The sequence below is a fragment of the Trichomycterus rosablanca genome, chromosome 10, assembly GCF_030014385.1.
Source record: "Trichomycterus rosablanca isolate fTriRos1 chromosome 10, fTriRos1.hap1, whole genome shotgun sequence".
NCBI classification, from domain to species: domain Eukaryota; kingdom Metazoa; phylum Chordata; class Actinopteri; order Siluriformes; family Trichomycteridae; genus Trichomycterus; species Trichomycterus rosablanca.
This window is the reverse complement of record NC_085997.1, coordinates 7318302-7390390: the sequence shown is the minus strand read 5'-3', so window position 1 is coordinate 7390390 and position 72089 is coordinate 7318302. Positions and strand designations below refer to the sequence as shown.

General features: G+C 39.8%; 2 protein-coding genes and 8 non-coding genes across 10 annotated transcripts in view; 8 read left to right on the top strand and 2 right to left on the bottom strand.

The window, feature by feature from the left end:
• LOC134321621 (uncharacterized) overlaps positions 1–2156 on the top strand; it is an 11517-nt gene extending 9361 nt beyond the window's left edge. Inside the window, exons 5-6 of the mRNA XM_063003424.1 lie at positions 1–1747; positions 2133–2156. The exon at positions 1–1747 is cut by the window's left edge and continues 97 nt beyond it. Of these exons, the coding sequence (XP_062859494.1) occupies positions 1–1747; positions 2133–2156 (1771 nt within the window). The remainder of the gene's footprint in view (positions 1748–2132) is intronic.
• Positions 2157–29782: 27626 nt separating this feature from the next.
• Positions 29783–29854, top strand: trnah-gug (transfer RNA histidin (anticodon GUG)). The gene has a single exon. It is a non-coding gene; the product is annotated as a tRNA-His (tRNA).
• A 5421-nt stretch (positions 29855–35275) lies between these two features.
• On the top strand, positions 35276–35348 carry trnar-acg (transfer RNA arginine (anticodon ACG)). The gene has a single exon. It is a non-coding gene; the product is annotated as a tRNA-Arg (tRNA).
• A 193-nt stretch (positions 35349–35541) lies between these two features.
• trnah-gug (transfer RNA histidin (anticodon GUG)) lies at positions 35542–35613 on the top strand. Its single transcript has one exon. It is a non-coding gene; the product is annotated as a tRNA-His (tRNA).
• Positions 35614–41488: 5875 nt separating this feature from the next.
• Positions 41489–43473, top strand: LOC134321620 (uncharacterized). Its single transcript, XM_063003423.1, has 2 exons — positions 41489–42170; positions 42657–43473. Exons 1-2 carry the CDS (start codon positions 41489–41491, stop codon positions 43274–43276), a joined length of 1302 nt encoding a protein of 433 aa, XP_062859493.1. The 3' UTR covers positions 43277–43473.
• Positions 43474–44448: 975 nt separating this feature from the next.
• trnaa-agc (transfer RNA alanine (anticodon AGC)) lies at positions 44449–44521 on the top strand. Its single transcript has one exon. It is a non-coding gene; the product is annotated as a tRNA-Ala (tRNA).
• Positions 44522–55717: 11196 nt separating this feature from the next.
• On the top strand, positions 55718–55790 carry trnar-acg (transfer RNA arginine (anticodon ACG)). Its single transcript has one exon. It is a non-coding gene; the product is annotated as a tRNA-Arg (tRNA).
• Positions 55791–57404: 1614 nt separating this feature from the next.
• trnaf-aaa (transfer RNA phenylalanine (anticodon AAA)) lies at positions 57405–57486 on the bottom strand. The gene has a single exon. It is a non-coding gene; the product is annotated as a tRNA-Phe (tRNA).
• Positions 57487–62477: 4991 nt separating this feature from the next.
• Positions 62478–62550, bottom strand: trnaa-agc (transfer RNA alanine (anticodon AGC)). The gene has a single exon. It is a non-coding gene; the product is annotated as a tRNA-Ala (tRNA).
• Positions 62551–66488: 3938 nt separating this feature from the next.
• trnaa-agc (transfer RNA alanine (anticodon AGC)) lies at positions 66489–66561 on the top strand. The gene has a single exon. It is a non-coding gene; the product is annotated as a tRNA-Ala (tRNA).
• Positions 66562–72089: the final 5528 nt, after the last annotated feature.

Sequence of the window (72089 nt, the reverse complement as noted above, 5' to 3'; positions counted from 1 at the left end):
TTCTGACTGGAACACCCCGATCCTACCTGTCTCCAAAGGAGAGGGAAAGGGATGGCGTATGGTGCACGACTTAAGGGAAATTAATAAAGCTACTGTTACTGAAAATATCCCTGTCCCAGACCCATACTTAGCTTTGCAAAATCTGACCCCTGACCATTGTTATTTCACTGTTATCGATTTGGCAAATGCATTTTTCTGCCTCCCACTGGCCAGCTACTGTCAACAAATTTTTTCTTTCACATATGAGGGACAGAAGTATACATATAACAGATTGCCACAAGGTTACAAGGACAGCCCAGGTCTGTTCAATAGAGCCCTTAAAGCTGATTTGTCCAGCCTAACCTTACCTGACAATACGGTGTTAGTCCAGTATGTTGATGACCTACTGATAGCAGCCCCTGATGCAGACACCTGTCTAGCAGCCACTGTCTCCTTGCTCACGTTGCTGGCTAACCTTGGATACAAGGTGAAACAGGACAAATTGCAAGTTGCTAGACCAGTGGTGACTTTTTTGGGACGCCAAATTTCGGCCATTGGTCACACTTTGACTGCTACACAACGTCAATCCATCCTGCAACATGGTAAACCCAGTACAGTTCAGGATCTACTAGCGTTCCTGGGGTTAACGGGCTACAGCCGTAATTTCATTTTTGATTATGTGGGTTTGACGCAACCTCTTAGGGATTGTTTGGCTATGGTGGGACACAGGAACCTTAAAGCAAAACTAATCTGGACCATTGACGCCGAAAAAGCTTTCATTGACTTAAAGCAAGCCTTGGCGCATGCTGAACATTTACAGGCCCCAGATTATGAAAAACCCTTTTTCCTAGATGTTTCTGAAAGGAACGGTATTGTAAATGCCGTTCTCTTTCAGAAAGGGGGGAGGGAAAGTAATAGACAGATTCTCATGTACTATAGCTCAAAACTAGATGTAATGGAACAGGGCCAAACACATTGCACTAGACAAATTGCAGCTCTAGCCAAGGCTGTTAACAAAACTGCTCATTTAGTCATGTGTCACCCTCTAGTGATCAACACGAACCATGGTGTTGTTGCCTTTCTTACTTCTACAGCATTCACTCTTTCACCCACTAGGAAGATGAGGATCAGCGATACGCTGACACAACCACACATCACATTCACACACAAAGATACGGTGAATATGGCAAAACAATTACCGCACACTGATTTGGAACCACATGACTGTGAGTTTGTGGCCCAGAGGGACCTGAGACTCAGGGAAGACCTCGGTAGTGACCCTTTAGAAAATCCTGAAGTGGTATTTTTTTGTGATGGTTGTTGTTATAGAGGAGAAGAGGGAAATGTGGCCTCATTTGCTGTAATTGAACAACAGGGGAAAGGCTTTGTCACTAGAGTAGCAGAAATCATACCCCAGCCAGCGTCAGCCCAACTTGCCGAAATAGTAGCACTTACAAAAGCTTTAGAATTAGGAAAGGACAAGGTCCTAAATGTTTACACAGACTCTGCTTATGCCCACTGCGCAGTCCATGTGGATGGACCGCAGTGGATGAGGAGAGGATTTGTGACCTCTCAAAACACTCCTGTGAAACATGCAGAAGCCCTAAAAGCCTTATTAAGTGCTACTTTGTTGCCCAAACTAGTAGCTGTAATTAAGTGCAAAGGGCACTCCAAGACAAGTGACTTGGAGGGACTGGGAAACAATGCAGCAGATGCTGCAGCTAAAAAGGCAGGAGGTTACACTGTACAAATGACTGTAAAGGCTGACGTAAGAATACCTGACTTATCACTTGACAATGTGCGTGAGATGCAACAGAAAAGTGGTGCCTATGAGAAAAATCAGTGGTTAGCAAGGGGAGCAGTAGAGAGGGATGGAATCTGGAGATCAGTAGATGGGAGGCTTGTGGCTCCAGCAGAGCTATGCACCCTGCTAATTAGACAAGCTCATGGACCCACCCATGTGGGAGCCAGACGAACCATGAAAGAAGTGGCATTACACTGGTGGCACCCATATCTGATGGCAATGGTGGAAAATTATGTGGAAGAATGCCCTACTTGTTCAGAGTTTAACATCAAGCGTCCCCTTAAGAGACCCATGGGACATTTTCCAGTTCCAGATGCACCTTTCAAGGAGATTTGCATTGATTTTACAGACATGGGACCTGATAATGTGGTAAGGGGATTTAGGTACATTCTGGTAATGGTTGACAGATACACCAGATGGGTGGAAGCAATACCCTCTAGACGAGAGGATGCTAAAACAGTGGTGAAATGGCTCAAGAATGAGCTCATTCCACGCTATGGAGTACCTAAACTGATCAGGTCTGATAATGGCACACATTTCACAAGCAAGCACTTGAGGGAAGTGGAGGAACACTTGGGAATAGTGCACAAATTTGGAGCTGTCTATCACCCCAGCTCCCAGGGACTAGTAGAAAGGGCAAACCAGACATTGAAAAGCAAGATCGCAAAGATCTGTCATGGGGGAAAACTTACATGGGTAGATGCACTACCGCTTGCCCTTATGTCCATGAGATCAGTCGAACGGGAAAAAACGCATTTGTCTCCACATGAGTTGTTAACGGGGAGACGGATGCCAGGGCCCTCTAGGGATAATGTTACAGGTCCAGTTTTGGACCTTTGGCAAACAGAGGAAGATGAGTACATGCGGGCTCTAACTAATCTTACTCGAGTTTTGTCTACACAGGTCCAGCGGAGTGAGCCCCCTCCGAAACCACCAGCAGATGACAGCGAGTGGCTGGAGTTTAAAACTGTCAAGCCTGGCGACTGGGTACGGGTGAAAGTCCACAAGAGAAAGTGGTCTGAGCCCAGGTGGTCGGGTCCGTGGGAAGTCACTGAGGTAACAACCCACACCGTCAAAGTGAAAGGTAAAAAAGGGGCAGTTTGGCACCACCTAACACATTGTGTACCCGCTACAGCACCTTCCCGCTCATTGCAGGAAGTTAGAAAAGATTTGGCAGACAGTGGGATTAAAACTGTAGAATCTGATTCATAAACCATATAAGTGTATTCCCACTGTCCATTAGAGGGTAGAAGACTGATACCTACCCAGTAATATACACTTCAAACCTGCCGAAGGTACAACTTCTTTAAAAAAAAAAAAAATGCCTTTTAACCCTCCTTCTGATGTGACCGTCCAAGCTTTTAAGAGACTGGGATGTGCATCTATGAAAATAACAATATGTGTACTCTCCATAATAATTGTTGTTGTTCTGTCTATCATCTTCATAGCCACAGCAGAGTCCCACAGAAACCAGACTACTCATAGAACCTATCGCAGTGTGAACAAAGGTCTCCCAACCATTACATGTACCGAGGGTGTTGATTGTGTTGCTCAGTTTGATTTGTGTGCGATCTCGGATTGTTCAGGTTATGTTGAGAATCAGTTAGGATGGCCAGAAAAGTACATATGTAACACTAAGTGTTTGAGGAAGAAAGGGAATGTGGAAGTAAATGTATTGTCGTGCAGTAGTTGGTCTGCAGTGTTGACAAACACAGGTAAAGATTGGGGATACAAAGGTTGGGTAGATATGCAGGAAAAGTCAGGGGATCGAACAGGCGGAAAAGAACTTAGCTCTAGGTTGTCCTTAATAAAAGGCAGCACCCCGCATCCCTGCAGTAAGGGTGCATGTAACCCTTTAACGCTGACCCTGAAAAATCCAAAGAAAGGGGACAGCAGGTATTTAATGCTAGGCTCCTATCAGTCGGGTTCGGATAACCTGGGGTTGTTTAAACTGACAGTGATCCCGAAGCCAACACCTAAGCTAACCACTGTCATTCCAGACAACAGTATTGTTGTGACTGGGCCTCCCACGGAAACGCCAGTATTGATAAAGACCATAAATATAACTACTATAAAGGACACGTTTGCATTAGAAACTGGATTCGAGGATGAAAATCAGTGGTTAAATTGGATCATGTATACTGCGCGCGCTGCCAACAAATCCAACTGTTATGCTTGCTCCTCAGCAAGGCCACACCTGGGTACTGTACCTTTTCCTCTAAATCGATATAATGATCTAGAAGGTCTAAAATGTGTGGTCTCCTTGTTCAGTGGCTCTCCAGGCTGTGGGAACTGCACCACTGTGCACTACCTGTTCCCAGAAGTGAAGCAGAAGGTGGTACCCCCAGCATACATGCCCTACAGAGGGAACTATACCTGTTTCGCTAGGAACACGGGGACCGTTGAGGTGGGTCAGCTGAAGTGGTGTGGAGACACCGTGGACGCAGAAAACACCTCAGACGGGTTCAATTCCGGGTGGTTTAGCGATCAGAGCGTTTCCAGGGCTGATGTTTGGTGGATGTGTGATCCTAAGGTCTTAAGGTCCAAGCTTCCTAAGAATTGGAAGGGAACCTGTGCCCTGGTGCAGTTGGTGATGCCACTATATGTGCTTCCATTGGGTGGAGAGCCGGTGGGAAGGGAGACGGATACACGTGGCCGTGTTAAGCGAGCAGTCGCAGGCCCATCGGGCTCTTTTGACCCACATGTATATATTGATAATATTGGAGTGCCCAGGGGGGTCCCTGACGAGTTTAAAGCTAGAGACCAAATTGCAGCTGGATTTGAAAGTTTGTTATTTTGGTGGTCCACTGTTAATAAAAATGTAGATTGGATAAATTACATATACTATAATCAGCAGCGATTTGTAAATTACACAAGAGATGCCGTTAAAGGAATACACGAGCAACTTGACAAGACTAGTTTAATGGCGTGGCAAAATAGGATAGCATTGGATTTCTTATTAGCTGAAAAGGGCGGTGTATGTAAGATGTTTGGGGAACAGTGTTGTACATTTATTCCTAACAATACAGCCCCTGATGGGACAATAACCAGGGCTCTTGAGGGTCTGACCTCCTTAAGTAATGAATTAGCTGAAAATAGTGGTATTGAGAACCCCTTTAACACTTGGATGACCAAAATGTTTGGTCAGTACAAAGCCTTAATTTTAAGTATAATGACCTCAATTTGCTGTGCTATGACTCTGCTCGTGGTATGTGGCTGTTGTTGTATCCCGTGTATACGAACCCTTCTTACTAGACTTATTGAGACTACTCTCTCCAACGGGAGTGACCTGAAGTCCCAGTTCTTTCAGCAGCATACTCCCCTATTAGGACTACAGGAGATAGAAGAAGTTGAATTGGAGGAAGTTTGAAGTGGAGGAAAAATTCAGTTTTTCTTTCTTATTGTATATTCTATTATACTGTTTTGTTGTTTTTGTTAATTCTTCTCACTATGTCCAGAATGGTGAGAATAGCAGTTCTGTCTCAACAGGAAGCCCAAGTTGCAGGACCTGACAAATCCAAATCATCTACTGCTCATCTTTCTCCCGTTCTAATTTTTATGCTTTATTCTTATGATTGTTCACAAATACTATTCTAGCATAGGTTGTTCTTATTCGGGTTTTTGTTTCATAGTCATTAGGTGTTTTTCAGCCCGATCTCCGCATAACGGGGAGCTGATAGCACTTTTATTTAGCTTAATCTTTTAATTTTCATTTTGTATCAGGAAATGTGTGATTCTGTTTATTTGTTTGATTTGTAATTGTCCTGAAGGACAATTAAGGGGGGAAGGTTGGGTATAATTGAGTATTAATGTTCTGTATTAATTGTATCAGATTACAAATGTTTCATCTGTTTTGTAAGAGGCCTTGTAAATGCTGAGTTTACATTTAAAATGTGAATGTATGTGTTTTTCAAAGAGGAAACCGAAATACAATAGTCTATTGTTCTGTACGTTCTATACCAAGGAAAGACAAACTTAAAGTGATCTTATCTTTTGAGAAGTAAGCTGCAAAATAAGGTTCACAATGGAACAATGTGTACAGATGTTTCCTGTCCTAGCTACACAGACAGTGTGAGAGCTGACTGAACAGGAAAACACCACAAGTCTTGTACTTCTGCTGCGTGTGCAAAGAAAATACCCTTGCTCAGCGAAATCGTGGGAAAGCTTTGGTTGACTAGTGTTAGAGAGGGAGGAGTCAGCCCTTTAAGAAGGAACCACAAACCCACAGAGGACGGGACTTCTACATACAGCTGTCATGTGTGTGAAGTGCCCTGGGCCCAGAATTACTTTTACCAATCTGTATATTTGATGCTTAATAAATCTTTTCTCTTAACTAATCAGTATTTGTCCTTCTTTCCTGGATAAAAGAATAGAACACAGCACACCGAAACGACAATTATCCATTCCCAGATTAGAGTTGTGTGCTGCCTTGACAGGAGCACAGCGGAGTAAGTTGTTGAACACAGAGTTAAATTTACCCCTGGATAACACAGTCTTATGGTCTGATTTGACCACAATTTTGAAGTGGCTTCAATAATCATCTTGTAGGTACAAAGCCTTTGTGGCTAACCGGGTAACAAAAATTGCAGAATTGACTGATGTGCGTTTATGACAATATGTGGATTCTGCACAAAATCCTGCTGATGATATAAGGCGAGGTAAATCCTTAATTGAACTTGCAAATTCTCAGTATAGATGGATGCAGCTTTTCTTTGTTTTTCTCCAGATCAGTGGCCTACAAGTTTCTGAAGATCCAGAGCTCCATAAACCTTTATTTTGTGGGTTTTCACAGATGAAATGTGTTGCTCCTGTTCCTATTCCTTCTCTCTTTAAAGAATGGACAGATTTTGTTGATGCTACTGTGGTACCTTTGCAAAGCTCTGATAAGATGCCAGATTCATCTGAAGTTCAGAAAGTTCTTTTTCGACAAGTTCAACAGGAATGTTTTCCTCAGGAGTTTTATAAATTAAAGACAGGTAAAGACATTCCTGCTGAAAGTCGTCTTACTCTTTATTCTCAATTTGACCATGAGACGAATCTCATCACAGTTTGTGGGAGACTTAGAGAGGTTCTGGATGTGGATCCTGAGTCCGTTCATCCAGTAGATTTGGATCCCAAACATCCTATAACCCAACTACTTATTAAGGATTATGATAAACGTTTGTTCCATCCAGGATCTGAAAGTGTTTGCAGAGTTGCGTCGACACTTTTTGATATTACGTGAAAGGCAAGCAGTGCACAAGCATTAATGGTCTTGTCTGAAATGTAGAAAGTGGTGATCAAAACCATGTGTGCCAAAGATTTACCATCATCCAAATTAAGGTTATTCAAGCCCCTGTTTTGGTCCACAGTTTGTGGACCAAAAGACTGTTTCAGTCCTTTTACAGTGAAACTGGGGAGAAGGTTGGAGAAAAGATGGGGAATCATATTTAAATGTCAAACCACACGTTGTATTAATTTAGATTTGTTGACTAGTTTAAATATGGACAGTTTTCTTATGGCGTCATTGCACGACGTGGCTGTCCTTTTGAATTGCTCTCAGATCAAGGGACAAATTTCTGTGGAGCTGAGAGACAATTACAAGAGGCATTTTGTAACGTAATTTCTGAGTTGCAAGTGATGTCGCAGAAGAAACAAATACATTTTTGGTTCAATCCCCCTAATGCTCCACATCAGTGGCGGCTGCTGGTCTTTCAAAGAGGGGAAGCTCATTGTCGGATTACATCATAAAATTTGTCAATTTATTTATACATAAATTCTGCCCTCCGTTCCTTTTCAAGAAAATGGCCTGTGATCCTATCGTTCCAAGTAGGCATCTTTTCCAGGGACTTGACCAGTCATACCAGGAGAGCTGAAAAGACCTGTTACCTTTCCCTACTTTTTGCACCAAGTCAATCTTAGATGTTGATCTGCCCTGCTGTTTAATTCTAACTTTCTCCTCGTAATGAAGACTATCAAATGGCTTTGCCAAAATCAGGTCGACAATATTAGCATTGTCTGCCATCGTGTGCACCTTGCTAGCTGGCTAGTTCACTCCGACCTAGCCAACAGTATGAATGATTGATTGAACGAACTAACGAAACGATATTAAACTCGAACAAGGAAATGTTGAAATTATGTTAAACTGTAAGTAAAAAGTAATTTCACCAAGCAAATACCAAGAAATGGGTTGCAGTTTGTCTTTCGACTTCACTCGCAAAATCTGCGATTGGACTGAAGCTCCCAGTGATTAAGTGACGTGTAGATCTCAAAATAGCTGTCAATCAAAATGGGATTCAGCCTTTCAACTGATCCTCCAATCATCTTGCAGAAGCTCTGCGTCCGGACCCGCCTACAGCTCCATTTACCCCCAGAGACGCTCAGCGTCCTGGGGCGGAACAAAATTGTGGCATTTATCCAATGACCGGCGAGTTTCGAAGCAATGAAAAAAAATGTTCCATGCAGTCCTGTTGAAGTGAATAGACGCTCAGCTTCTACGGGCAAATGCATTGACGCTACGGCAATGTATGAGAAGTTAACAAAATCGAGTCAGTCGATTTGTGATAAGTAGCTGATTCTGAACGAACTCGTCTTCGAGATGAACGTGTTCTAATGCATTTGTAGTCAATGAAATGTTAACACCACTGTACATATTTGACCATTTAATTTTTGACATTTAAGGGGAAGCTGAGCTTCCCTTGCAGTCTTAGAGAAATCACCACTGCTCCACATGTTGGTGGCTCTTGGGAGAGGGAAATTTGTTCAGTCAAATCAGCTTTACAAGTCACTCTGGGCAATGAAACTGTAACTGAGGATGTATTGAGAACGGTGTTGGTGAAAGTGGAGGGAATCCTTAACTCTAAAACTCTTGGTTATGTTTCTTTAGATATTTCAGATCCTGTGACACCCAACCTACTTTTAATGAGACGACGAGACCTGTCTCAAGTCATTTATGCCCATTCTGATCTCTTAAATCAACAGCATAAATACTGACAGATCATTTTGGGAAATAATTTATTCGACATTATCTACCTAATTTACAGAGGTGTAAGGACCAAGGTGGGTTGGACAAGTCGGCAGTGGTCATGATCATAGGCCCACAACTACCTTGAGCATCACGGCCGATCAGGGTAGATCGAGAGTAACTGGTCTAATTCCTAGCCAAGATGGTCGTGTCAGGACAGCGGAAGTGACAGTGAATGGTAAAAGCTATATTAGGCCTGTTGCACGACTTATTTCACTCCCACCAATTGAAGATGCTGATGAAGATGCTGAGTGTTAAAGGACTTTTGATTCATAGTTACAAATACAGAACCGTATTTGGGGGTGGCTGTAAAAAACTCCAAGTTATTTAATGGTTTAAATTTTCACTGAACTGATTTTTTCTGTTCACTTGCCTAATTGTTATCACCTGGTCCCACCCATTCCCTTGATTTTGTCCTTATGTAACCCCATGAAAGAGCTTTTTGTTCTGTTTAGCAGCATGGCAGCATGATATCTGTGTGGATGCGTGATTGCATGTAAATCATCCACATTATGAGATTTGTGAGTATAATGTGTGAAACTGTCTATGTAATCAAGCTTTGTGGACATTGAACCATTTCAAGTAGAGGCTGCAATCCTTAGTAAAAGAAGGAAACCTTGCAAATTCTTCTGTGTCTTGTGATTTTATCAAACACCCCACAGTGTTTACTTCACCTCACATTAAATATCCTCCTAAGCTGTTACACACAGTGATGCCAGTGATGCTGCTGACTGGGTGAAAAAATGGAAGGGACTAGCAATTTTAAGTCACAGTATGTCTCTTAGCGGTGTGGTTGCTCTTCTTTTTTGACAAAGTTTTATCCCTTATTCATATACCGTAGATAAAATATTAAGAGAGAGGCTTTTAAAAGTAAGAGCTTTCATTGAAAATCATGTATTTGTTTTCATTTGTGTCTATGCTCTGACTGGGGAGCAGTTAGGATAATCTTCTTAGACACACTGAGTAATGCGATTAGCTCCACAGATCTTTTAATACTGGGTGGGGATTTTAACTTCACAGCAGACAGCATGGATAGAAACCATATAGAATCACACGCTGCCTCATGTAAGTGTTTACGTGAAATACTGAAGGCTCATGACTTGTGTGATATCTGGAGAAAACTTTATGATAAACAGAGACAGTATACTGTCTGCTTTTACACATTGTTTGATTTCCCCAGTTGGGTTTACAGATCACTGCATGGTTCAGTGTATAGTCACTAAGGTTAATGTGAGGCATATTAGCATTTTAACACTGAGCTTTTAAATCAGGGGTCGGCAACCTTTTTTGTACTGTGCCGATTAAAAAAAGTAAATTAAAGATATGTGCCATGGAATACATCAGTCATATAACACAAACTGTTGCTATGTATGTGACATTAACCAATTAATCAGTTAATTAAACTTACATGTCAGTGTGATCCTTGTCCCTGACTTTCTCTGCAAAGATGATCCATCTGTGGTGTATATGAAATTAACTTTTACCACGGCTTAAATTTTGAAGAACACTCATCTGTTTCTTGCACCTTAAAATTGTTCATTTGATTGACACACCAGGAAAAAGCTTTTGATTGGGTTGGTAACGTTGTGAGAAAGTAAAGCACAAGAAACAAGACAAAAAAGACCACTTTAAACAACAGAAGTTATTTACAACCCTACTGAGAGCAGCTACTTACAAAAAATGTACTACAATAATACACTTAAAGGTCATGAAAATGTATTCAGATTTAGCAATTTGATGATGCATTTACCTTAATTATTAAAAAGTATCGGTATTGGATCAATATCGGTGATACTGACCCTGTATTTACTTGGTATCGGATCAATACCAAATTTTGCAGTGTCGCACACCACTAGACTGAACTGCTTAGGTGGAGAGCAAAAAGGATGCAGCCAACCTTGCATGGCTACTGCACTTGATCCCAGGTTTAAGGATCTGAAGCATCTGAAGCATGAAAATTATTAAAAGCTTCAGTATTATAGAAAAATGTGATTAATCAGCCTGGCAGCTCTACATCAAAACACACATTTATTTTGGTGGAACTTGATCAACTTTGTCTTTCCTTTGTTTGTGGGTTGGCAGGGTTAGTAGGGTGGGTTTAATTTGCTGTACTATTAATCTGCTTTTCTGTCTGAAAGCTGGTGCTTGTTCTGAAGTAAAGATGGTTCAGGAGTAAAAGGGAGTAGAAGCAGCCACTTAATGCTCTTTTTTATATACATCACTGCAAAACAGTAATTTTATCATTCCATCAACTTTCCAGTCCCATGTCCCTAATATTAGCTACATCTAAAAAGCATTAATGTAATATGTTAAAAGCAGGCAAACCAGTAAAAGTTTACAAATAAATTTATCCAACATTTGAGAAAAGTGGATGCTGATGTTTGTGCGCTGAAAAAAACATGATCCATTCACCTGCTGTTCATCCACAATCTTCCCTGGACCTGTCAGAATGAACATCCTGCTGTTTTTCATCTTTGAATGCATCTTTTTTTATCATTTTCAATGCATGAACCTGCTCCTTACCAGGACAGGTTACAGAGACTTTCATTACACAAACTGTTGGTGAAGGGTTTCCATTACTGTTGCTGTAGTTATGAACTGCTGCAGCTTAGGAAACATGTTACTCCTCACATCAACACTCCTATTATTGAATGACTCAACATTAACTAAGAGGGTTAATTTTCAAAAGTACAAAGTACAAAGAAAAGATGTCCAATGTTTTCAATGATCAAACTGATCAAAATTCAATAATCAAATTGTATTTTTAAATATAAAGTTTTAATTTTGATGCCTATAACACTCGAAAAAATGTGGGACGGAGGCAGAATTATGCAGTTAGCTTCATTAATATGGAAGAGTCCATTACAATTGGAAGGGGTGGTGGTTACTAAAGCTTTTTGTTGCAGTAGCCTAGGACAGTCATTTATATACAGTACATGTGTATATTTATTTTTTGGTACCTGCCCATTGACCCTGAAACCGCCCTGTCTACGCACACACCCATCTGTACAACACGGAAACTTGTACGAACTTAACTGATTACTTTGTTGGTTGAGCATCATTAGTTGTAATAAAGCTTTAGGATAGGAAGACAGTAAAAACAGCTTTATCTGGATTTGTACACCTGTATCTCTTTATAAAACCAGACAGATTTTTCAATCCGTCCTACGTGGCACTTCCGTTATAATGACGCTGAGGCTCACCGCCAGTCAGGACCTCACCTTTGCCATGGTAAGAACTCATAATGTATTTTAAGTGGTAACATAAAAGTAAACATTAAACATAAGAGTAAACACAGCTGTAACATTATCCAAAGTAAATATCAAAAAAGCAGGAAAAAATGTAGCCCAGGGTTACACTATTTACTGTTAGCAGCTAGCTTAGCCACACCGGCAACAAACTGCTATTGTTAAGCCTCTAGGAAAGGCCCTTATCCTTTAATTGCTTGAATTGTATACAAGATCAGTTTAAAGCCGTGTGTAATACTTCAATAATGTGCAATATTTCTCTCGTCCTTTGGTGTTTTTTGTTGTACATAATACAAGTACAAAGTGCAGTTTATCATGTAACCAGAAGAATAAAGAGTAGTAATAAATGTGAAAATATATAAATGTAATGTAACATAACAGTAAGGTGTAGGTGACTGATTATGAAATGATCAATTTAATGTGCAAATAGCAAAGACAGTTCAATAGCATTAATTAAAATGGCTGCACAGTACTGCGTCTTCCTGTCAGGGCATGTAGAGATCATTTAAATCAAATCAAATCAAGGTTTATTTGTCACATACATGGTCATACACAGTACAACTGGCAGTGAAATGCTTTAGTGACTGTTCCGCCACAGTAATTACAAAAACTACAAAATAGTTAAAGAATATATTATACCAAAAATATAGAATGTTTTTAAAAGTAAGAATCTAGAAACATTAGAACAATTAACAATATAATTAAAAAAAGCAATTTAAAGTAAAGTGAACATTAGAAGATGATTAGATTAGATTAGATTAGTTTTTCAGGATTTTATTGATTGTGAGTTGTGTTTGCGTTACAGATCTGTACACACAGTCATGATACCTGCCAGACATTCAGAAAGGAAGAAACAGATGATGACTCCCAGTACAGAAACACAAAAGAAACTATGGATTATGCTGATCAATCCAGTGAGATGAATTCTAGTAATATATTTCAAATCCTAGAACATCAAAAAGATGTATTTTTAAAATATTTCAAAACAGAATTAGAACTGAAAACAGTTAAAAAGGATAAAAAGGTCAATCATTCAATGTATTATCTTGCCATTACAAGTTCAGCTGTGTATGACAGTGAAACATCTAAAAAATCTCTGATTACGCCTAATCAAGACAATCAGATTTATAACTTTAGCAAAAATAGAGTCCCTGTGTCAGTAATTTATAATGATTTAAACTGCAGTAATTCAGAATTTCTCAACCTGTTTAAAAAAGGGAGGGAATTTAGAATGGAAAAGGAATGGAAATTCTATATAACTGATTCTGATTGTCCTGATTATTACAGTCTGTCCAAAATAACAAATACTGCTGAATTACTTAAAGCACAACACTGCAGATTATCTGAGGATGTTCAAAATATGTTGAATGACTTCACTAGTCCATATCAGAAAGACAATGTGCTCTATATTCGATTGAAAAAATCAGGATTTGCACCTTTTAACAAGGTTGATATAGAACCGTGGAAATCAACACAAGGATCAAAATTGACTTCTTATTATTGTTCTGACACACAGAGTTTAAAATACCCGAGTCTGTCCAGTCGCAAAAATTCTACTCAGTTAATTTTATATCGAATCAGAAATGAGCCCCTAATCAGCTCTAATACAAAAAGTAACAGCAAAATTAAGAAAAAAATTGAAGATTTCATGAACATTTTTGACAGATTAGTAAAAATTTAAGATAAAAAGAAACAATTTGGGGTTTTATTTCTTCTAAAGAATGATTCATCTTTTGAGATAATCGGTCCATTTTATCCAGAGAAAGATGAGTCAGGACAAATGATCCACAGTGAAGAAAATATCACTGACGTTATTCTACAATTAGCCCAAACTAAGGAAATAAAATATTACAAACAAATTTATATTTACACTACGAACTCTCCTTGTATGGGGAGAGAAAATCTGCATGTACCCTGCACATACCTCTTGGAGATTCTGTCACATATATTACATTCAGCGTATAAAATTGAACTGCACATCGGTTTCACAAATCATTATGAGTGCACAGGACCCATCGAAATTTTTTTTTAAAGATCTGAATCAAACAATCAGGAATTAAACGAGGTGAAAGCGTATTTTCAACCTCATTCAAAATTGACATTCTCCTCAGGTTCTATCATCCTCAGGAAAAAATGGCCTTTACAAGACGATATAACAGTAGTTCTACCAAACACTGCTCACACTTATAAAGAATTTGATGATATTAGAGCCAGTAAAGCAGAATCACTTCAAACTGAAATAAATAAAAAACTTTCACTTTCTGCTTCTAAAGGTTTATATAATAAGATGAAATCTGATTATGATTTATGTAATGAGATAAAATCTAATTTTGAAAAGCAGTTCACTGAACTTCTAAACCAGTCCTTTAATAAACATGTGAGTGATGAGATTAAAAAACAAACACATGTTTTCTACATGAAAGACCATGAAAAAACCCTTTCCTCTCAATTGTGAATTTAGAACAAATAAAACAGTTGTTACGACCCGGTCTAGGGGGGGGAAGGTCATAACACTTATTTGTAATGAAAATGGGACAACCACTGTTCCTAAAGCGCACAAAGTGGACCTCTAATAACATGACCCAAAACTAATTCTGATGCGCTAAAACCATGCAATTCTTGCACTGCTTCAAGAACGGCAAATAACAGAAACGAAACACATTATTGTCAACATGCAGGGATGATTATGAGCTAGCAAGAGAACTTGCAACCTTAATATACAAGATCAGTTTAAAGCCGTGTGTAATACTTCAATAATGTGCAATATTTCTCTCGTCCTTTGGTGTTTTTTGTTGTACATAATACAAGTACAAAGTGCAGTTTATCATGTAACCAGAAGAATAAAGAGTAGTAATAAATGTGAAAATATATAAATGTAATGTAACATAACAGTAAGGTGTAGGTGACTGATTATGAAATGATCAATTTAATGTGCAAATAGCAAAGACAGTTCAATAGCATTAATTAAAATGGCTGCACAGTACTGCGTCTTCCTGTCAGGGCATGTAGAGATCATTTAAATCAAATCAAATCAAGGTTTATTTGTCACATACATGGTCATACACAGTACAACTGGCAGTGAAATGCTTTAGTGACTGTTCCGCCACAGTAATTACAAAAACTACAAAATAGTTAAAGAATATATTATACCAAAAATATAGAATGTTTTTAAAAGTAAGAATCTAGAAACATTAGAACAATTAACAATATAATTAAAAAAAGCAATTTAAAGTAAAGTGAACATTAGAAGATGATTAGATTAGATTAGTTTTTCAGGATTTTATTGATTGTGAGTTGTGTTTGCGTTACAGATCTGTACACACAGTCATGATACCTGCCAGACATTCAGAAAGGAAGAAACAGATGATGACTCCCAGTACAGAAACACAAAAGAAACTATGGATTATGCTGATCAATCCAGTGAGATGAATTCTAGTAATATATTTCAAATCCTAGAACATCAAAAAGATGTATTTTTAAAATATTTCAAAACAGAATTAGAACTGAAAACAGTTAAAAAGGATAAAAAGGTCAATCATTCAATGTATTATCTTGCCATTACAAGTTCAGCTGTGTATGACAGTGAAACATCTAAAAAATCTCTGATTACGCCTAATCAAGACAATCAGATTTATAACTTTAGCAAAAATAGAGTCCCTGTGTCAGTAATTTATAATGATTTAAACTGCAGTAATTCAGAATTTCTCAACCTGTTTAAAAAAGGGAGGGAATTTAGAATGGAAAAAGAATGGAAATTCTATATAACTGATTCTGATTGTCCTGATTATTACAGTCTGTCCAAAATAACAAATACTGCTGAATTAGTTAAAGCACAACACTGCAGATTATCTGAGGATGTTCAAAATATGTTGAATGACCTCACTAGTCCATATCAGAAAGACAATGTGCTCTATATTCGATTGAAAAAATCAGGATTTGCACCTTTTAACAAGGTTGATATAGAACCGTGGAAATCAACACAAGGATCAAAATTGACTTCTTATTATTGTTCTGACACACAGAGTTTAAAATACCCGAGTCTGTCCAGTCGCAAAAATTCTACTCAGTTAATTTTATATCGAATCAGAAATGAGCCCCTAATCAGCTCTAATACAAAAAGTAACAGCAAAATTAAGAAAAAAATTGAAGATTTCATGAACATTTTTGACAGATTAGTAAAAATTAAAGATAAAAAGAAACAATTTGGGGTTTTATTTCTTCTAAAGAATGATGCATCTTTTGAGATAATCGGTCCATTTTATCCAGAGAAAGATGAGTCAGGACAAATGATCCACAGTGAAGAAAATATCACTGACGTTATTCTACAATTAGCCCAAACTAAAGAAATAAAATATTACAAACAAATTTATATTTACACTACGATCTCTCCTTGTATGGGGAGAGAAAATCTGCATGTACCCTGCACATACCTCTTGGAGATTCTGTCACATATATTACATTCAGCGTATAAAATTGAACTGCACATCGGTTTCACAAATCATTATGGGTGCACAGGACCCATCGAAAAAAATTTTAAAAGATCTGAATCAAACAATAAGGAATTAAACGAGGTGAAAGCGTATTTTCAACCTCATTCAAAATTGACATTCTCCTCAGGTTCTATCATCCTCAGGAAAAAATGGCCTTTACAAGACGATATAACAGTAGTTCTACCAAACACTGCTCACACTTATAAAGAATTTGATGATATTAGAGCCAGTAAAGCAGAATCACTTCAAACTGAAATAAATAAAAAACTTTCACTTTCTGCTTCTAAAGGTTTATATAATAAGATGAAATCTGATTATGATTTATGTAATGAGATTAAATCTAATTTTGAAAAGCAGTTCACTGAACTTCTAAACCAGTCCTTTAATAAACATGTGAGTGATGAGATTAAAAAACAAACATATGTTTTCTACATGAAAGACCAGGAAAAAAACCCTTCCCTCTCAATTGTGAATTTAGAACAAATAAAACAGTTGTTACGACCCGGTCTAGGGGGGGAAGGTCATAACACTTATTTGTAATGAAAATGGGACAACCACTGTTCCTAAAGCGCACAAAGTGGACCTCTAATAACATGACCCAAAACGAATTCTGATGCGCTAAAACCATGCAATTCTTGCACTGCTTCAAGAACGGCAAATAACAGAAACGAAACACATTATTGTCAACATGCAGGGATGATTATGAGCTAGCAAGAGAACTTGCAACCTTAATGGCTGAGGCATGACAATCTGGAACACATACAGTGGTGCTTGAAAGTTTGTGAACCCTTTAGAATTTTCTATATTTCTGCATAAATATGACCTAAAACATCATCAGATTTTCACACAAGTCCTAAAAGTAGATAAAGAGAACCCAGTTAAACAAATAAGACAAATATATTATACTTGGTCATATATTTATTGAGGAAAATGATCCAATATTACATATTTGTGAGTGGCAAAAGTATGTGAACCTCTAGGATTCGCAGTTAATTTGAAGGTGAAATTAGAGTCAGGTGTTTTCAATCAATGGGATGACAATCAGGTGTGAGTGGGCACCCTGTTTTATTTAAAGAACAGGGATCTAGCAAAGTCTGCTCTTCACAACACATGTTTGTGGTAGTGTATCATGGCACGAACAAAGGAGATTTCTGAGGACCTCAGAAAAAGAGTTTTTGATGCTCTTCAGGCTGGAAAAGGTTACAAAACCATCTTTAAAGAGTTTGGACTCCACCAATCCACAGTCAGACAGATTGTGTACAAATGGAGGAAATTCAAGACCATTGTTACCCTCCCCAGGTGTGGTCGACCAACAAAGATCACTCCAAGAGCAAGGCGTGTAATAGTCGGCGAGGTCACAAAGGACCCCAGGGTAACTTCTAAGCAACTGAAGGCCTCTCTCACATTGGCTAATGTTAATGTTCATGAGTCCACCATCAGGAGAACACTGAACAACAATGGTGTGCATGGCAGGGTTGCAAGGAGAAAGCCACTGCTCTCCAAAAAGAACATTGCTGCTCGTCTGCAGTTTGCTACAGATCACGTAGACAAGCCAGAAGGCTAGTTGAAAATGTGTGGTTAGAAATAAATGCATTGAGACGAGCACCTGTATCGATGTTATGGGTAAAAAAATATATAACTTGCTTTAGGACGAGCCCCCATATAAATGTTACGACTCAGTCTAGGGGGGAAGGCACTATAATGAAAATGAAGAAATACTGCTTTTAATAAACTGGGACCACACCAAATGTACGTGAACGGTTTCGGCAAAGTACATTTGCAAAGTTTATCACCGGCAAGAACATTGCAGAGAATAAGCAAAATTCCGCTTACAGGTAACTGTGGACGAATAGCAATTTCTCTTTGCTTTATCGTGTCTATTAGTTCCACAAGGACTTGCCAGTTAATAAGTAATACGTTCTGTAATAAATTCTCAGGTTCTACACCTGAGAGGCCCTGGACACACATTTGTGTTGGTTTTATTACCAATCTGCCAAGGTCCCAGGTTATTTTAGTAATTAAGTAATTATTGACAGATTTTCCAAGAGTTGTAAACTGATCCCAATGATGAAATTACCGACATCGATGGAAACCGCAGAAGCGTTATTTCATCATGTCTTTTGGTATTATGGTCTGCCTAAAGACATAGTTTCTGATCGGGGTCACCAGTTTACATCCCATGTTTGGAAGGCTTTATTCTCTATGCTTAACATCAATGTAAGTATCATGTCAGGTTACCACCCTCAATCCAATGGGCGAGTGGAGAGGCTCAACCAAGAAATAGGGAGGTTTCTAAGGTCTTATTGTAGCCGCTCTCAATGTGAATGGGCACGTTTTCTACCATGGGCCGAATATGCGCAGAACTCACTGGTCAGCTCGGCCACGGGTCTAACTCCCTTCCAGTTCATTCTAGGTTTACAACCTCCCTTGTTTCCTTGGTCAGGTGAGCCATCATCGGTGTGCTCTGTTAATGATTGGATGCAGAGGAGTAGTATACAGTCAACCCTTGAGTTACAAACGGTTTACCATACAAACATTTTGGGATACGAACGATCTTTTTAAACTTAATGTACAAACAAATTTCGGATTACGAATCGAAATTCGCGAAACACATGACGTCTCTCTCTCTCTGTATATATACAGTGAGTGAACATTCGCACAGCGGACGGTGTTTTTCCGGTGTTTTCAATATTAAAGCGTGGAGCTGAGAAAATGAAAAAAAAAATCTATTACATTTGTTGTTGTATAATTATTCCTGCCAGTAGCTGTCACTGTGTATCAAACAGAGGGGACAGTGAGTGAGAGAGAAGAAGAAAATCGCTGAGTAAAGTATTCTTTCTTTTGTGCAATTACACCTACAAAATACAACACTATTGAAATAAAGAAGGAAATAATAGAGAAATATGAGAGCTATTGTTGTTTCTGGTGGATACATTTTATAAAAAAAAAGTAAATGTATTATGGTGTATGAAATGTGATGTATGTGTTTTATGTACAGTACTACTGTGTATTGTTGTTTATTATTGTTTATTACAGCAATGTCTATTTTATAATTTAAAATTTAAGGGAAATATACTTGTATATATAACAAAAAAAGACCTTTTAATAAATTAGAAAGGTTAGGTAAGGGGGTAGTTTGGGAGGTCTGGCACAGATAAATTCTATTTACATTATTTCTTATGGAAAAAATAGGTTTAACATACGAACATTTTGACTTAAGAACAGCCCTTTGGAACCAATTAAGTTCATAAGTCAAGGGTCTACTGTACCATACAAGCCAATTGTCATCACCGACAAAATCCATCATTCAGACCTGGACAATTGGTATGGCTATCCACCCGAGATTTAATGTTAAAATTACCCAGTAGAAAGTTTAGTCCCAAATTCATAGGCCCATTCAAGATCTTAAGACAAATGACACCTGTTTCTTATAGACTAGACCTACCACTTTTCGACGGAATCTCTCCCACATTTCATGTGTCTTTGCTCAAACCAGCGTCTCCATCTTCAGTCTTTCTGGTTATGACTTCTGCTTTCTGTTTCATGGTTTATCGATTGGTTTTCTGTTTTGGTTTTGTTTACTTTGAATTTTGGCCTGACTACCTGGTACTGACGCTGTTTGTTTGTGACTAGTCTTGTGAAGTAATAAACCTGCACTGGACTCCACTACCTGGTCTGGGTCTCTCTGGTGACAGTAAGAACAAAAATATTAAAAAAGGTTTATTTTCATTTCATTAAAAATTTTAATGAAAATTGTTGACCTTCAACAAATGTCTCTACTATGAAAGAGCCAATAAGACAATGTTTAAAATAACTTTTATGTTTTGAATTCTTGTGTTAATTGTTTTATAGATTTAAATAGTGTAGTATTTTTTTAACAGGAGAAACAGTTTAACCAGGCAGATCAATAAAAATTGAACATTTTGCCGGTTAAGAACATTTTTACATAAATAATTCTCATGATTACACAGGATAAAACATTATAATATTGATTTTTGTATTATTTTATACACATGAAGTTAAACTGTACCAGATCTCAGAAAAAGCTGGGACAGCAGAAAACATTTAAATAAAAACAGAAAGCAATGCTTTGCAAAGGTTTTTTGACCTGTATTCAATTAAAACAAGACAAAATATTTCATTTACATTTTCTAGAATTCCTGGTCATCCAATAAAAAAAACCAGAAGTTTAATCCAAGATGGCAGAATTCAAAATGGCATTCACAGTTTGTCTCTAAAATTGAATCAGTCTGACGAACCATTTCATTTTCGTTTCCTTTCTTTTGTTACATCGTGTATGTTGTGATAATCATTTTTTTGTTGTTGTATAACACAGCTGTATGTTATACAAGTATTTAACTGTAACAGTTCTGCAATACTCTTAAAATAATTGAGTAATATTTTGGTTTTGTATATTTTATAAATTATCTGTACAAATAAGTTTATTCTTCATAGCTCATAGAGAATTTTAGCTTTATTACTCAGTTCTACATGAGAGATCACAATTATTATCAGATACTTTTATTTCATTAGTTCCCTCATGAGTAACTTCAATAACAGTGCTTTTAACATTCAATACAAAGATCCCATTCCCCATTAATCACAGTTTATGTAATTATATATCATTATAAGTGTATATATCAGTATAAAGTATTTTCTGTTAAAATATGTTGTGTTACTGGTCACTGTCAGATTAAAAACTAAATCATATTTACACAACAAGGCCATTTTTAGTACAAACTCTTTTTAATTTGTTGTCATTTACAAATACAATCTCAATGTCCTCTGTCAGGCTTTATCTTCTGTACCACATGAAAATGGTATAAATCAGCTCTGTGCAGTTAGAGTGAAATAAGCAGCAACGTTTACTCTCAGGTTACAGTATAAACATTAAAACTAGAGCTGTCCCATGACTGAAAATTAATCCCAGCTTTACCCCCAAGACAATGAAGACTTCAGGGCAGCTATCTATATGTATCCAAGATGGCGGTGAGTGCACAGCGTGAGGCTCAGCGTCTCGCCAGACTTTGCTCTTTAGTGGTTATTAATCTAGTGTTGTTCAGTTTTTGCCCTCTGTACTGCCATGCGAAAAAGGGGTCTCTCTTCCATCTCTCACTGAAACCTCTTCAACAAACGCTGCATCCACAAAGCTCTCAGCACTGTGGAGGATCCGTCACATCCATCGTGTGGATGCTTTACTTTCCTGCCGTCTGGGAGAAGGTACCGCAGCATCCACACAAACACGACTAGCAGCAGCTTCATACCACAAGCCGAGTCCTGAACTCAGGTCTAAACTGATGGACTGATGGACATATACACAAACTAATACTCAACTCTCACAAGCATACATACATACATACACACACACTTAGACTGTGACACGTAACTACTTGCATACACACACACACACACTTATACACTAACTTACATGCACATACACTAACATACGCCCACTCACAAACACACACACACACACATAAATCCACAAACACTTGAACATAGACACACATACACTCACACACTTAACTGCACACATACTTACACTGGCATAAAATTACTCACATTATATATATATATATATATATACACACACACACACTCACATGCACATACACTCACTCACACCCACATGCACACAGAATACACACGCTTGTACACATGCACAGACACTCGCTCACACACGCACTTGCACATGCACAACACACAACCACACACACACACACGATCAACACAGTTTGTTCGCTGGACTCTGACAACTTAATTACATACAACTACTGTATTGTACTACTGTGACTGTATTACCTGCATCTTCGCACAATATTGCAATTTGCACAAGTTTGTGCATGTTTGCATCTTACTCCTGTTATAGCTCTGCTACTCTAACAAACCCTACGCTGCTAACTGCATATCAGAAGATGTCATCTTCCTCACCTACCACTTACTTACTTAGTACCATGTAGTGACCAATACTTGTGTCTAGTCTCGTCTCCCCTAATTACTTTTTAGTACAACCTCTGGCAAACAAAATGGATGAGCTGCGACTGTGGACCACAACACGTGGGTGGATGGCGGAGTGTAACATCATGATTCAGGCGGAGACGTGGCTGAACTGTAACATGGAGCTGGATGGACGAAGCATGTTCAGAGCGGACAGAGAAGCAGTAAACTCCGGTAGGAATCGAGGAGGAGGTCTGTGCATTCATGTAAAAAAAATCAAGGAAACGTGTGAAAACAAAGAGAGTTAAAGTGTGGCCAGACGGAGCCATCTCCTCTCTACCGCTTTCGTTATTGATTGGGGCATTTAAAAAAGTTAAAAAGTGTTTCTTCAGCAGCTGTTTTCTACCATTCATTACTTATTCTTTGACTAAAAATGATTCATGTAAATGTATTTGATACACATGTTGTGTAAGGTTACAGTAATTATCACTAACAGCACAAATAAAAGAAATAATAAATACAGTAAAATCAAAGAGAGACATTTTTCATAAATTAGGTGTGTGTGTGTGGGGGGGGGGGGGGTGTATAAAAATCATTTGAGTAAAATAATGAAAAATAAACAAATGGTGAAATTTAAATGTACACCATCACCTGCAGCGCTGCAGCACTGAGACCTTCTGCCTTTGTGACATCATTGTGATGACACTGAGTGTTCTATTAGAGCTCAGTTTATTTGAACCTTCAGTGTTTGTACATCATTTCTCATGATGGCTGCTGAACAGGAGAGACGTGCTACTGACCGTCCTTCTCTAATGCAACGCTTTTGGCGTAGTCTATGTCTGTGCTGGCCATTCGGTCGAGTTCGTTCTCAGACGTCTTTTCAGGACGTCTGTGGTGGCGAGACTGAACCGGAGGGCAGCGTGGACGCAGAGAACCAGACAGTTATGGAGGGATACTTGTTCAAGAGGGCCAGTAATGTCTTTAAAACATGGAACACCTTTGTAGAGAGCTAGAACACACGATGAGCAATCATTTAGGTAGAAATGAATGGCAAATTAAACACCTCTAATCATCATAGCAATCGTTTCCTAAATATTGTACATTTTACTGACTCTGACTGATCAACGGCGTGTTAAATCAGAATACACGACGATTCAACTGAATGATTTAATATAAAGCTCATTTACAAGTGAAACCCTGCAGAATTTCAGTGCTATGCAGTTGTTTTATTTCTATGATTCCTTTTGTTTCTGTTTCTTTCCTTCAGGCGCTGGTTCCTGATTCAGAACAACCACCTTATGTACAAGAAGAAATCCGGGGTTAGTCACGTGTCCTTTGTCTAAAGTAAAATCAGTAGCAATAGTGGCCTACTGCAAAATCAACATAAAAAGGAGCAACTGTTCCTGAACAATCACTTTTAAGGACTTGTTTGCTAAAGTTTGAGTTGTTTTTGCTGGAACATTAGAGGTAAAGAAATGTTTGAGAAACCTTTTGTTCCCCCAGCAGAATATCATGGTGGTCATAGCTGATTTACGCCTGTGCACGGCCAAACACTACAAGAGCATCGGACGCCGTTGCTGCTTCCAGGTGGTTTCACCTACAAAGTAAGTCCAGTGTACCATCAGGCATGAAAATTCATTTGATTTCTTTATTTATGACACTCTGAAGGGCGTGGATGTGCAACAGTTCTGCTATACAAAGATGAAGAATTAAAAAAGGAACATTTTACTCTCTTTCTAATAGAAATGACATGAAAACCGGAGTGGAATAAGCACTTTGTTGTGCTGTAGATTCGTGCCATGTTCAGGGTGTGTGTGTGTGTGTGTGTGTGTGTGTGTATGTGTGTTTGTGTGTGTGTAGGATCTGGGTATTGCAGGCCGATTCAGAGGAGAATAGAGAGGCTTGGATAAGAACCATTCAGAACATGGTTGCTAACACCGATGGTGACAGAACAGACGACTCCATCACTTCCCAATCAGATGAGGTGGTGGATTTGAGCCCAAAACAGGAAGGATCCAGTAGCTCCTCTGAATCACGAGGATCCCAACACACAGAGAGAGACTCGCTACGTCCACCATCCACTTCTGGAACCTCAGGTGGGTTTGAAACTCCAGTCTAACAAGAACACTCGATTCCATCAAGTATAAAGCAAACCAGTTTCAAATGGCCAAAATTAACATTTGAATGGATGCAGACACATTCCATTTCAACTTTCCTACTCTTTCTGATTGATAACTGCTCCGTCCCAAACTCGTACCCTTGACCATCCACTTCTGACCTTGCCTCTGTACAGCTGAGCTGAGTCTTGGTGAAATTGTGCTGGAATCAGCTGCTGTGTTGGATTCCCTCTCTGATGCTTCTCTAGCGAGCAGTGGTAAGTACACACTACAGCAAGTCGACTAAAGAACTATTTTTTTAGTCAGAGCTAAATTTACTAGGTGAAAGGTTTTGAGTGAATGAGTGCAGTGGTTTAGAAAATAATCCAGTTCAGGTTTGATTTAGAACAATTTTCTAGGAAAGATTCCCTCTGTGACTGTTTGAAAGTCGATGTAAAACGCTGATACTAACACAAAACACGTCTTTTAAGTCGAGAGCGTTGAAGGTACAGTTGGAGGGACCTCACACATCGAAGAGAGCCCGGTGGAACTGAGCACCAGCACTTCCTGCAGCGACTCCATACACACAGGTCAGCCAGAGCTTTACTGAACCATTCAATGATATTGTGAACTGGTATGATTTCATGATAAAACATTTGTAACGTATGACTCTGTAAAGCTCTGTACACTTGTTGTACATCTGATGTGTTAGAGATCATTTACTAACAGTGATTAAATGACATTTGTGTGAACAACAGCTGGTGAGAAGAGCACGACTACAGGAAAGCACTCGGTCCAGAGAGGCAGCGCTCCTTCCAAAGGTCTGTCCAGCCTCACACCTTTCATAGAACAAATATTTTCTAGAGCTTAAATCATGCTGCTCGTGAGTTTTTTATTGAGTTTTTTACTTTTACTGAGAAGTTTCTATCAGATTAACAACACGTCCTGTTTTACAGAGTGCTTCGATAGCCTGTACGGAGTCGGAAAGCTTCTGGGGAAAGGAGGCTGCGGTTCTGTGTTTGCAGGACTTCGTAAGACAGATGGAAAACAGGTGAGATATTTACTCGGCTCTGCTCAGAGTGACACGAGAATTGCCGATCATTACAAAGCTGCTTTGATCTTAAGATCCACAATGACTACGCATGTCATCAAACTTGTAGTTAAAAAGCGAATGGCCCTTTTGGTTACTGTTGGCCAAAAGTACGTTCCCGTAATATTCGTTCCTGATTTTAATCGTTTTGTTTTGCATGTTTTAATAGGTTGCTATTAAGATTGTGCTGAAGAGTGGCTGTGACAGATTCATCACCATTGTAAGTAACATTTGTTTCACTTGTGAAATATTGCAAAGATGCAACAGCCATATAAAAAAAAAAACCTTATCTTATAAATGACATGATGCATTAAAATGCAAAATAGCATCGAATGTAACCGCCACTCTGCCTATTGACTATCGATTCCAACCCCATGCTAACCATGTCTGATCAAATGTTAGCCTGGTGAGAAGAACGGTCTCCCTGTAGAGGTGGCATTGATGCTGATGGTGTCCGAGCCATCTCGCTGCGAACACGTCCTGGAGCTCCTGGAATGGTTCGACATGCCCGAGTGCTACGTCTTGATCCTGGAGCGACCCGCCCGCTGCATGGACCTCTTCGAATACCGCAGGAACGGCTCACTTCCCGAACGTCTGGCTCAGGTCATCATGTGGCAGGTGGTTCTCGCCGCCCGTCATTGCCGTGATCGCGGCGTTCTCCATCGGGATATCAAGGAGCAGAACCTTCTGGTCAGTTTCGACACGTTAGAGGTCAAGCTCATAGACTTTGGCTGTGGGGACTTGCTGAAGTCGACCCCCTACAGACGTTTTGCAGGTAATTGTACCTCGGAGGTCAGTAGCTATGAAACACAGATGACAGCGATCGCATAGGAAAGCCGTGTGTGTGAACCGTTTCTCGCACTTTTATTCAGGCACCATACTATACGCCCCACCTGAATGGATCGAGGAAGGTAAGTATCATGGTTGCGCTGCAACGTTGTGGAGCCTGGGCGTCCTTTTGTTTGTTCTAGTGTGTGGAGAGCTGCCATTCTGGAATGAGAGGGAGATCGCTGCTGGACATCTGATCTTCAAAGCTGGTGTGTCTAAAAGTAAGAAAATGCAGAAACATAAGAAGCATGTCTCTTATCGTTTTTTTTTTAAAGTGATATTATATAGTTTCTATTACAATGTTGTAACGACCCGATCACTGCACGCACAGCCTGCCGTCATCTGATAAGACGCTGCCTGGCCAAGGAGCACAACTGGTTTTCAGAGATTCTTAGGAACTAAGTCCAGGTCAGTCAGAACACATAAGGATAGACCTAAATGGATTTAGCTAAGAGTCTGTGTTAGCATATAGGCCAGATCACATGTTGCAATGAATCATCGTTGCATTTTGCTAATAACATTAAAGACACTAGGTTAGTAATTGGTGTGTAAAGAACTTTTAACCAAATACAATCATACATTTTTTATAGCTATAACAACAATTCCTCATGTCAAACTGTTTTTTTCTCTTTTCTTTACTCTACAGGCACCTGTATGGGTTTGTAGCAGATAAATCATGGGTGAGCATATCGGAGACTAAGCAATGACTAAATGTGTATGAACAAAACCGTCCACGCTTTCATGTAATGTCAAAGTAATCTGAGAGCATGAACACCAGAAAACAAACAGGAGTGATTTGGAGATCAGCAACATTTTGTAGATCAGCTTGACGAGTCAGTCGACTGAATAATACTGAAGTTTTTCAAGCTGCTTCCCAGCATGGAGCGATCGACCGAATTATTCTGCACGTGGGCAGAAGTGACATCCGCAGAGAGGAGTCAGAAATCTTAAAGAACAACTTCACTGAACTGTTTAATACACTTTAGAAGCTGACTGCTCAGAAGTTCATCAGTGGGCCTCTCCCAGCCCGAGGATCTAATATGTTTTCACGGCTATTCAACCTCAACACGTGGCTAAGCAGAACCTGCAGTTTGAAAGGTATGGATTATATTGACCATTTTAATCTATTCTGGGGGCGCAGAGAATTTTTTTACCCAGATGGCACCCACCTAAGCAAGACTGGAGTGAAGGCACTAAAGGACAACCTCCATTTTGCTCTTCGCCACCCATCTGCTTCTTGGACTGACTCGACACAATACGTGCATCCTCAACCTCCCTCACCTGCCTTCAACCAAGAAGGACCATCAAACATACAATCCCCATCACTGGAGAACACAGCTCAGGCTGAGTTTCTGACTCTTGATGAAAGCTATTACGACCTTCATCATCAGGCAGTGACACAGCAGTCAACAGCAGAGACATCACAGTCATCCTCCAACTTCTCTCTCTCAACAACATCACCTCCACATATGGATTTCACAGAGAAAATGGAGAAACTGGTGTGTGTTGGGACTAAATTCTCACACTCCATCTCAGCCAGTCCACAGGTTTCACCCAAAAAGCCCAGGGCACCAACCAGTCTAACCTCTTACCTGTACCACGACAACCTCGGGCTGCCCCAGGGGCTCCTGTGGTTCCTTTAAAGCTAGCTCTGCTTAATATTAGATCTCTAGCCAACAAATCATTTTTAGTGAATGACATAATTCTATACTACAGTTTAGATTTTCTGTTTCTAACTGAAACATGGTTAGCAGAAGGCAGCAGTGCCACTGTTCTTAACGAAACAGCACCAGCAAACTTCAGTTCTATGAATGTGTGTCGAAGTGTTAGGAAAGGTGAAGGAGTAGCTGCCTTATTTAAAGATGTATTCCAGTGCAAAGAGACTGTGCTTGGCAATTTTATGTCTTTTGAATACCTCTGTTTTATTTTGAAGGGTACTCCCAAAATTTTATTTTTAACCATTTATAAAACTCCAAGGTACTCTGCACATTTTATAGATGAATTTACTGAATTACTGTCAGTTATCTCCACTGAGTACAGCTTTTTCATCATAACTGGGGATTTTAACATCCACTTAGATAATAACAAGGACAATAACACCAAAGAACTTTTTGGACTTTTTGACACGTTTGGTCTATTGCAACATGTGAAAGGGCCTACACATACTCGAGGGCACACTCTGGATCTAGTTATTACTAAAGGTCTTAACATTTCTTCTGTTATGGTCAATGACTTAGCCCTCTCTGATCATTTTTGTGTCTTCTTTGAAATGCTGATCACTCCAGATGCTCAAACTAGCTCTGTTTCTGTTAAGAAAAGGTGCATAAATGAAAGTACTAGTTCTCAGTTTATGGAGGCCATAGCTATATCACCAACTTTAATTGCAGAGTCAGTTGATGAACTCCTGGATAACTTTAACGTGAAAATATTGACTGTCATGGATGTGGTTGCCCCGGTAAAAGTCATGAAAACGTTGAGCAAACAGAAAGCACCATGGCGTAACACAATGATGGTAATAGCTCTGAAAAGAGAATGCAGGAGAGCTGAACGTAAGTGGAGGAAAACTAAACTTCAAATCCACTATGATCTCTATAAGCAAAGCCTTTGTAGTTTTAACTCGGAGTTAGGCAGGGCTAGACAGCTGCACTTCTCTAAGATCATTAACAGGAACATCAACAACACCCGCACTCTATTCAACGTGGTCGACAAGCTTACAAATCCTCCAAAACAGATCACACCAGAACTTCTGTCCACAGAGAAATGTAATGAATTTGCTCATTTCTTCTGTGAAAAAATCAAAACTATTAGACTGACCATCAACGCCACTCAGTCAAACGATGAAACCATGCCGCCCCTACAGACACCTAGAAATAACATGACTATTATGTCACAATTTAATACAATAGACCAAAAACTCTGGAGAAAACAGTTCAGCTGTTCGGTTACCTTATGCCTTTTTTTTTGTCTCTCTAACTCCTTGTGTATAGTTCTCTGTACCCCAGATCCAACAATGCAGGTTATGTCAAGGTGACAAAGACTTGTCAGAGCGGAAAGAAGTGGCTGATGCTGGCACCAGCCGACACTGAGCCTTGCAGTTTCCCATATGGTCTATCGGTCAGTATTCCTGGTTTTTACCCAGGCGGCCTGGGTTCGACTCCTGGTATGGGAATTGGACTTGAGCAAAACTTTGCCTATTACTTCTTCGGCGCCTTGTTGCTGTAGCTCAAGCACATTGTTCTGTTGGAACTATGACTGCAGTCTATCAGGGGGCAGCCGACGTGAGCCACCAGTGGCAGACTGCTGGTAAGCCGTGATCGTATAGTGGTTAGTACTCTGCGTTGTGGCCGCAGCAACCCCGGTTCGAATCCGGGTCACGGCACTGTCTTTTTGTATGCCGTGCTTCGAAGGTTTCTATTCTCTCTCTTTTTTTGTCTCTCTAACTCCTTGTGTATGGTTCTCTGTACCCCAGATCCAACAATGCAGGTCTTGTCAAGGTGACAAAGACTTGGCAGAGCGGAATGAAGTGGCTGATTCTGGCGTCAGCCAGTGCTGAGCCTTGCAGTTTCCCATATGGTCTAGCGGTCAGGATTCCTAGTTTGATGGCTGCTATTGATATAACTGAAATGATATTATTGTTATCTTTTTTATTTACTTTTTGAAGTTTAAAAAAAAAAAAAGGCTCACAGTGATCATTACCAGGATAAAACAGGCAGTGAATGAATGAATGTATTTCATAATAAGAAACAATAAGAACATCATACCACCAGTGGTGGCAGTGTGATTGTGATATTGATATTGTGATTTGATATTTGAATGACTTCATGGGAGTCTTAATGGACTGAACCAGGAATAATCTGTTGATGCATGCTCAATAATCCAGGTACACAAATCCACAAAGTTGAATCAGTTCATCTGGACACAAGTTTGTTGTAGAGATACGTTTCGCCACTCAATCCGAGTGACTTCTTCAGTCTGAGCTGGTGATTTAACATCAGATGCAGACAGAGCAGGATCACACCTAAGAGCCTGCAACTCAGATCTTCTGTCAAGGGTCACCGAGCTAGCAAGATCATTCAGAAGGCACAGAACCAGCTACTGAATGAACGGGTGAGACAAACTAACTTCACAATCGATGTCTTGAAAACTAGAGAGGAGCAGATCGTACAAAGACTTACATCAGGTCTAGATGAGCCCACTCTCCAACAGGTGATTAACTTCACGCAGAAGGCTCGTCTAGAACAACATGAAAAGTCAAAAACCAGGCAGCGAAAAAAGTTTGACTTGCTTGCTGCAGGACAGAAACACCAACAGACCATGGATGGCCGAAAGAGGAATGAAGGGCAAACACACACTGGTGATGTGGACAAGCGGGTGAAGAACTTGTCAGACAGACAACTCACACAAGCGAAAAAAGACATCTTGGCTAAGGGGTTGAATTTCGCTGTTACACTGAAGCAAGTCCCACTAGCGGAACTGATCACAGCCACAGAATCAGCAATCCGCAACAACAACATCTCCGATCTGGAAGCGGAACAGTTTCGGATGAAAGTGTCAGCTTGCCTTAGTAATGCAAAGCCACCTCCATCCAACATCAGCAGAGACGAGAGGTATGCACTTACTACACATAGTAAGGACAATAACATCATCATACTTCCTGCTGACAAGGGTAGATGTACTGTTCTGTTAAACCAGATAGACTATCATGAGAAAGTGATGTTGTTACTTAGTGACACTAACACTTATGAACTGCTAAAACGAGATCCAGGTAGTAGCTACAAGAAAAAGGTGATAGATTGTCTGAAAGTATGATGTTACATCCATTTTCACGTGCATTCCGGTTGCTGAGGCAGTGGAGGTGGTCCGTAGGAAACTACAAGTCGACCCCACCCTGAGCAAGAGGACCACCCTTACCACGGACCAGGTGTGCACACTTTTAGAACTGTGTCTTCAGTCCACCTACTTCTCGTACAGAGGACAGTTCTACAAACAGAAACATGGATGTGCTATGGGGTCCCTCGTCTCACCTATTGTTGCAAACCTGTACATGGAGGAAGTGGAAAAGAAGGCACTAAGGTCCTACTAAGGGACACCACTGAGTCACTGGTTCAGATATGTGGACGACACCTGGGTTAAAATAAAATCCGAGGAAGTACCAAATTTCACGGACCACATCAACTTGGTGGACAAACACATCAAGTTCACAAGGGAGGATGCAAGCAACAACAGTTTAGCCTTCTTAGACTGTGAAATTGCTATTCAAGATGGGGGATGTTTGAAAGTAGATGTGTATCGCAAACCAACACACACGGACCAGTACTTAAGGTTTGACTCCCATGATCCATTGGAGCACAAACTAGGAGTCATCAGGACGCTGCACCAGCGAACGAACAGCATCCCCACAGACACTACGGCCAAGGATAGAGAGAAATCTCATGTCAAGAAGGCCCTGGGTGAATGTGTTTATCCCAACTGGGCATTCGTAAAAGCGGGAAAAATGCCCAAACACAGCTCCAGTGGATCGAAGGGAGGAGAAGGACAACCGGGGTCTAAGCGCAAACCAGTGGTGATTCCGTATGTGGCGGGAGTATCGGAACAATTGAGACGGATATTCTCCAAACACCGTGTTTCAGTTGCTTTCAAACCCCAGAACACGGTACGCCAGAAATTAGTTCACCCTAAGGACCGGGTTCCTTGACACAAACAGAGTAAAGTAGTGTATGCTGTTAGGAACTGTTGTTGCCGGGAACTGTACATCGGGGAAACTAAACAGCCACTGGCTACACGGATGGCCCAACATAGAAGATCAACCTCTTCTGGCCAGGACTCCGCGATTTACACCCACCTGCAAGCCAGCGGCCACTCATTTAATGATGACGATGTGCAGATCCTTGACAAGGAGGAACGCTGGTTTGAACGGGGAGTCAAAGAGGCCATCTATGTGAAGAGGGAACGACCATCTCTGAACCGGGGAGGGGGCCTGAGAGTACATCTCTGACCATCTTACAACGCCGTAATAGGAGCTATACCCCAATCATAGTGAAAGACACACATGACCATTGTAATTAATGGTCATTGTGATTTGCATATGGACCTGATCACCGGTTCCATTGTTATGCAATGGGCGGTGATCGGTCGTTATGCAAATCGGCTGCATATAAGGTTGGGGTATTCACCACCAGCTCAGACTGAAGAAGTCACTCGGATTAAGTGGCGAAACGTATCTCTACAACAAACTTGTGTCCAGATGAACTGATTCAACTTTGTGGAACCAGGAATAATGAACCACTGCCTTGATTCTCAGTGCTGAGAATCATCCACTATCTAAATAATACCTGCTCTGTGGTGGTCCTGTGGGGGTCCTGACCATTGAAGAACAGAGTGAGCAGTCTAGAGTCAGTAATTGTAGAACTACAAAGTGCTTCTATATGGTGAGTGGAGCTGATAAAATGGACAGTGAGTGTAGAAACAAGGAGGTGGTTTTAATGTTATGGTTGATTAGTGTAAACTCACACTGCTGTATGTGCTTGCATGACTGTAGGACGAGTTCTCAGTGCATTACCGTAATATCCATAAAATGTGTCCTTGCGATTTTAGTGCAGAAAAGTTTGTGTAGAGACTGCAGCAGCGGATACTGTGTTTGTTTAGAAATTGTGGTCATACTTTTTTCAACAAGGTAAGTTTATTAAAATAAACGTTTTTTGTATATTAGCTTCTGGATATCTTCGGATACTACGGACGAAACTGTGTTGTACTGCTATGATGATACGACTATGTTCCAAACCCTTTTAGACTCTTCCACCACCGTTAGCGCTTCTTTCAGTTAGTTTAGCACTTTAAATATATTATCCACAGTATCGCTTACTTTTACAAACCCAATTTCAAGGTTTAGACAGAAGGGAAAATGTCAATGTAAATAGACAGCAGTTTGTAAAAGATGTTATTTATATTGTAGCATACAAACATACATCGCTCCAAAATATGAATGAACGCTTCAACCAGGGTTGCCAGATTTCGCATCTCAAAGTCCGCCAAAATGCATGGAAAACCGCCCAACATACTCAGGAAAAACAGCCGATAATCAGCGCTTAAACAATATTAAACCAGTTAAACATGATCTATTACTGCTGATATCTCACAAATCAGTGATTATAAATGATGAATGGCATTTGAAATAATAAAAAACTAAGACTAAGAAGTCTTAAGAAGTGTTTCTTTAGGGTTTTTTGTGTTCTTGCTAGAACTGTTTCTACTTGAAGAACTATTTAGTATAATTCAAGGTTCTTTGCTAACTCAATTAGATTTTTATGGATTTTTGCCACATATAAATGCACATAACATAAAATTCTCCTCCTGAGATGTTTTTCTTTGTGTGTGTAAGCAGCAACATACTTCACCTAAAACTTTATATAATCGCCTTCAAGAGAGCCGAAACAGAAATAAAAACATTTTATATTAATTGAAGTTTTACAGGACAACGTATGTTAAAGTTTGTAATTTAAGTCACATGTTTGTGAGGATTAAAGCTGGTTGCAGAGCTCGGATAGCTCAGTCGGTTGAACGTCAGACTTTTAATCTGAGGGTCCAGGGTTCAAGTCCCTGTTCGGGCGAGTTGCTTCTTACTGCATTAAGTAAGCGGTAATGTCCCGTACTACATGGTTTATTTAGAATGATGAAGAATTTGTACTTTGTGAGATATTTCTGAGTAAAATAGCATGTACTTGATAAGCTTGAAATAATAGCACACTGCATGCAACATGTTCTCCACACCAACTAGTTATTTTAAACAGACTGTAGTAATTAGAGGACAGTTTAAATCTATATTTATGTGCAGCCTAATAATGCACTGAGTTTTAGATATTAATACCCACATATTTTATGCTGAATTACATGCATTATAATTTCAGTTGTTGCTTCACAGAGCCGCTTTGTTATTGCACTGCACTAAACAGTTGGTATATCCTGCACTATTTTGGCCCCTAATGCAGCATCAACCCTTAAGTCAGTTTGTACGAACTGCTGAATCTTTTCACATTATTATGTATGTTAGAGGGTTAAAGACATAAATTTGTATAAAGCATTAGCAGTCAGAAGTGGGATTTAAACCCACGCCTCAATGAGAGACTGTGACCTGAATGCATCACGTTAGACCGCATCCTGACTAGCTTGGGTACCATCGACACCACCCTCGCCCCACACAGACTAATATTTGTACGAACTTTTCACATTATTATGTATAGTAAATGTACTGACTGTAACCCATTTGCTGCACTGTACACTTTGTCACTAGGCTGTAAACCATATATCAATAGAAAGGGAGCCCCATATGAGATCTCCAACTGACCAAATAATGTTTTTTGGGTGGACCATTGTTAGCACTGTAACGGCACTTGCATGTTAGCATGTGTTTTCTCTGGTATGAGTGTATTAGGTACAGCCTTCTTGTTGGGTTTTTAACTGACTGGATTATTTATTAAGATTATTATTATTTTTTAAGAACTCAAACCCTGTTGTGCTCGTTGTTTGCCTATTAGTTCCTCGTTGCCTTGTTGCTGTAGCTCAAGCAGCTTGTTCTGTTGGAACTGTGACTGCAGTCTATCAGGGAGCAGTGGCTGACTGCTGGAAAGCAATGCTCATATACAGTAGTGGTTAGTACTCTGCATTGTGGCCGCAGCAACCCAGTTTCGAATCCAAGTCACGGCACTGTCTTTTTCTATGCTGTGCTTCGAAGGTTTCTATTCTCTCCTCGGACAAGAGACCGAAATGAGGCTGGAGCTTCAGGAAAGTCGAACTGTAGTCAAATGGGCCAGTGGCGCAATGGATAACGCGTCTGACTACGGATCAGAAGATTCTAGGTTCGACTCCTGGCTGGCTCGGTTACCTCATGCCTTTTTTTTGTCTCTCTAACTACTTGTGTATGGAGCACCAACAATGCATCCAACAATGGAGGTCTTGTCAAAGTGAAAAAGACTTGTCAGAGCGGAAAGAAGTGGCTGATGCTGTTGGAACTATGACTGCAGTCTATCAGGGAGCAGCCGACATGAGCCACCAGTGGCAGACTGCTGGGAAGTCGTGATCGTATAGTGGTTAGTACTCTGCGTTGTGGCCGCAGCAACCCCGGTTCGAATCCGGGTCACGGCACTGTCTTTTTGTATGCCGTACTTCGAAGGTTTCTATTCTCTCTCTTTTTTGTCTCTTTAACTCCTTGTGTATGGCTCTCTGTACCCCAGATCAAACAATGCAGGTCTTGTCAAGGTGACAAAGACTTGGCAGAGCGGAATGAAGTGGCTGATTCTGGCGTCAGCCGGTACTGAGCCTTGCAGTTTCCCATATGGTCTAGCGGTCAGGATTCCTGATTTTTACCCAGGTTTTTGACTTCCGGTTTGGGAATTGGCCTTAATGTTTGGACTCGAGCAAAACTCTATATTCGTTCCTCGGCGCCTTGTTGCTGTAGCTCAAGCAGCTTGCAGTTCAAATCTTAGGCCATGTGGGGGTGTTGAGGAAAATTGGCATTGTTAACGTGCAAGCAAGTCAGGATGGCCAAGCAATCGTTCAGCTCGCAGTCTCCCCTGGAGCCGTGGGTTCAAATTCCCCTTCTGACAGCTCATGCTTTATACCTTCAAATCGGGAACAAAGATGCAGCATCAACCCTTAAGTCCGTCTGTCAGTGGTACAAAGACAGTTATGCAGCATTAACACTCTGCTCTGTCAGTACATTACAATTTGCAAAGGGTAAAGGCGGTTCAAAGTAGGGGGAATTAGCTCAAATGGTAGAGCGCTCGCTTAGCATGTGAGAGGTAGCGGTATCGATGCCCGCATTCTCCAGTGCAGAAACATTGTGATCATTTAAGGCATCACGTAATATGAAACTTGTAGCGTCAATGCTCACTGAAACGCAGCATCAAAATTTACCATCTTACAATGATGCTCTGTTTTCACTCAAATCATTTTTGATTTTTAAATTGCCAAACGCAATAACTTGTAATTTTTCAATTTTGATGAATGTTTTTGGTTAAAGCAGCGGTACGTGACATTTTGTTGGTTTTTCATCTGGTGAACTGTTTTGTAAAAGATGAACAGCTGAAACTCACGACATCCTGTTTAAATGCAGCATCAACCCTTAAGTCAGTCTGTCAGTGGTACAAAGACAGTTATTATTTTTTTCAGTTCGTCCTAAAAGCTGGGATGAACATTTTAAATAAACTGAGTCTGTGATGATATAAAAGCACCACATAATATAGAAAAGAGTATGTGAGATTAAACACGTTGCACTCCTACTTAATGCAGCATCAATGCTCTGTTAATCCATTAAAATTTACAAAGGGTAAAGGATAGTTTTTGTAATAGAAAACTAAGACTAACTAGGACTAAGATTTGTATGAACTGTTATATCTTTTCATATTATTATGTATGGTAGTGGGTTAATGACATAAATTTATATCAAGTATGTGCTGTCAGAAGTGGGATTCGAACCCACGCCTCCAGGGAAGACAGCAAGCTGAACGCAGCGCCTTAGACCGCTCGGCCATCCTGACAAGCCAGGATATGATTAATACCACCCTCACCCCACTTGGACTAAGATTTGTCTGTAATAATCTGTAACACATTTGCTGCACTGTACACTTCGTCACTACGCTGTAAATCATATATCAATAGAAAGGGAGCCCCATATGAGCACTTCAACTGACCAAATAATGTTTTGGGTGGACCATTCTTAGCACTGTAACGGCACTAGCGTGTTAGGGTGTGTTTTCTCTGGTATGAGTATATTAGGTACAGCCTTCTTGTTGGCTTTTTAACTGACTGGATTATTTGTTACGAACTCAAACCCGGTTTGTGCTTCTTGTAGGCTATTCAATCGTCCACAAGATTGAATAATATGAATACAGTTAATATTGTATTATATAATAGAATGACTATAAAGCTGAGTCTGAGCTTAAACACTTGCACCCTGACTTTATAACGCTCTGTTAGTACATTAGTAAAGGTGGGGTCTTCGTAAGGGGAATTAACTCAAATTGTAGAGCGCTCGCTTAGCATGCGAGAGGTAGTGGGATCGATGCCCGCATTCTCCAGTGCAGAAACATTATGATCATTTGGCAGCAACTCGGAATCTGAAATGATCAAATTAAGGCGAAATTCGTTGCAGCATCAATCTTTAGGCCAGTCTGTCAGTGTTACCATGTCATTAACGCCCTATTTACTCTTAAACAGTTTTATTTACATACCTTTTTTGTTTTGTTTTGACAGAAACACATGAACTTATAATGCTACAATATTAAAATGCATCAGAGTTTTATTTCTTAGTTTGATCACTGCTATTGATATAACTGAAATGATATTATTGTTATCTTTTTTTATTTAGTTTTTGAAGTTTTTTTGAAAAAAAGACTCACGGTGATCATTACCAGGATAAAACAGGCAGTGAATGAATGAATGTATTCCATAATAAGAAACAATAAGAACATCCATCATACCACCAGGTGGTGGAAGTGTGATTGTGTGGGGATGCTTTGACATTTGGGTGACTTCATGGGAGTCTTAATCGATTGAACCAGGAAAAATTAACCACTGCCTTGATTCTCAGTGCTGAGAATCATCCACTATCTAAATAATACCTGCTCTGTGGTGGTCCTGTGGGGGTCCTGACCATTGAAGAACAGAGTGAGCAGTCTAGAGTCAGTAATTGTAGAACTTTTGTGCTTCTATATGGTAAGTGGAGCTGATAAAATGGACAGTGAGTGTAGAAACAAGGAGGTGGTTTTAATGTTATGGCTGATTAGTGTAAACTCACACACTGTTGTATGTGCTTGCATGACTGTAGGACGCGTTTTCAGTGCATTACCGTAATATCCATAAAATGTGTCCTTGCGATTTCAGTGCAGAAAAGTTTGTGTAAAGACTGCAGCAGCGGATACTGTGTTTGTTTAGAAAATGTGGTCATACTTTTTTCAACAAGGTAAGTTTATTAAAATTAAAGTTTTTTGTATATTAGCTTCTGGATATTTTCGGATACTACGGACAAAACTGTGTTGTACTGCTATGATGATACGACTATGTTCCAAACTCTTTTAGACTCTTCCACCACCGTTAGCGCTTCTCTCAGTTAGTTCAGCTCATTAAATATATTATCTACTGTATCGCTTACTTTTACAAACCCAATTTCAAGGTTTAGACAGAAGGGAAAATGTCAATGTAAATAGACAGCAGTTTGTAAAAGATGTTATTTATATTCTAGCATACAAACATACATCGCTCCAAAATATGAATGAACGCTTCAGCCAGGGTTGCCAGATTGCGCATTTCAAATTAAGCCAAAATGCTTGGAAAACCGCCCAACATACTCACGAAAAACAGCCGATAATCAGCGCTTAAACAATATTAAACCAGTTAAACATGACCTACTACTGCTGATATCTCACAAATCAGTGATTATAAATTATTAATGGCATTTGAAATAATGAATGGCATTTGAAACAATGAATGGCATTTGAAATAATAAAAAACTAAGACTAAGAAGTCTTAAGAAGTGTTTCTTTAGGGTTTTTTGTGTTCTTGCTAGAACTGTTTCTACTTGAAGAACCGTTTAGTATAATTCAAGGTTCTTTGCTAACTCAATTTGATTTTTATAGATTTTTTTATTTTGCCACATATAAATGCTGGCCCTCTTCTGGAATCTGTAGTATGGTCCCTTTTGCGTTCCATACAGGGGATTGGGGGTGTCCCGGTGTGTACATGAGGAAAGAGTTCAGTCTGAGTAAAGATGCCTGTCGGCTAAATAGCTACATTGGTGTGGATATTTATTGCAGTAATACAAAACACTACATGGTGTCAGAAGTGGGATCTCTAAAAGAAAATAAAGCAGTGAGCCGTCATGTCTGACACAGAGGACATAAGCACGGGAGGCTCCGCAGCTGCGAGTCACGTTGGAGATACATTTCGCATATGCCCGCCAGAAAAGTTTGACTGCAGAGATATTCAGAACTGGACCAAATGGATCAGACGATTTGAAAGGTACAGAGTTGCATCTAGTTTGGATAAAAGGGATGAGGCGTTCCAAGTGAACACATTGATATATTCTATGGGAGATGAAGCGGAGGATATATTAAATGCGTCAGAGTTACAGGAGGGCGAACGATTAATCTACAGTAAAGTTAAAGAGTGTTTTGACAAACATTTCATAGGCGAACATAATGTTATATTCGAAAGGGCCAGATTTAACATGCGGAAACAAGAGCCAGGGGAAACAGCTGAAAGCTTTATCACAGCAGTCCACAAATTGGCAGAATACTGCAAGTTCGGGACTCTTAGAGATGAACTGATCCGCGATCGCATCGTAGTAGGCATAAGAGACGTCTCCCTTTCCGAAAAGCTACAGTTGGATGCAAAACTGACCTTGACTAAAGCTATAAACTTAGTAAGACAAAGTGAGACTGTGAAACAGCAGCAAATGCTGCTGCGCTGCGCTAGCGTCCACGCACACAAAGAGCCTAGTGAGGATGTGCACGCGCTTTCACCTGCACGTAAGAACGAAGGACGCGCACCACAAAGATCTAAACAGATCACGCCTGGAAATTCGTCTGTGTGCTATAAATGTGGGAGATCGCCACCACACACTTGGAAGAACTGTCCTGCCAAGGAGTCTGAATGCAGGAAATGTCACAGAAGAGGACACTTTGCGGCTGTATGCAGATCTAAGCAGCCTGTGCACGAGATGGCAGAGGAAGAGGAACTCTTTCAGGACAGCCTTTTTCTGGGTGAGGTGAAGTCAGACAATACAGGCTGGTACTCAGATATTAAAATGAATGGGGATGTGGTGTATTTTAAACTTGACACAGGTGCAGCAGTGACAGCCATTCCCACCACACTGTATAGTTACAACAGAGACGGCCCTCTACTGCACACCCCTAAAAGACTGTTTGGCCCCAATAACAACAGGATACCCGTGGTAGGACAGATTCAGAGCAGACTTGAATGTAAGGATAAAAATTCCACTCAACCGGTATTTGTCATTGATAACTTGGCCAGGCCACTACTGGGCTTACCAGCACTCACAGCATTACACCTTGTCGAACGAATTGAGGAAATTAACACGCTGGGTGAGAAAGAGGACTCAGGAATGATCTTCAAAAATACATTCCCAAAGGTGTTTACTGGATTAGGGAGACTCAAGGGTAATTATCACATCCGCCTGAAAGAGAATGCTGTCCCCTATGCTCTGACCACTCCTCGTCGTGTGCCAATCCCCTTAACAAAAAAAGTAAAAGAGGAACTGAAAAGAATGGAAGAAATGTGGGTAATCTCAAAGATAGAAAAACCTACTGAGTGGTGTGCCGGTATGGTTGTTGTCCCAAAACCCAATGGTACAATTAGAATTTGTGTTGACCTCACCAAGCTCAATGAGGGCGTATGCAGAGAAAGGCATATACTACCATCAGTGGACCAGTCATTAGCACAGCTGGATGGCTCACAAGTTTTTACAAAACTTGATGCACGTAGTGGGTTTTGGCAGATACCCTTAGCACAACAGAGTAGAGAGCTCACAACATTTATCACCCCTGTTGGCCGTTTCTGTTTCAATGTCTTACCTTTTGGGATCAACTCAGGTCCAGAGCATTTTCAGAGACGCATGTCCCAGCTCTTAGACGGACTACAAGGGGTTATATGTCATGCAGATGATGTCCTGGTGTGCGGAGAGAATAGGGCAGAACATGATAAGCGACTCACAGCTGTTTTGTCACGACTTCAGGAGGCAGGTCTAACGCTAAACGAAAAATGCACCTTTGCACAGCCTGAGGTTTTGTTTGTGGGACATAAAGTTAGTGCAGCAGGCATTGAGCCTGACCCCGAGAAAATCAGAGCCATCACAGACATGCCCATTCCACAGAACACGGCAGATGTTAGACGTTTCTTAAGGATGGTCACTTATGTGGCAAAATTTATTCCTCAGTTTGCCGATTCTACCAAACCACTCCGGGATCTGCTGGTAAAGGACAATGACTGGACATGGGGTCATATGCAGCACACAGCCTTCGACAGACTCAGAAAGGAGCTAGCATCACCAACAGTGTTGGCTCAATACAGACCACAAGCCAAGACAAAAGTGTCCGCTGATGCATCATCCTTTGGCCTCGGGGCTGTCCTTGTACAGAGGCAGGATAACATAGAGTGGCGTCCAGTCGCCTACATTTCCCGGAGCCTATCTGAAACGGAGCAGCGTTATGCCCAGGTTGAAAAGGAGGCACTGGCTGTCACCTGGGCCTGTGAAAGGTTGAGCTCATACCTAATTGGACTACAATTCACAATAGAGACAGACCATAAACCCCTCATTGTCCTGTTAGGGACAAAAGCATTGGATGACTTGCCTCCCAGAATTCAGCGATTCCGCCTTAGACTGCTCAGGTTTACATACAGCATAGTACACGTACCAGGAAAGGCCCTCATTACAGCAGACACACTGTCCAGGGCTCCAATAAGGCGCCCACTGACATCGGAAGAAGCACAGCTGGAGGGGGAGGTGCAGGTCTTCATTAACACAGTACGTGAAAGTTTACCTGCATCCCCGTCTAAGCTTCAACAGATAGCAGAACACCAGCAGCAGGATGTCATCTGCAGCCAACTAATACTACAGTGCAAGAGAGGGTGGCCACGACAAGAGGAGCTGCCCCAGCTACTAAAACCCTATTGGGTCCACCAAAGTGAGTTACACATGAATGGTAATATCTTGATGAAAGGGCAACGCATTGTCATACCAGAGACATTGCAAAGCGAAATGCTTGCCCGAATACATGAAGGACATATGGGCATAACAAAATGCAGATTGAGGGCTCAACAGTCTGTGTGGTGGTTGGGACTGAGTGCTGAAATCACTAAAATTGTGGCCCAGTGTGAGATTTGTGCTAAGTATCAACGCCTACAACCAGAACCAATGATACCTTCAGAGCTGCCTAAGCGGCCTTGGCAGAAAGTTGGAGCAGAAATGTTTTACTGGGACAATGACTCTTATTTACTGGTAGTAGACTACTATTCTCGATACATTGAAATAATAAAGACCCCAATAACCACATCAGCGGGGGTCATCAATGCCCTGAAATCAATTTTTGCTAGGCATGGTGTGCCTGAAATACTTATAACTGATAATGGACCTCAGTTTTCTGCAAGTTCCTTCTCCTCTTTTGCCACAGATTACGATTTCGGACATGTGACCAGCAGCCCATACTTTGCACAGAGCAATGGGGAGGCAGAGAGGGCTGTGAAAACAGTCAAAGGCATCTTGAAAAAGAAGGCAGACCCATACAGGGCCTTGCTGGCGTACCGGGTTACACCGCTGCATCAAGGACCTTCACCTGCAGAACTCCTAATGGGCAGGAGGCTGCGCTCACCTTTGCCCGTTTCACCTGGTCAACTCAAACCACGGTGGCCAAACAGGAAAGCTTTTGCAGAGAAGGACAAACGTTTGAAACATGCTCAGACAGTTACCTATAACTACAGACATAGAGCTTCTGCCAGACCAGAACTAAAAGCAGGTCAGAGAGTCTGGATTACAAACACGCAGGAGCCTGCTACAGTACTGAGAGAAGCTGACACTCCTCGGTCCTATGTAGTGGAGACAGATTCAGAGGAAGTGAGGAGAAACAAAGCACACCTCAGACTTTTACCAGATTTACAAACCCCTCCACAGGTTGTGGAGGACACGGAACAGCAGACAGCGGAACCAGAAGAGAGGACGGGGGAGAGGAGTCAAAGAGCTCACCTAAAGAGGGAAGTTAAAGCCCCAGGGTGGCTTAAAGACTATATAACCTAGAAGAATAGGGAACGGTTATAAATGTTATCTTGTTCAGTTGATAACTGTATTTCATGCCACTTTGTTATAGTTCTACTTTGGGGAAGGGGAGATGTAGTATGGTCCCTTTGGCGTTCCATACAGGGGATTGGGGGTGTCCCGGTGTGTACATGAGGAAAGAGTTCAGTCTGAGTAAAGATGCCTGTCGGCTAAATAGCTACAGTGGTGTGGATATTTATTGCAGTAATACAAAACACTACAGAATCCACAAGGGAAAAGGAAGAGGGGCAGGCCAAGAAACAGCTGGCGCCGTGACCTAGATGCGGATGTGAAGAGGTCGGGGTACACATGGGGACAACTGGAAAAGATGGCCCAGAATCGCGATGACTGGAGAGCACTTGTTCGTGGCCTATGCCCAAAGTTGGGTGGTAAGGCGTAAGAAGAAGAAGACATATAAATGCACATAACATAAAATTTTACTCCAGAGATGTTTTTCGTTGTGCGTGTAAGCAGCAACATACTTCACCTAAAACTTGATATAATCGCTTTCAAGAGAGCCGAAACAGAAATAAAAACATTTTATATAAATTTAAGTTTTACAGGACAACGTATGTTAAAGTTTGTAATTTAAGTCACATTCTTGTGAGGATTAAAGCAGGTTCCAGATCCTGGATAGCTCAGTCGGTAGAGCATCAGACTTTTAATCTGAGGGTCCAGGGTTCAAGTCCCTGTTTGGGCGAGTTGCTTCTTACTGCATTAGGTAAGCGGTAATGTCCCGTACTACATGGTTTATTTAGAATGATGAAGAATTTGTACTTTGTGAGATGTTTGTAAGTCAAATAGCATGTACTTGATCAGCTTGAAATAATAGCACACTGTATGTGTAACATGTTCTCCACACCAAATAGTTGTATGCCCAGCTGTTTCAAACAGACTGTAGTAAATAGAAGACAGTTTAAATCTATATTTATGTGCAGCCTAATAATGCACTGAGTTTTAGATATTAATACCCACATATTTTATGTTGAATGACATGCATCATAATTTTAGTTTTTGCTTCTTGGAGCCGCTTTGTTATTGCACTGCACTAAACAGTTGGTATATCCTGCACTATTTTGGCCCTTTCATAATGCAGCATCAACGCTCTGTTAGTACATTACAATTTACAAAGGTTAAAGGAGGGTCTTTCATCAGGGGAATTAGCTCAAATGGTAGAGCGCTCGCTTAGCATGCGAGAGGTAGCGGGATCGATGCCCGCATTCTCCAGGTTTTAAATTTATGTAGAGAAACAGATGGACTACAGTCAGTAATTGTAGAACTACAAAGTGCTTCTATATGGTAAGTGGAGCTGATAAAATGAACAGTGAGTTTAGAAACAAAGAGGTTTTTTTAATGTTATGTTCTAACCTGTAATAAATTGCATTTCTCAAAATGTCCACTAGGTGGAGGCAAACCGCAAATTACAGAAACAGTGGCCACATTTCATGTAAATCACGCTGACCTGTTAGAATGAGGGGAGATGTACCAGTATGCACTGTGCGAACAACTGGTAGATCGCGATCGACGTATTGGGCACACCTGATGTATAACAACTGTACTTTTGGTAACCCCTTTGGTGTCCTTCTAAGGAATTGCTCCTGATAACTAGGGCTGGACGATATGGCTAAAATTTATATCACGATATAACTCCTAATTTCGGTCGATACGATATAATTCCGATATCGATATGAATAACACAAATGTCAGAAAAACTGCAAAAAACACCAAAATTGGATGGCGGTACCTGCAAACCTCTTTTCTGGTTTCTGGCAAGAAATACAAGCTGAATACACCACTGAATTAGTCCTTCATCTCTTATCAGCTATTTCGTCTGCTTCTTTTTCAACTGTGGACAGTGGCGGAGCCGGACAATTTCCATAGGGGTGGCCAAACTGAGACCATTGCTCACACAGGGGTGGCACAGAAACTGTCTGATACCTTATTTTTGTATGTGGCTAGTAGCTGTTGATCTAGTAGTGTTTTGGTCACTCACTCGTTTACCTATGGCAGTGAGTACCATGTAGAATTACATCAAGCCTAGCATAATAAGCTTTTAATTTTTTCTCATTTTCCCTGTGAAAAACTAAAATATAGCCTATAACCTTAACAGAATTTCAAAGATATTCCTTTGCAATACTTCATTTGATTGCAAACTTGTGTGTACTGATGAGACTTATTTGAACCCCAGAACAGGCCAGTGTGAATGCATGGAAAACATGTATCATGTTCTTTCTTTCAAGAACATGATACATTCTGACCAACACTATTAAGCCAAATCAGCATTGAAAATTAACTTTACTTTTAGTAGCCTTCTACAATGCTGGGGCTTCTTAAAACTGAATATTCTCTTTTCAATAGAAGTGTTATTTAAATGCTATTAAATAGTTTTTGGGAAAAAAAACCGCCCAATTAGGAGGAAAACAGCCCAATCTGGCAACAGTGGAACGCAAATATCCCGTTGGTGCTTTTATTCGTAGCGCGCCACAACTAATAAGAAGTAGTAGTAATAACTGGTATTAGTACTCAGTAGTATTAGTACTCAGTACTATTAGTACTCAGTAGTACTACTTCTTCTGTAATTGTGTTGGTGGTTGACATTTATGTTGAGTGTATTACTGCACTGTTTTGATGGAGAACTACTCGCTTGCGGTGCGCTGTTGAATTGCGTCCCTGTGGGAACACCTGCGAGCAGAAATGCTTCCGCAAAAAAGTAACACGGGCAAAGCGCGCTGACGTTATGCATATCGATCGAATTTGTTTAAAAATCATATCACCGTTATTGAAACATTTTCTATCGCGATATATATCGATATCGAATTATTGTCCAGCACTACTGATAACTTTTATTGTTTATTGAAACACAACATTTCCATCACAGATCTGCTTCAAAATTTGTAAGGTCAGTTATCAGATCTTGTATTTCTAAATTAAACTGTAATGAGTGACATTATGAGTTTTAATTAACATATCCTCCTGAGACAGAGCAATTCATTTTTGTCCCCTGTGGGAACATGTGTCCGAGATCTCTAACACAAGCACCATTGATGCAATCCATTTGAGTACTACTGTACTTTATAGAGTACACCCTGGGCTTTTTAGTAATGTCACATTTGTGGGTGTGTGGCAGCTCATGATCTTTCTTGTAATCTTTTCCTAATAATCAAATAGTTTTAAAAGATTTAAAAAATGTACAGCAATTTTATTCAATGTCCTTTGTAGTGGACAGCAGGACTTTCTACCCCCTGTATTTAGCCTATTTCTATACAAGGAAGCAGAAGGCTAAGTAAGACAGAGAAGATTTTATTACAAATTTATGCAGGAGAGTCAGATTTAAGGGGAGGCTTGGTGGGTCGCACTGTCACCTCACAGCAAGAAGGTCCTGGGTTCAAGCCCCAAGCGGGGCGCTCTGTGTCCTTTCTGTGTGGAGTTTGCATGTTTTTCCAGTGTCTGCGTGGGTTTCCTGGGGTTAATTGGAGACACTGAATTGCCCTATAGGTGAATGGGTGGGGTGTGTGTGTGTCTCCCCTGCAATAAGACACACACAGCAGCGCTTCTGGAGTTTTTAAACACTGTTACTGCTGGACTGACAATAGTCCACCAACCAAAAACATCCAGCCAACAGTGCCCTGTGGGAAGCGTCCTATGACCACTGATGAACGTCTAGAAGATGACCAACTCAAACAGCAGCAATAGATGAGCGATCGTTTCTGAATTTACATCTACAAGGTGGACCAACTAGGTAGGAGTGTCTAATAGAGTGGACAGTGAGTGGACACGGTATTTAAAAACTCCAGCAGCGCTGCTGTGTCTGATCCACTTATACCAGCACAGCACACACTAACACACCACCACAGTGGTAGCCTAGTGGGTGGAGCTTTGGGCTATTACCCAGAATTGGCGGTTTAAATCCAGGCTCTGCTATGCAGCCACTGTTGGGTCCTTGCCCTTAACCCTGTCTGCTCCAGGGGTGCTGTACGATGGCTGACCCTGCACTCTGACCCCAGCTTCCAAACAAGCTGGGATATGCAAAGAAATAATTTTATTGTACTATGTCTATAACAAATAAAGTATGTCTATATCTTTATATCTACCATGTCACTGCAGTGCTGAGAATCATCCACCACCTAAATAATACCTGCTCTGTGGTGCTCATGTCAATAATTGTAGAACTACAAAGTGCTCCTATATGGTAAGTGGAGCTGATAAAATAGACAGTGAGTGTAGAAACAAGGAGGTGGTTTTAATGTTATGGTTGATTAGTGTAAACTCACACACTGTTGTATGTGCTTGCATGACTGTAGGACGCGTTTTCAGTGCATTACCGTAATATCCATAAAATGTGTCCTTGCGATTTCAGTGCAGAATAGTTTGTGTAGAGACTGCAGCAGCGGATACTGTGTTTGTTTAGAAATTGTGGTCATACTTTTTTCAACAAGGTAAGTTTATTAAAATAAACGTTTTTTGTATATTAGCTTCTGGATATTTTCGGATGCTACGGACAAAACTGTGTTGTACTGCTATGATGATACGACTATGTTCCAAACCCTTTTAGACTCTTCCTGGGATGTCAGAGATACCACTTTCGCCCACACCGACTAAGATCCAACTGATCAAATTATGTTTTTTGGGTGGACCATTCTTAGCACTGTAACAGCACTAGCATGTTAGGGTGTGTTTTCTCTGGTATGAGTGTATTAGGTACAGCCTCCTTGTTGGGTTTTAAACTGACTGCATTATTTATTAAGAACTCAAACCCTGTTTGTGCTTGTTGTAGGCTATTCAATCGTCCACTAGATGGCATAATATGAATCCAGTTAATATTGCGTTGGAAAGTTTCATTGCATGCTGATCGGTGTGGAATACAACTGATGTACTGTATGTAGCACTAAGAAGTGGAACGCCTTTTCAGAAGAGTTGAAGCTGTTATAGCTGCAAAGGGTGGGCCGACATCATATTAAACCCTTTGGATTAAGAATGGGAGTCACTCAAGTTCATATGCATGTGAAGGCAGATGAGTAAATACTTTTGGCAATAAAATATTTTTATATTAATTGAAGTTTTACAGGACAACGTATGTTAAAGTTTGTAATTTATGTCACATCCTTGTGAGGATTAAAGCAGGTTGCAGAGTCTGGATAGCTCAGTCGGTAGAGCATCAGGGTCCAGGGTTCAAGTCCCTGTTTGGGCAAGTCATTTATTAATGCGTTGTGTAACCGCTTACACAACGCATTAATAAATGACTTGCCCAAACAGGGATGTTCTGTACTACATGGTTTATTTAGAAAGTTGAAGAATTTGTACTTTGTGAGATATTTTCAAGTGAAATAGCATGTACTTGATCAGCTTGAAATAATAGCACGCTATATGTGTAACATGTTCTCCACCCCAAGTAGTTGTACGCCCAGCTGTTGCAAACAGACTGTAGTAAATAGAGGACAGTTTAAATCTATATTCATGTGCAGCCTAATAATGCTAATAATGCAATATCTAAGAGTTTTAGATATTAATACCCACATATTTTATGTTGAATTACATGCATTATTATTTCAGTCCTTGCTTCACAGAGCTGCTTTGTTATTGCACCGCACTAAACAGTTGGTATATCCTGCACTATTTTGGCTCTTACATAATGCAGCATCAACGCTCTGCTCTGTTAGTACATTACAAAGGGTAAAGGTGGTTTCTTCGTCAGGGGAATTAGCTCAAATGGTAGGGCGCTCGCTTAGCATGCGAGAGGTAGCGGGATCGATGCCCACATTCTCCAGGGCAGAAACATTATGATCATTTAAGGGCATCACGTAATATGAAACTCGTTGCATCATTGCTTACTGAAACGCAGCATCAAAAATCAGGTCAGTCTGTACGTGTTACAAAGACATTTAGGCTCTGTAATTAATCGTTTTGTTTGACTTTTTTAAATTGACAAACATGCAATAACTTTTAATTTTCGAAATTTGTAATGTCTCGTATTTTTAACACCACTTTTTTGTATCGTTACGTGACCTTTTGATTGTTTATTAAGTGAACTGCTTGGTAAAAGATGAACCGCTGATATTCACAACATTCCCTTTTAAAATGCAGCATCAACACTTAAGTCTGTCAGTGTTACAAAGACAGTTTTTTAAAGTTCGTCCTAAAGGCTGAGATGAACGTTTTAAATAAACTGAGTCTGTGATGGTTTAAAAGCAACACATAATATAGAAAAGAGTACATGAGCTGAAACACTTGAAGGCAAAACGGAATATGAACTCGTTGCGTCATTGCTCACTGAAATGCAGCATCAAAAATCAGGTCAGTCTAGGTTCGACTACTGGCTGACTTGGTTACCTCATGGCTTTTTGGTCTCTTTATGGGTATGGGAAGTGGTCATTATTGTAGCGTAAAAGAGAGATTTGCATTTAATTATTGTTTTATAATTAATAGCTTCACGAGGCACCACCAACATTTAGTTGTTTGGTTAGGCTAAATTGTTTCAAAAAACCTAATTCATAACATATCAGTCCCCTTCTGTTGGGGTAAGTACATAAAGCCGATTATTTTTCTCACCGAAGTAATTAAAACCACAGCGCTAAGTTTTGAATCGTTGTAATGTTTATTAAATTAACAAAACATAACACATATAATGACAGTTAATAAGTAAGTGGCATAACTAAGTGGTAATGATAGAAGTATAAATCTGTAGGCGAACTATAACATGAAATTAGTGTATGATTCAAGAGATTTAGAGCCTGATTGAAGCGTATGCTATTGTAACCCATATGAAATATGGAGCTACTAAAACCTCAAAAGTCATTTAAGAGGTGTAATTACTTGTCGTCCCCAAAATAGGGCGCAGTGGTAGAAAAAGACTTTACCTTCGTTAGTTTTTCTCTTTTTGGCTTGATAGATCTTGAGAGATTGCTGCAGACCAGCTGAGCAATATTCGGTACAAAATACTACATAATGGTTTAAAATATTGACTTTTAGCATATATTAGAGCTAATAAACTGTTTTTTTTTTGTTTTTTTTTCAGAGTTCCAGCTATGAACGTGAGGGAGGCGGTTTTCTGTCAAGTAATAAATGTTTGAAACTTCCGTGAGTTTGTTCTGATAGCCTAGCTAGCCACTGTAAAGGAAGAGTACACCTTTCTTTTGAGTTCATACGCTTTTCATTAGAAATGGAAGGAATAAAAAACCAATTGGAGTTATGAGAATGTTCTTTAATGCTTGTCGAAATGATTTAAAAGTAAAGCTATGCTAATCGCTAATGGCTAGTTAGCAAGTAGAATTACTAATAGCGTGGTGGAGCCTTAAAGGCACAGTGCACATATTCTGTTAAGTCATTCAGTTTGGTTAGATTGATACATCTTAATTATTTACAGCACAACTGTGCTATGATTGAATATATTTTGGTTATCATAATGTACATATTAATGGAGTTTAGTGATGGTTCAATTCAAATTCATGTTAAAGGGATAATTGCACATGTTACAGCTAAAAAGTTGGAAAAGAGTAGTAATTCATTAGTCAGTGCTAAAATACCAATACTGAAGTGATGTATGGTAATTCCTTACATGTTAAATGTCAATGTTGCTGTGATGTATGAATGTTAATTAATCATTTGTAGTCAAGGTGCATCCTTAGTTTTTGTACAGTTATAAGATGTTCTGAAATGAAGAAAAGAACTTAATGAGATCTAATTTTAGGGAACATAAAATAATAGGAGCATTCATTGTTCTGCACTATCTGTGTTGATTGGTTTTTCTTAGACGCACAGAAAGACTTGGAGAATTGTGATGGCGAGCCCAGCCCTGTGAAACTGTTGATGGTCGTAGAAGCGGTGTGGCCTACCGTTTACAGAAGACTCCGGATATATCAGAGTTTTTGCCCAGGACCAGATAAGAACCTACTCACACTATTTACTCTACCTGGGTAAAACAGCCATAGGAAAATACCTTTAATACACACATTCAAGGACTAGAACTTAATTTTTGAATCTATACCTCTTTAAATATAAGGAGTGGTATTGAATTGAAGATCTCTTAACATAATTCTTATTTGTAAGAGCTTATTTATTTCTTTATTTCTAAGGTTTTTTTTGCAGCGCTATATGTGATATTTCATTGCTTGTGTGGCAATAAATGTGTTAGCTGTTTAACTTCACCTTAACTCCTCTCTTGATTTCAAAGTATACCGCTGTTCGAACCTAGTTAAATGTTAGTGCCTTTTTGTTACTGTTATTAGCAAGTGTAGGTGCTACACTATCAATTATTAGTAGAAACAAATTAAACAGGGTAGCGAAGCCAACAATTCACTGTGAGCACCTGAAAAACGTGTACCTGTCCGCTGAAGGAAAACTGCAGGGGAGGGTCCGGAGCCGAATCACCTCAACGTCGGTCGGTTTCTCTGTTCAGGCCCTGATTCATGAACAAATGGCTTTGTCTGCCAGCAGAACTAATCCCAGGCTCCGCGACACAGCAACCGTTGGTTTAAAGTTGTTCAAATCGGACTGAATCGCTTCCCTTTCTTTGTCTTTGCCAGTGCTGTGCTTGCAGTTTCCCATACGGTCCAGCGGTCAGGATTCCTGGTTTTCACCCAGGCAGCCCGGGTTTGACTATTTTTTGCCTAATAGTTCCTCTGCGCCTTGTTGCTGTTGCTCAAGCGTCTTGTTCTGTTGGAACTATGACTGCAGTCTATCAGGGAGCAGCCGACATGAGCCACCAGTGACTGACCGCTGGGAAGCCGTGATCGTATAGTGGTTAGTACTCTGCGTTGTGGCCGCAGCAACCACGGTTCGAATCCGGGTCACGGCACTGTCCTTTTGTATGCCATGCTTGGAAGGTTTCTATGCTCTCCTCCTTTTTGTCTCTCTAACTCCTTGTGTATGGTTCTCTGTACCCCAGATCCAACAATGCAGCTCTGGTCAAGGTGACAAAGGCTTGTCAGAGTGGAAAGAAGTGGCTGATGATGGCGTCAGCTGGTGCTGAGCCTTGCTGTTTCCCATATGGTCTTTTTTTTTTTTATTGGCCTACGGCTCGATCTCGATCCATGGCGACTTGATGGATGAACGATCTGTAGGAATCTGTTACTGTGATTGTGTCGAGCCATCGAGTTGCTGGTCTTCCTCTTCGCCTTGTTCCTTCTATTTTTCCGACCATGATGTCCTTCTCCAGTGATCGCTCTCTTCGTATGATGTGTCCAAAGTAGGCAAGTCGTAGCTTAGGGATCCTTGATTCAAGTGACATGTCTGGCTTGATTTGTTCCAAAATTGATTTGTTTGTTCTTCTGATCCAAGGTATTGATAACATCCTTCTCCAACACCACATTTCGAAGGCGTTGATTCTTCTTCTGTCTTGTTTCTTTATCGTCCAGGTTTCACATCCGTACGTTACCACAGAGAAGACTAAACTATGTACAAGGCGTATTTTCGTCAATTGTGAAATGTTCCTCGATTTGAAGACCTTGTCCAGTGACTTCATTGTTGATTTCCCCATACCTATTCTCCGTCTGATTTCCGGTGTCATTTCCGCATCTTGAGTGATCAACGCTCCGAGTAGGTTGTAGTCCTTTACAACTTCCAGTTCGTCGCCATCCATCTCAAATGTGTCCCGGTCGTATCTGGCAGTAGTCAATGTCTTTGTCTTCTTTGTGTTGAGTAACAGCCCCATGTTCGAGCTTTCCAGCTTGATGCTCCGTAATAAGTCCTTCATTCCATCTGCACTTGTTGTTATCGGAGTTGTATCATCTGCATATCTAAGATTGTTGATGATTCGTCCAGCAATTTTAATTCCTTCTTCTTTTTCAGTTAGTCCAGCCTTCCTGAAAATGGCTTCTGCGTACAAATTGAAGAGAAATGGCGACAGGATGCATCCTTGTCTACTTTGAACCATGCCGTGTCGCCGTGTTCTGTTCAGACTGTTGCTTCTTGGTCGGTATAAAGGTTCCTAATGAGGCTGATCAGATGGCTCGGCACACCCATATCCTTCATGGTAATCCAAAGTTTCTGGTGATCAACACAGTCAAAGGCTTTACTGTAATCAATGAAGCAAAAATAAATCTCCTTGTTGTATTCTTTGGCCTTTTCCATTATCCACCTAATGTTAGCAATCACATCTCTTGTACCTCTGCCCCTCCTGAATCCTGCTTGTTCCTCCGGCAGCTCTCTGTCAAAGGAAAAGGCTTCAACCGTCTTTGTAAGATCTTCAGTAGTATTTTGCTGGCATGATGTATGAGCGCAATAGTACGATAGTTTCCACAGTCAGTAACATCTCCCTTCTTCGGAATAGGAATAAACACTGATCTTGTCCAGTCCTTGGGCCATTTACCAGTTGTCCATATCTGTTGACACAGGCATGTGATTACATCAACTGCTGCTTCAGAAGACTTTATTAGCTCTAGTGGAATATTGTCACATCCAGGCGCTTTGTTGTTTGACAGAAGTGTAATCGCAGCGATGACTTCATCTTTCAGAATGTTTGGCTCTCTATCATTGCCAGTCTCCATTTCTTCCCATATCACTGAGTCGTTCTTATAGAGGTGCTCCGTGTACTCTTTCCATCTTTTCTTGATCTGTTCTGGCTCAGTTCTCATTGGCGTCTTTTAGCATGCCCACTCTTGGTTGAAACTTTCGTCGTATCTCTTTGATCTTTAGGTATACCTTCCTGGTCTTTCCCTTCAGATGTTCACTTTCTGTCTCTGTACATATCTTTTGGTAATAAAGCTCTTTGTCTGTTCGAATGGCTCTCTTTAGTCTTTTACTGATGTTGTCCCTGGCCTGCTTGTTACCTTTTGCCTTTGCCCTTCGTCTTTCTTCAATGATCTTTAGAGTCTCTTCTGTTATCCACGGCTGCTGGGGTCTTTTCTGTCTCTTGTTTATTGACTTGCTAGCTTCTTCGGTAACAATAGTCTTTATATGTGAACCGGTTGTGCAGACTATTCCAGAAAACTTCAGGTATTTTGGTCAAGTCAAAGTTAGGAACAGCCTGTTGTCTAGTCCGTTTGTGCAGCTTGACTCTAATTTTTGATGTTAAAAGTTCATGGTCAGTTCCACAGTCAGCTCCTGGCTGTGTTTTCACGGTAATGATAGACGACCTCCATCTTTGGCAAACACATATGTAGTCAATCTGATTCTTATAGGCCCCATTTGGTGATGTCCATGTGTAGAGTCTCCTTTTGTGATGTTGAAAGAAAGTGTTCATGATGGACAGTTGATTTTTTGTACAAAAGTCAATTAATCTTTCTCCAGCTTCATTTCGTTTGCTAAGTCCAAACTTTCCAACAACAGTTCCTTGTTTGCCATGGCCCACTTTGGCATTAAAATCTCCCATGATAATGAGTAAGTCTTGATTTGGCGTCCTGTCAATTTCCTCTTGAACTTGTTCATAGAATAGTTCAACGTCCTCCTCCTTGGCATCTGTTGTTGGTGAGTAGACTTGTATGACTGTGACATGGATTGGTGCTCCTTGTAGTCGTATCGAGATGACTCTATCGCTGACTGTGTTGTACTTCAGGACAGTATTGGCCAGTCTTCGATTAAGAATAAAGGCAACGCCATTTCGTCTTTGGTTATCATTTCCAGAATAGTAGACCCAATGTTCGTTTGACTGGAAATGTCCGGATTGAGTCCACTTTAGTTCACTAATTCTGAGTAAATCAAGTCCTGTTCTGTCCATTTTGGCTTTGACAATGTCGAGTTTGCCTTGGTTCATGGTTCGTACATTCCAAGTTCCTAGTCTGATGATATATCTAATTTGATCTTCCCTTTCGACCAAGCGACATCAGCACCAAGACGACCTTGCGGCTTTGATCCTGGCGCATCATAAGCATTGATCCTACTCAAGACGACCATCGGCTCTTCCCCAGTAGCTTGTTGAGTGCCTTTCGACCTAGGGGCGCATCTTCCAGCACTATATCGCATTCCTTTAGTTGTACGCTACATCAAGTTTTCTTGGCATAGTACGGAAGTAGATTGCCAGGCCTTTCTCCTGCGCAGTAATGTGGTACCTGTGAGGAGCCACACTGGATCAGTGTTGTAGCCATTGTCAATACGAGATTGATAAGAGATTGATAATTTGCTTCCATCACGCAACGTCCTGCTGCCGACATTGGGCTGTACGTTTAGTCTGGCACCTCAGTTGAGACCTATCCCCCTTGGGGGCCCCTGCTAGCATAATACACTTGGCTCTAAACTGCTTTTAGCCAGGTGGCCTGCATTCGACTCCCGGTATATGAGGGAGTCTATCAAGGAGCAGTCAACATGAGCCACCAGTGGCTGACCACTGGGAAGCTTGATTGTATAGTGGTTAGTACTCTGCGTTGTGGCCGCAGCAACCCCGTTTCGAATCCAGGTCATGGCACTGTCTTTTTGTATGCCGTGCTTCTCTCCTCGGTCAAGAGACAGAAATGGGGCTGGAGCTTCAGGGAGGTCATGACCACACTCATGCAGGGGCCAGTGGCGCAATGGATAACGCGTCTGACTACGGATCAGAAGATTCTAGGTTCGACTCCTGGCTGGCTCGGTTACCTTATGCCTTTTTTTCTCTCTAACTCCTTGTGTATGGTTCTCTGTACCCCAGATCCAACAATGCAGGTCTTGTTAAGGTGACAAAGGCTTGGCAGAGCGAAAAGAAGTGGCTGATGCTGGTGTCAGCCGGTGCAGAGCCTTGCAGTTTCCCATATGGTCTAGCGGTCAGGATTCCTGGTTTTCACCCAGGCGGCGGAGTTCGACTCCTGGTATTGGAATTGGTCTTTATGATTGGACTTGAGCAAAAATTTGCCTACTCGGCTCTTTGTACGGGGAATTAGCTCAAATGGTAGAGTGCTCGCTTAGCATGCGAGAGGTAGTGAGATCAATGCCTGCGTTCTCCAGGTTTTAAAATTATGTAGAGAAACAGATGGACTACAGTCAGTAATTGTAGAACTACAAAGTGCTTCAATATGGTAAGTGGAGCTGATAAAATGGACAGTGAGTTTAGAAACAAAGAGGTTGTTTTAATGTCATGTTCTAACCCAGGGGTGGGGAACCTTCTACCCACTGAGGGCCAGATTAATAATTACATATCTGGTCACGGGCCACAGACTACAATGACGCAACATAGAGCCAAATTAATATAGGCTTTATAAATACATGATGCTGATGGTATGTAGTGTTTATATTTGATTTCAGACTTACCTTATCATGTGACGGTTGTGAATGTTTGGTCTTGACCAGCTGTGGAATATCTGGGGGCAATGATGTCGTGGCAACACGCAACCGGTATGTGGCAACATAACTCGTATTTGTTATGTCTGTTGTATCGTCTAAAGTTTAATTAATTGCATAAAGCCCAGACAATAAAATCTAGGAAATATATGGCGGGCCACATTTGATTGAGCGGGGGGGCCGTATACGGCCCACGGGCCGGAGGTTCCCCACCCCTGTTCTAACCTGTAATATATTGCATTTCTTAAAATTTCCGCTAGGTGGAGGCAATCTGCAAATTTACAAAAACAGTGGCCACATTTCATGTCAATCACGTTGACCTGTTAGAGTGCTGGAGTCTAAACCTGTAAAACTCTCTGATATTTTACTCTTAACGATTTCACATTGTAACAACATCTTCTGTTGTTTTAACCCGAGGTGGCTCTGACAGAAACCTGTTCACCCTCTCGAGGTTAAAGACTGCAAGTCGAGACTGCAGTGCCAACAATGCTGCTCCTACTAGATGTGACGGACACCTGGCGTGTTTGCACCAAAAATGTCCAGAACTTAAAACGGACTTTATCACAGACTGGACTGAACAATGAAGAACTTACATTATTTTTTTGCTAGTTACAACTTTCAGTTCAATTTAATTTTGTGTTTGTATGATTTGTGTAAATCCTATTAATTTAAAGTATCCTTCAAGCCACCCAAGAAGGACGGGTCCCTGCTGAGTCTGGTTTCTCTCAAGGTTTCTTCCTGAGTTTTTCCCTGCCACAGTCTGTTGGTCCTGGATTTTGTGAAGTTGCTTTGAGACAATGTTCATTGTAAAAAGCGCTATATAAATAAATTAAGACTTGACATGTGTCTGAGATCTCTAACTCAAGCACCGTTTATGCAATCCATTTGATTGCAGCTCATGAACTTTCTTTTAAAAACGAAAAGCATGAGTTGGCAGCGGTGGGACTCGAACCCACGCCCCCGAAAAGACTGGAAATTTAATCCAGCACCTTAGACCACTCGGCCACACTACCACTGGTTAAGGTGCCGATCGAAACGAGCAACTACGTATGCAATTTCTACCTGCGTTTTCCAATAGAAGTTAAAGAGGTTGCAAGTGCTGTTGCCACACTTGTGATAGCTCAGTCGGTAGAGCATCAGACTTTTAATCTGAGGGTCCAGGGTTCAAGTCCCCGTTCGGGAGAGTTGTTTCTTACTGCATTAGGTGAGCGGTAATGTCCCGTACTACGTGCTTTGTTTAGAATGATGAAGAATTTGTACTTTGTGAGATATTTCTAAGTAAAATAGCATGTACTTGATAAGCTTGAAATAATAGCACTCTGTGTGTGTAACATGTTCTCCATACCATCTAGTTGTTTTAAACAGACTGTAGTAAATAGAGGACCATTTAAATCTATATTTATGTGCAGCCTAATAATGCACTGAGTTTTAGATATTAATACCCACATATTTTATGTTGAATTACATGCATCATAATTTTAGTTCTTGCTTCACAGAGCTGCTTTGTTATTGCACTGCACTAAACAGTTGGTATATCCTGCACTATTTTGGCCCCTACATAATGCAGCATCAACCCTTAAGACAGTCTGTCAGTGGTACAAAGTTACGATTTGGTTCAGTTCGTCCTAAAGGCTGCGATAAACGCGAGTACGTGAGCTTAAACACGTTGAACCCCCACTTTATAATGCAGCATCAATGATCTGTTAGTACATTACAATTTACAAAGGGTAAAGGAGAATTGTGGGCCATATTGACTAATCAGTGAAAATTAATGTTTCCTTGTATAATAAAACCATTATGCTTATTTAGCCTTAATTAGCTTTAATTATTAAATAGTTAATAAGATAGTGATGGTGAAACTAAAAACCTGTAATTACCATCACTAAGTGTTTTTACCATCACAACAAGATATGTGTTGGTAATGACATGTTGAGGTAATGACAGTTTTTACTTAGGAAAAAAGTAAACAGCTAGTATACAATGTACTTTACATACATTTAAATAATGTGAACATTTCAGTTGTAAAATACTGCTGTAACAATGTAAATAGACGCTGAGTAAACATACTTTATGATCAGGATGAATACATGTTTAAATTTCTCACACTTTTAGAGATCAAAAGCCTGGGTCCTGGTATCCATGTGGATGTTACTTTGACACGTACCACCTACCTCAGCATTGTTGCAGACCATGTACACCCAGTTCATGCAAACTGTATTCCCTGATGGCTGTGTCCTCTGAAGAAGTAAACTTGCATAAAGCATGAGATGTCAGAAGTGGGATTTGAACCCACGCCTCCAGGGGACACTGCGACCTGAACTTAGACCTTAGACCTTAGACTGCTCGGCCATCCTGACATGCTTGCAAGGTCCTAATGCCAATTACCAACAACACCCCCACATGGCCAAAGATTTGTACAAAGTGCTGAATCTTTTCACATTATTATGTACTGTATGTTAGAGGGTTAAAGACATAAATGTGTATAAAGCACTAGCAGTCAGAAGTGGGATTCAAACCCACGCCTCATGGGACACTGTGACCTGAACTTAGCGTTTTAGACCTCATCCTGACTAGCTTGGGTACCATCGACACCACCATTTGTATGAACTGCTTAATCTTTTCACATTATTATGTATGGTAAATTTACTGACTGTAACCCATTTGCTGCACTGTACACTTTGTCACTAGGCTGTAAACCATATATCAATCGAAAGGGAGCCCCATATGAGCACTCCAACTGACCAAATAATGTTTTTTGAAAGGGTTCTTTTTGTGTTCTTGGTAGAACTGTTTCTACTTGAAGAACTCTTTAGTATAATTCAAGGTTCTTTGCTAACTCAATTTGATTTTTATGGATTTTTTTTCTCTTGCCACATATAAATGCACATAACATTTTAATGACTGGAAAACAATCGTGCAATTGATACAGGAAAAAAGGAAAAAGGTGAAAGAAAGGAATCTGTTTGTAATCTACCTGCAAAATTCTCCTCCAGAGATGTTTTTCTTTGTGTCCAGGGTTCAAGTCCCTGTTCGGGTGAGTTGTTTCTTACTGTGTTGGGTAAGCGGCATTGTCCCGTACTACATGGTTTGTTAAGAAAGTTAAAGAATTTATACTTGGTGAGATATTTCTAAGTGATCAGCTTGAAACAATTGCATAGTGAATGTGTAACATGTTCTCCACACCAACTAATTGTACCCCCAGCCGTTTCAAACACACTATAGTAAAAAGAGGACCGTTTAAACTATAATTATGTGCAGCCTAATAATGCAATGAGTTGTACATATTAATACCCACATATTCTATGTCGAATTACATGCTTTTTTTAATTGTTCAGTTCTTGCCTTACAAAGCTGTTTTGTTACTGCACTGCACTAAACAGTAGGTATATCCTGCACTATTTTGGCCCTTACATAATGAGTTCTTTCTGTGTCCTGACTGACCTCTTATTGATGACTGATTCAGTATTATCTTAAAATGACAATCACAAAAAACTGAATAGCTTAGTGTGCAGTGATAACCATTGTTATAGTTGTCATTGTAGCATACACTGTTGCTCAGTTACAGACTAACCCAACATAACACCAGCACAGTCTAGTTTAAACCAAAAGTAGATTTATCTCAGGTGCTTGTAAGTGCAGCATATTCTTTTATTTTATTTTATTTTCATCAAACATTTTATCTTGGACGGGGTCGTGGTGGGTCATTTTTTACTGGGCGGAGGGAAAGGATACAGTATATACACAATATTGAACATAAAATGATCTTTATTATAAATACTTGTAGTGTTTGTGCCTGTGCTGACTTGATCATTTAGAAACTACACACCCAGAAGCAGCAGCCACCTCACTGGCCTATAGTATGTCATCTATATTTTATTGTTCAGTGTGTTGTACTCGTCGAGTACTTTATGCCAATTTGTAAAGACAGTAAATAAGTCTCTATAGTTCTACCTAATGTTTAGTCATGTGATGTTCAAGTCCATGTAGACACAAGTACTACAATGAGCAATATATAAATATAAAAAGTCATTCATTTGCATGAATAGTTAAAAGCTAATGAATGGATTGTTGGATGGATAAATGCATTTAGATTCCCTCGATTTTACTTTATGGTAAAAACCCTACACAGACAGAAGAACAAAATAAATATTATGAAGACCATGTTTTTAACTACAGTGCGTTACAAGTCTAAATGTTATTTACAAGTCCCTACTTAGCTCATGGGAAAATGTGCTTAAAAGTTTGCAACGATTCTGCATTGGAGAATGCGAGCATCGATCCAGCTACCTCTCGCATGCTAAACGAGCGCTCTACCATTCGAGCTAATTCCCCTTACGATGAACCCCCTTTAGCCTTTTGTAAATTGTAATGTACTATCAGAGCGTTGATGCTGCATTATAAAGTGAGGGTGCAACGTGTTTAAGCTCACATACTCTTTTCTGTATTATGCCTTGCTTTTAAACCATCACAGACTCCGTTTATCGCAGACTTTAGGACGATCGAAACCCAATCAAAACTGTCTTTGTACCACTGATAGACTGACTTAAGGGTTGATGCTGCATTTTAAAGGGAATGTCGTGAGTTTAAGCTTTTCATCTTTTACAAAACAGTTAACCAGATGAAAAATCATTAAAAAGTCACGTACCGCTACTTTAACAAAAAGTCGTTTTAGATAAAACTCCGAGACATTTCAAAATTGGAGAATTATAAGTTATTGTGTGTTTGTGTAGCCCAATTAAAATTTGGGGATTACTAATATTTTATGTTAATTTATAACTAGTAAATAAGTTGTTCTTATTTGTTCTGTAAATAATGTTCTGGTTGTTTTATGCTGTTTAAAGTAAAGTGTATGTATAGCCCTCCCTTGATTTATTTTTAAGCCAATCAGCATGAACTGTCACAGGTCGGGAAAAGAGCGGGAGAAAGTGGGTGGAAAAGAAGAAAAAAGTGGAGAAAATAGCGTGATGTGAAACAAGTGTCATGTAAGCAGGTAAAACACCTGTTTAGGATTTATCTCTCTTGATGCGTCAAGACAAACGGACAGTGAGTCTTATATTAACATCTTGCAGTCGATTAGTGACATTGTTTATGCTGTATCAGCCGTGAACTTCGTCTCTTGAGTTTACGCGCATGGACATTGAAGGCAGTACGCTTCCTCAGCAACTGTGATGATTACAGTGGATTAAAAGCATCGGATTAACTCTGATTGTTTCATCCAAGATCAAAAGGAAAAAGACTGGTGGATTTTTTCTGTTTCATCCATGTAAACAAAGAACGTGGACAGCTCCACCACAACCGACTAAATATACTTCGTGATCTGTGCTGATTGGGACTATTAGGTTGGATCAGGCCTGCAATGGTAATTAAAAAATTTTTTAGTTAGTTATTTACCTAACTTAAGAGAGATTGATGATATTTTGAATATTACTGATGGTAATTTGAGTGAATCTGTATTATGACATTTTTGTAAAATATATTGGGGTTTGAAATGCATATTAATGATTGTGTAAATGAGTAAATAGTTAATTTGTTTAAGTATTATTAACGTATACAAGTTTGGTATGTGAGTCAGGGATAATGTTAATACAGCTACTGTAAATGGTGTTAGTCGCAGGTTTTTTTGTGACAGGTTAGTACCACATATATATAGGGTAATTGAAGTAGTTTTTTCGGTTTAAATAAGAGTATAGCTTAAATATAAAATAATCGTAAGTACTGATAAGTAGTGGCCCTTTTAAATCCTTACATTACCACAAAGAAAGAGATTTCTTAAATAAAAGAAGTCGGGGAGCGCTTTCCAAATACAGCCAGGTGTGCTAGGGGGCGCTATATTTGTCAATTTAAACAAGTCAAAAAAGGTCTTTAAACCAAACGATTTGAGTAAAAATAGAGCATAACTGTCACTGTAAAACTTACAGACTGACCTAATGTTTGATGCAGCGTTTCAGTGAGCAACGACTTTCATATTATGTGTTGCCTTTAAGTGATCATAATGTTTCAGCATTGGAGAATGTGGGCATCGATCCCACTACCTCTCGCATGCTAAGCGAGCGCTCTACCATTGGAGCTAATTCCCCTTACACAGAACCTTCCTTCATGATTTGTAAATTGTAATGTACTAACAGCAGTGGTGTATAAAGTACTAGAAGGCCATACTTGAGTAAAAGTTCAAGTATCTTACCAGAAATTTACTTTGATAGAAGTAAAAGTCACCTTTTAGAATATTACTTAAGTAAAAGTCTAAAAGTATCTGATGTTTAATGTACTTAAGTATCAAAAGTAATTTGATATTAAATGTACTTAAGTATTAAAAGTAGAAGTAAAAGTAAATGCTGTTAGTATAAACTGAAGCGCTCATTTTAAATATAAAGATTGTTCTTTTAAGCCTGTAAACCACCTTAACAATTAACCTGTTTTCTTCCTTTCATCTGAACATGATTTGTGCCAATTCATGATCATAATCAACTGTTGACATCACCTGTTTGAAATCATGACATTATTTAGTTGTTTTTTAACTTATTACTAGCCCTAAATGTTCCTGTTCCAACGTTTTTAGAATGTGAGTCGATGTAAATATAAGAAACACTGCATCTATTTTATTTGCATTTTCTATACTGTCCCATTTTTTTATTTGGGTAGTATATTTCAATAACAAAAAAATAATTTTGGCATAATTAATTTAAAGCAAAACTCAAGAGAGTTTAACAACGTGTGGCACTTTTATCCCTTTAATGATCTGTTCAACCATTATTTTAAATCAAAATATTTGAGTAAAATAAGCTGTATTTAAATCATCTTTTTTGGGCTGTATCTACTCACTGAATGGCATGTGTTGAACAAAAAAAATATTGGTATTCTTACTTTAAGAAAACACCATTTCTAACTTGAAGCCAACAGCTGAAAAATCATGAATAATAAGTTGGATAAGTTGAGTTCTTGTTGAGAGCATTAAAGGTTAAAGACGTGCTGCATGTTCCTCAGCACCATGAATCTCTCCTCCGCCTGTCTAATACAGAAATTATCTGAGGAAATATTTGTCCGTAGGTGAGTTTTTAAAAATAATGGACGTGTCTTCATGAGTTTTGCAGTCAATGAATTCCAAACAAATGTAATGATTTATGAAACGTTTTATTTGTGGTTCGAATGTAATCGGTGAAAGTGGTAGGTAGATATCTGAACAATGTTAATGCTAATAATATGAAAAAAAAAACGCTGATGCTTCAGCTTTACTTTGTTAATCATTGTTAACTTACATCAGTGTGTTGGAGCTTCTGAAATCTCCATATTTGCGGGTCTTTGGGTGAACGACGCACATCTAGAAAACTCTGATAGCTTTTAGAGAACGTTTGCACATGCGCATTAATGTGTTTAACTCACAAGCGCAGATTCACCAAACCAGCGTGCAGTCTGTCACACATCTCACATCATTTAACTTTCATTTTGTAGTAACGAGTAACGAATTTACATACAGCGAATGTAACGGAGTAAAAGTACACAATTTCTTTAGAAGATGTAGTGGAGTAAAAGTGAAAGTTTTTATACTCCAGTAAAGTACAAGTACTTCAAAAAACTACTTAAGTACTGTAACGAAGTATTATTACTTCGTTACTATACACCACTGACTAACAGAGTGTTGATGCTGCATTATAAAGTGAGGGTGCAACGTGTTTAAACTCACGTACTCTTTTCTATATTATGCGTTGTTTTTAAACCATCACAGACTCAGTTTATTTAAAACGTTAATCTTAGCCTTTAGGACGAACAATGTGAGGTCTTTTTTGAAGTGCATTTTTCTATTTTATTTCGTTGGACCTGTAGGAGATTGTCCTGTTCTTGTTGCAGCTCTGCTGGAGGGTTATTTTCTTGGTGTTTGTGGTGGTGGTGGTGGTGGTGGTGGGGTCTTTGTTCCCATTTTGGTTTATTTAGTAAATGATGTACTTTACATCCATTTCAATTAGGGCTGCACGATATTGGAAAAAACTGACATTGCGATTTTTTTTCCCCCTGCGATATACTGTATATTGCGATATTAAAAAAATGCAGGAATTTTCACCACATTGCTAATAATATTAATAATGCATGTATCTTACTCTAAATAAGGGGCTCATCTGTGAAAAAGGGTGGTGCCTACAAGGGTTACAAAAGATTATGACCAGCTACATCTTTGTACTTGGTTGAAACTGAGCATTAAACTAAGAAAGCTTCAATATCTCTTCTCTCACAGAAAAATAAACATGGCTGACGGAGCGGACAAAGTTATTTTCAAACGTAAATAAATAATTATTGATTTTAAACAAGTGTTTTTATTAGCAAGTATGGGCTTGTCAGCAAATGTAACCGTTTTCTGTACACGAATCGAGATGTTATATTGACATGTTAGCGCTAGGGTTGCCAACCGTCCCGTAAAATACGGAATCGTTCCGTATTTGAAAACTGAATGTCGCGTTCCGTATTGAACTGATACGGGATGCGCTTTGTTCCGTATTTTTATCAATGGGAGAGAAATGCTGCAGCTTAGACTGTTCAATACTAGAGCTGGGCGGTTCCTGAATCAACCGGGTTAATGATTCGAATCTTTGTACTGAATCAGGAATCACGAGTCCGAAATCTCAATGAACCCGGATCTTATGAGTCCTCTGACTGGCTGCTGCTCAGTACACAAGGCGGGTGTGAGCCGTCATTGAAAATGAGAACGGTGTGAATTTTTGTTTTGTGTCAAGCAGCAAAAAAGTTGTAGCATGACGTATTTGATATCATTTGCATTAAGAAACATCGCACGTCCTGCGATGTGACTATCGCGCATGCACACATCGCGATGACGATGCTGAAACGAAATATCGTGCAGCCCTAATTTCATTAATGTGAACATTTCCATTTTTGTCGTAAAATACTGCTGTAACAATGTAAATGGACGCTGAATAAACATACTTAAATGGATATTTAAGTATTTAAGTACATATTTAAATGGATGTAAAGTACATCAAATAAACCAAAATGGGAACAAAGACCCCACCACCACCACCACCACAAACACCAAAAAAATAACCCTCCAGCAGAGCTGCAACAATAAACAGAGCAAGATCAGGATGAATACATGATTCAGTTTCTCAGTGATCAAAAGCCTGGGTCCTGGCATCCATGTGGATGTTACTTTGACACGTACCACCTACCTCAGCATTGTTGCAGACCATGTTCACCCTTTGATGAAAACTGTATTCCCTGATGGCTGTGTCCTCTAAAGAAGTAGATTTGTTTAAATCATGAGCTGTCAGAAGTGGGATTCGAACCCATAAACTGCTTAATCTTTTCACATTATCATGTATTGTAAATGTACTGACTGTAACCCATCTGCTGCACTGTACACTTTGTCACTAGGCTGTAAACCAAAAATCAATAGAAAGGGAGCCCCATATGAGATCTCCAACTGACCAAATAATGTTTTTGGGTGGATCATTCTTAGCACTGTAACGGCACTAGCATGTTAGGGTGTGTTTTCTCTACTATGAGTGTATTAGGTACAGCCTTCTTGTTGGGTTTTTAACTGACTGGATTATTTATTAAGATTAATAATTATTCATTAAGAACTCAAACCCTGTTTGTGCTGGTTGTAGGCTATTCAATTGTCCACTAGATGACATAATATGAATACAGTTAGAAAGTAAAACGATGTCTGTTTCGAGCAAAGTTTCATCGCATGCTGACCTGTGTGGAATACAACTGATGTATGTAGCACTAAGAAGTGTTTCTTAAGGGTTCTTTTAGGTGTTCTTGGTAGAACTGTTTCTACTTGAAGAACCATTTAGTATAATTTAAGGTTCTTTGCTAACTCAATTTGATTTTTATGGATTTTTTTATTTTATATATATAAATGCACATAACATTTTAATGAAAAGCAACGCATAATATAGAAAAGAGTACGTGAGCTTAAACATGTTGCACTCTCACTTTATAATGCAGCATTAACACTCTGTTAGTACATTACAATTTACAAAGGGTAAAGGAAAGTTTTGTGTAAGGGGAATTAGCTCCAATGGTAGAGTGCTCGCTTAGCATGCGAGAGGTTGTGGGATCGATGCCCACATTCTCCAGTACACAAACATTATGATCATTTTGCAATCTGAAAAGATGAAATTAGGGTAAAATTCGTTGCAGCATTAACCATAAGGCTAGTCTGTCCATGTTACAATGTCAGTAACGCCCTATTTACGCTCAAACAGTTTTGTTTACATACCTTTTTTGTTTTGTTTTGACAGAAACGCATAAACTTATAATTTTTTATAATGTTTTATTATTTGATACTGTTACAATTGATACAATATAAAGTATTGTACATATTTAAGTTCGGTGGCATAATTGGCCATAGCTTGCTTTTAAAAACGACTACAGTGCGCCATCTACAGGCCATTCTTGGTACGTCTTGTTAAAACGTAGCCAATGGAAAACTGGTGCCCACACTTATGTGGCTTGGGATCTACTATTTCAGTCAACAGGTCATCGGGATCTACTTTTTAAAAAGGTTGGCCTCATCATTTTTCAAGAATGCTTTAAAGCTTTTTTAAATGCGCTTCATTTGCCTGTATTGATATTCAGCATTACAGGGCAAGCGTGGGTCCAGTGTCACGAACACTGGGCTCGAGACAAAAATACACCCTGGACAGGGCGCGTCAAACCATCGCAAAGCATCACACACTAATTTATCCACTCACTCACACATACAGGTGCAATTTAGAGCAGCAATTACACCTACTGGCACGTTTTCATACCCGGAGGAAAGCCACGCATACATGGTGAGTATACACCGATCAGCCATAACATTAAAACCACCTCCTTGTTTCTACACTCACTGTCCATTTTATCAGCTCCACCATATAGAAGCACTTTGTAGTTCTACAATTACTGACTGTAATCCACCTGTTTCTCTACATGCTTTTTTATCCCCCTTTTATGCTGTTCTTTAATGGTCAGGACTCTCCCAGGACCACTACAGAGCAGCTATTATTTGGGTGGTGGATCATTCTCAGCACTGCAGTGACACTGACATGGTGGTGGTGTCTTAGTGTGTTGTGCTGGTATGAGTGGATAAGACATAGCAGCGCTGCAGGTTTTTAAACACCTCACTGTCACTGCTGGACTGAGAACAGTCCACCAACCAAAAACATCCAGCCAACAGCACCCTGTGGGCAGTGTCCTATGACCACTGATGAAGGTCTAGAAGATGACCAACTCAAACAGCAGCAATAGATGAACGATCGTCTCTGACTATCTCTACAAGGTGGACCAACTAGGTAGGAGTGTCTAATAGAGTGGACAGTGAGTGGGCACGGTATTTAAAAACTCCAGCAGCGCTGCTGTGTCTGATCCACTCATACCAGCACAACACACACTAACACACCAACACCATGTCAGTGTCACTGCAGTGCTGAGAATGATCCACCACCTAAATAATACCTGCTCTGTAGTGGTCATGTCAATAATTGTAGAACTACAAAGTGCTTCTATATGGTAAGTGGAGCTGATAAAATAGACAGTGAGTGTAGAAACAAGGAGGTGGTTTTAATGTTATGGCTGATTAGTGTAAACTCACACACTGCTGTATGTGCTTGCATGACTGTAGGACGAGTTTTCAGTGCATTACCGTAATATCCATAAAATGTGTTCTTGCGATTTCAGTGCAGAAAAGTTTGTGTAGAGACTGCAGCAGCGGATACTGTGTTTGTTTAGAAATTGAGGTCATACTTTTTTCAACAAGGTAAGTTTATTAAAATAAACGTTTTTTGTATATTAGCTTCTGGATATTTTCGGATGCTACGGACAAAACTGTGTTGTACTGCTATGATGATACGACTATGTTCCAAACCCTTTTAGACTCTTCCAACACCGTTAGCGCTTCTCTCGGTTAGTTCAGCTCATTAAATATATTATCTACTGTATCCCTTATCTTTACAAACCCAATTCCAAAAATGTTTAGACAGAAGAGAAAATGTCAATGTAAATAGACAGCAGTTTGTAAAAGATGTTATTTATATTCTAGCATACAAACATACATCGCTCCAAAATATGAATGAACGCTTCAGTCAGAGTTGCCAGATTGCGCATCTCAAAGTCCGCCAAAATGCTTGGAAAACCGCCCAAACATACTCACGAAAAACAGCCGATAATCAGCGCCTAAACAATATTAAACCAGTTAAACATGATCTACTACTGCTGATATCTCACAAATCAGTGATTATAAATTATTAATGGCATTTGAAATAATAAAAAACTAAGACTAACTAGTACTAAGATTTGTACTAACTGTTATATCTTTTCACATTATTATGTATGGTAGAGGGTTAAAGATGTAAATTTGTATAAAGCATGAGCTGTCAGAAGTGGGATTCGAACCCACGCCTCCAGGAGAGACTGCGACCTGAACGCAGCACCTTAGACCGCTCGGCCATCCTGACTATCTGGAGTACCCCGGATACCACCCTCACCCCACACGGACTACTATTTGTACAAACTCCTGAATCTTTTCACATTATTATGTATGGTAAATTTACTGACTGTAACCCATCTGCTGCACTCTACACTTTGTCACTAGGCTGTAAATCATATATCAATGGAAAGAAAGCCCCATATAAGCACTCCAACTGACCAAATCATGTTTTTTGGGTGGACCATTCTTAGCACTGTAACGTCACTAGCGTGTTAGGGTGAACTCAAGTTCATATGCGTGTGAAGGCAGACGAGTGAATACTTTTGGCAATAAAACCTTTTTATATTAATTGTTAAAATTCTTGAAAGTTTTACAGGACAACGTATGTTAAAGTTTGTAATTTATGTTACATCCTTGTGGGATTAAAGCAGGTTGCAGAGCCCGAATAGCTCAGTCGGTAGAGCAGTAATGTCCCGTACTACATGGTTTATTTAGAAAGTTAAAGAATTTGTACTTTGTGAGATGTTTCTAAGTGAAATAGCATGTACTTGATCAGCTTGAAATAATAGCACACTGCATGTGTAACATGTTCTCCACACCAACTAGTTGTATGCCCAGCTGTTTCAAACAAATTGTAGTAATTGCACTACATTAAACAGTTGGTGTATCCTGCACTATTTTGGACCTTACATAATGCAGCATCAACACTCTGTTAGTACATTACAATTTACAAAGCGTCCTTTGTAAGGGGAATTAGCTCAAATGGTATCGCGTTTGCTTAGCATGCGAGAGGTAGCGGGATTAATTCCCACATTCTCCAGTGTACAAACATTGTGATCATTTAATGGCATCACGTAATACCAAAGTCAATGCGTCATTGCTCACTGAAACTATATATTTTCAGTTTGTTATGTATCTTATTGGGTTAAAGATGTAAATTTGTATTAAGCATGAGCTGTCAGAAGTGGTATTTAAACCCACGCCTCCAGGGGAGACTGCGACCTGATCGTAGTGCCTTAGACCGCTCGGCCATCCTAACTACCTGAGTTATTATCAACACCACCCTCACCCTACACGGACTAAGATTTGTACAAACTGCTTAATCTTTTCACATTATTATGTATGATAAATTTACTGACTGTAACCCATTTGCTGCACTGTACACTTTGTCACTAGGCTGTAAACCATATGTCAATCGAAAGGGAGCCCCATATGAGATCTCCAACTGACCAAATCATGTTTTTTTGAAAGGGTTCTTTTTGTGTTCTTGGTAGAACTGTTTTTACTTGAAGAACCCTTTAGTATAATTCAAGGTTCTTTGCTAACTCAATTTGATTTTTTTGGTTTTGTTTTTCTCTTGCCACATATAAATGCACATAACATTTAAGGACTGGAAAACAATCGTGCAGTTGATATAAAAAAAAATGGAAAAAGGTGAAAGAAAGGAATCTGTTTGTAATCTACCTGCAAAATTCTCCTCCTGAGATGTTTTTCTTTGTGTGTGTAAACAGCAACAGCAACAAATTGTACCCCCAGCCGTTTCAAACACACTGTAGTAAAAAGAGGACCGTTTGAAACTATAATTATGTGCAGCCTAATAATGCACTGAGTTGTACATATTAATACCCACATATTTTATGTCAAATTAAATGCTTTTTTTTTTTTGTTCAGTTCTTGCCTTACAAAGCCGTTTTGTTACTGCACTAAACAGTAGGTATATCCTGCACTATTTTGGCCCTTACATAATGAGTTCTTTCTGTGTTCTGACTGACCTTATTGATGACTGATTCAGTATTATCTTAAAATGACAATCACAAAAAACTGAATAGCTTAGTGTGCAGTGATAACCATTGTTATAGTTGTCATTGTAGCATACACTGTTGCTCAGTTACAGACTAACCCAACATAACACCAGCACAGTCTAGTTTAAACCAAAAGTAGATTTATCTCAGGTGCGTGTAAGTGCAGCATATTCTTTTATTTAATTTAATTTTCATCAAACATTTTTATCTTGGACGGGGTTGTGGTGGGTCATTTTTTACTGGGAATTTCTGGGCGGAGGGAAAGTATACAGTATATACACAATATTAAACATAAACTTTATTATAAATACTTGTAGTGCTTGTGCCTGTGCTGACTTGATCATTTAGAAACTACACACCCAGAAGCAGCAGCCACCTCACTGGCCTATAGTATGTCATCTATATTTTATTGTTCAGTGTGTTGTACTCGTCGAGTACTTTATGCCAGTTTGTTTTTGGGCAAGACAGTAAATAAGTCTCTATAGTTCTACCTAATGTTTAGTCATGTGATGTTCAAGTCCATGCAGACACAAGTACTACAATGAGCAATATATAAATATAAAAAGTCATTCGTTTGCATGAATAGTTAAAAGCTAATGAATGGATTGTTGGATGGATAAATGCATTTAGATTCCCTCGATTTTACTTCATGGTAAAAACCCTACACAGACAGAAGAACAAAATAAATAGTATGAAGACCATGTTTTTAACTACAGTGCGTTACAAGTCTAAATGTTATTTACAAGTCCCTACTTAGCTCACGGGAAAATGTGCTTAAAAGTTTGCAATGCTTCTGCATTGGAGAATGCGAGCATCGATCCAGCTACCTCTCGCATGCTATGCGAGCACTCTACCATTCGAGCTAATTCCCCTTACGATGAACCCCCTTTAGCCTTTTGTAAATTGTAATGTACTAACAGAGCGTTGATGCTGCATTATAAAGTGAGGGTGCAACGTGTTTAAGCTCACATACTCTTTTCTGTATTATGCCTTGCTTTTAAACCATCACAGACTCTGTTTATCGCAGCCTTTAGGACGATCGAAACCCAATCAAAACTGTCTTTGTACCACTGATAGACTCAACTTTATTGTCATTACACATGTACAAGTACAATGCAACGAAATGCAGTTTAGCATCTAACCAGAAGTGCAATAAGCAGAAAGTGCAGAATAAACAGTATTTATGATATACATTATTTACAGTGGGTAAATAGCAGTGGTATTAACAGGATCTATAAACTATACTATAAACAAGATATGTAGCTGAAAACAATATATATATTAAGGTGCATATTAATATTAAGGTGCTATGCAGGTTAAAGTGATTAAGGTGCTATGGACACGATCAAGGAATGAGTACGTAAAAACATAATAAACAGATATATACAGCATTTAT

Bases quoted from the DNA above. Each gene is read 5' to 3' on its own strand.
- LOC134321620 (XM_063003423.1), top strand. From the start codon at position 41,489: ATGCAGCACACAGCCTTCGACAGACTCAGAAAGGAGCTAGCATCACCA. The intron at 42,171-42,656 runs GTGAGTTACACA...CTTTTGCCACAG, and splicing joins ACCCTATTGGGTCCACCAAA to ATTACGATTTCGGACATGTG.